Consider the following 72,089-nt stretch of genomic DNA (forward strand, 5'->3'; position numbering starts at 1 on the left):
TTGCCAAGTTAAATTGTTGAGATATGGCTGAGTATGCAAAAAGTTCGAAAACTCGTGTGAATGTGGACAGAGGAGCTTGCTGTGTGTGTGATTGAGGCCTTAAAGGAGGGGTAGATTGTTCAGAGGTGCAAATTTGATTAGGAGGTTTATAAATTAGTGTTGACACATTGTTGTAAGATCTTAGGCTGAATCTGAGTATGGTAAAGTGCCTAAAGGGGATATTGTTGTGTACGAAACGGTGCAGCTTTTGGCGAGGTTTCAGTGTGTCGAACGGGTGAAATTTCAGATTGTTGAAGATTTTTGAGGTTGTTGTTTTATTTTAATAGAGGGAGTTTTGATAAACATGGACATGTCTAAAAGGGCCATAGTTTCTATAACAGTGCACTTAGAAAAAACCTGTCAGGTGATTTTGTTTTGTGTTTTGATGAGCTAATAATCAGCTCTCTTTTTCTCATTTTTGTTCTAAGCAGGCCTGCAAAAGAGTGGATAACAGCGCTGAAAATTCTCGGTGACCTTCTCCAGATTACAATAGGCAGAGGAGAAGGCTAACTCTCTGTCTAAAAGGATTGCCGCGAGCCAATCCAGTCCAAAAGCAGAAAGAACTATTTTCTTAAAAACAAAGTAAAACAAATAAATGAGTTGATGTTGCTGAGAGTGAAGACTGAAAATTTGCGAGATAGTCTCCACTGTCAGCAAGACCTGATGTTAATGCATGTGAGTGAATGTGTGTAAATGGATGGTGACTGGACGGACGAGGCAGACCATAGGTTGGACCGACTGGACACTGACAAAAGACTGGACTAAGGTTAGACACATGACTGATAACTTTTCTGTTTTAAGTTTTCTTTTTTATAATACAGGTTGGATCATAAGTGAGGAAAAACTGAGTATGAAATGTGAAGTTCTGGTTAACACACAGGTTTTTGTTTCTAGGACGTTTCAAGGATGCAGGCTGTGGATGGAGCCAAGAAAGGATTTGACATGATGATTAATTTGATTTCATTCCTTAAATACAGGTTTGAAGGGCCGGAGCATGTATGCCTAATATGATAGGACTAACTTTTTTCTTTTAATTTCCTAAGCTCGAGTGAAGGATTTTGAGTTTGTAACACATGAGATGTGTCACAAAAAGGGGGTGTTAATATATGCGATTAGCTACATGAAAGGTGCTCTTTTAGGGTTACTAAGCAAATGTCTACGTGACCTTTCTGAGTTCTGAGAATAACTCTGTTAAGTTGACAGGAAACACGTCGAGACAGCAATATAGGGCAAATGTATTAGAGCTTGTAATTAAATGTGGGACTTGAAAAGAGGAAGCAAATTTGGTACAGGACGTACTTGAGATGATCAGACGAGAGAAGGAGAAGGTCAGGAATAGTTTAAACTAAGATTGAGAAAGTAAATGGGGTAAAAGGGGGTGTAGCTTCAGGGCAGTTCACAGCCTGGCGTAAACGCAAGGTGCTGTCACACAGCTTAAGTTATTTGGTTGATTTATTTTATGACAAAATAATAAGGAAATATTAAAAATATACAACACGTTGAGAAGATCTCTTTTGTTATATTTTAGTGTTTAACATGGAAGATGCCTCTCTGGAGCTTCTCTCCTGATGCTACTCCACCAAAAGAAGTTCATTTATAGAGACTATGTCAGCTCCCAAACAGACAACAACAAACCAAGACTAGCAAAAAACAATCTGAATATAAATAATAACAAATAAAGAACAATACAGAATCCAAATCTGAACCAAAGAACAAAATAGTGAAATGTGGATTATTGGGTTTTTCTCTGTATATATGAAGTATTTGTAATGTGTATCTGCTAATGAAGGCTTGTAGAGGCCAGTTTATACTCACAAACAAGTGCTCAGCCAGACTGAAAAACAGGAAGCTTTAGTGCACAAGGCATATTAATAAATATAGACACAAAAAGAGGAACTCCCCATATAAACAACGTTCAAAAATGTGTGAAGTATAAAGTACCGAAATAACACTATATAAGTCACAGCTGATGATTCTAATGTTAGAGAGCTCTTGCAACTGGCGTCTGAGCTGTGCAGAGGTCTCTCTTAAGACAGGTACTTATGTAGGTTAGCATGAGGTTGAGTTAATTTTATACACAATGCATAACTGTGCTTGTTTAGAGTTGATGTTCCGTCCAAACAGGTTTTAAGCTTCACTGGTGAGAGTGTCCAGGTGATACATGTTGAGGGAAGATGAGAACATAGCAGGTGAATTGCATGCACGCTTACAAACACACATGATTTAAATATAGGCCAGGCCAAAGGCCTGGACTTGATGCAGCTTTCAACTTTACAGCTCCTAACTTGCAGGAATGGCGGGGAGTGTAATGAATGAATGCAAAACATGCTTACAGACACAAACATGATATGAGTTTATTTTACAGGGTAAAGGTGGACCACAGGTTGCTTTGTTTCTGCTTAGCAACTACTGAGGTAAAAGGTGTTAAAGATAAATATGCAATAAGTAAACAGGAAATGTGTGAGGGTGAGCCGGGTGAAACAAAATGTTGTAGATAATGGAAACTTGTCTAACGGGCATTAACAGTAACCTTTGCATGTTATGTATATGCTTGAGGCCAAAAGAGGCGTAAATCCAGATAGAAAACTTTGAAGTGTGCTTTTTAGCGGAGAGTCAGGCTGACAGGGGGATGGTGTGTATTTTACTTGGGTTGTGTTTAATAAGACTAAAAGCGTTGCTCACACACATAAAGAGTATGGAGATTAAATAAAGTTAATATAATGGATAGAGCCCAGAACAGGATAATATATAAGTGAAATCAAATGCAATGTATGATTTCACTTTTATTGGGAAAATAATTAGCCAAGAAATGTGTATTGAATTCTCCACATACTTTGAAACTGCGCAACTCTGAGTGGGCAATGTAATGAAGCAACTGTTACATATTTGCATTAAACTAGCCAACATAGACTCACCACCACATGATGTTGCCCTGCAGCGGGGGCAGAAAATCATTTGCAAACCAGGGATCTTATGTTGATTATTATATTCTTACTTATGTACACACACACACACAGAAGGGAAAATTTCAAAACAAAACAAAAAACAACTTCGCTTAACCTGTTAAGCACAGGAGCAAAATAAAAATCTCTTTGGGCTCGGTTAAAATTTTTTTAGTAAAAGTGTAAAAGGCCAAACCTAGGAGGTTGGGCAACCCGGAAAGTCCCTCCAGTATCAGGAGTTAATAGTCAGGAAACATTCTTCACTTTAACGCTTTTTTTTTTTTCTGAAAAACCACTGACTCATAGATGCAGACAGACATACAAGTGCACATACATCCAGATGTGCATTTAGACATTAAAAGTGTAGAGGCATGTACACACAGATTGGCAAACCGGTACAGAGTCTAGCTGAAGAGCTTAACAAAGCAGACGTGGCAGTAGGGTTTATCATTTTGCCTGATATGATATTGGGAACCAACTTTGAATAATGACAGGAACCTGAGATGAACACAGTAAGTTAGTAAGGTGTAGCAGAGAAAGGTTGTTTGTTTTCTATCCCTTACAGGAGAAGATTTCCACTAGAGAAGGACCCAGAAAAGGAGCAGAGACCACTTAAGCATGAAGTGTTTTCAAGTGGGAGCTGGTGTTTTATTGCTGGACCACCTAGAGGACATGAGGTTGTTGTCGGATTTGCTGAGTCAGGGGGCGGCTAGAGAGGGTCAGAGCGAAGGTAGTGGACCTGGGAATAGTGTAGTGACGTCTTTGGAAGACGTCAAAAGGGGGAATTGTGGAATTACAGGGATTATTTTATATAACCATCATCTTTGTCATTGCATTAATTATCATTTCATCCAAGCATTTATTGAAGTTGCTGGCATTATGTTATAATTTATATTATAGGGGTTATCCTAATCAAATATTAACATGTTTATTACAGGTGCAGTTATAACTACTTTAAAATGATTGAGTTAAATATATATGTATCATAACTCATATGCTGAGTATATTGATACAGTAAAATAGTAGCTGAGCAAAGGCCTGAATGTATTCAGCTTCTTGTGGTATTTGAGTTTGCTTAGTTACAGGTGACGGAAGGATGTCCAGTCCAGGGTGACCTCAAAGGCCTTAGGTCATCACTATATTCGGAAGAGTATGCCACAAGGAGGAACCTCTATGTTGCAGTTAATTCTTAAAATACATGAATGTTCTGTACATGCAAATTATGTGCTTGTAGACGCAAGAAGGGGCGTTACAATACCCTGATGTTATAAAAGCAATCTAGAGTGTATTTTGGGTAGAGATGTACAACTGCTTTGCAGTTTGCACCTCTCCACGCTGCGTGCATTCATTAAAATCAATTGTTTGAACGGCCTTTTCTGGACTATCATTGTTTTACTCTCATCCTCAATTTCGAACCCGTAACAGCGGTCTGCAAGAAATACACAAGAAAACACACGGCCATAAGTAATACTATCTGATATAGCAAGCATGTGGTTGTGAGGAGCATTTTTACCAATTTCTTCTCTTCACGTGTCCCATGACGTGTATCTGATTCGTGTGAGTGCATTGTGTTGTGTGAGATTTATATTTTTAGCATAAACTTTTGCTCTTTTACATAAATTTTCTCCTTTCTTTTTCTCCTTAATTTGTTACCACTCCTTTGTGTTGACGTGGCGATCTCCTTCTTGGTTGTTCTTCTTTCTTCGGCCTTTCAGGTGGACTACTGATCGGCCCGTTGCACAGGTGAGAGGATTTATTATGCCTCTGATTCTCGTTACCACCTGTGTCTGGTGTAGCTGGGTTATCTTGCACCAAGCTATCGTCTGCTGCAGCACACTGCGTCCAGTGGAACCAGGTGTCACCTTTCCCTTTCAGTCGAACCGCTGTGGCCGTCCGAGCCGTCACCTCATACGGACCGGTCCAGCGGGGCTCTTTCCACTTCCGTTTAATGACTTTCAGCCACACCACCTTCGCGTCCGGCACCGCTCTGTCTGTAGGTTGGTCTGTAGATGTAACCTGTTTTGTGAAACTGGAGACAAGAGCTTTTAATTCATTCCAGTATTCTGCATGAGATCGATTGCTGCTGGTGGCTTGCTTCCCCGGGACCGCTGTCCAGGGCGCCGGAAACTGCCGTCCTGTCAGCAGCTCGTACGGCGTGTAACCTGTGGATTGGTTAACAGAGCATCTTATGGTCATTAAAGCAATGGGCAGGGCTGCCACCCAATTAAGCCCTGTCTGTGCACAGATCTTACCCAGTTTGTTTTTCAGATTTAGATTCATTCTCTCTACTTTTCCCTGAGACTGAGGGTGATACACTGTCCCATACTTATGTTGAACTCCTAACATCTTCTCGACCTCTGCTAAGTCCTGATTTTTGAAATGCGTCCCATTATCTGATCTAATGCGTTTTGGAAACCCATGCCTAGGGATATAATGGTTGATTAAGCACTTAATCACACTTTTAGCGTCTTCTTTTTTGACCGGCCACGCTTCAGGCCAGCCGGTCAAAGCATCTACACACACCAATAAGTACCTTACTCCCCCCGGGCCCATTTCAATCATGTCTGTAAAATCAATAACAATCTCTTCTCCCGGCCTCTCAGGCAGGAGAAACTTACCTGCTTCGGGTTTTACCCCGGGTTTGGGATTGTGTGCCCCACAGACAAGGCACGTTCTGGCTTTTTCCTTTATCATGTCCCTCAACTTCGGGTGCCACCAGTGACACAGGTTCCTTTCCATCTGTGCCACCCCGACATGACCAAGCCCATGAGCCTCTGTTATCTTCTGCTTCGCCATTCTGGCAGTTAGGACGGGACGCCCGTCTGGCCCCCGCCATAAATTTCCATCTTGCCAAGCTCCTCTGCTTTGCCACACCCCCTTTTCCTCTGGGGATGCCTCTTTCTGAGCCTCTCGGGCTTCTTCTAGTCCATTCGTGCTTGTTTCTTCTTCAGCAAGTACTTGCACCATTTGCTGTTTTCCTTTGTAGCCTGCTGCTTCCTTTGCTGCTTCATCTGCTTTTTGGTTTCCTCTTGACACCAATGTGTTTGCTTGTGAGTGTCCTTTGCATTTTATGATACTCACCTCCTCGGGGTCAGCCAGGGCCTTTTCCAGTTCTTCCATTTCTTTTTTGTGGCAGATGGGCGCGTTTCCTGCCGTTCTGAAACCCGCTCTCTTCCACTGAGCGAGCTCCAGGTGTGCTGCCCCGAATGCATAGGCTGAATCTGTGTAGATGTTCACTCTCTTGTCTTTAGCCAGTCTAAGGGCCCTGCTCAGTGCAATTACTTCTGTTCTCTGAGCTGATTGCTGCCCTTCAAGTCTCTTGGCTTCTTTCACCTCAAATTCGGTTCCTTGTCTGCAAACCACGGCGTACCCTGCTTTCAGTCCTTCTTCATCTCGGTGGCAGCAACCATCTGTGAACCAATCCTCGGCCCCAGGAATGGGCTCTGCTTTCAGGTCTTCTCTGACTTTCTCTTCAGCTTCAGCTTTCTTCACACAGTCATGTGGTTCTCCTGACCCCATTAAGTCTGCCATGTTGATTCCTTCATGTGTGAATGTCAGATTTGGTGCATCTAAAACTTTACTCAACCTCTGTTGTGTCAGTGGCGTCATGGTGAACGCTTGTGAGTTAACATAGGCCACTACACTATGTGTGGTCAGTACTTTTAGAGGATGGTCTCTTACTACATGTGCTGTTTTCTGAATGATTTTGGCGACCCCTGCTGCGTGTTGTGTGCAGGTTGGATGTCTCGCTTCTGTCATGTTCAGTCTTATACTGACGTACATGAGTACATCCCTTCCACCCCCTTTTTTCTGAAACAACACACCGTTTACGATTCCGTGTGTTTCAGAAACATCTAGGTAAAATGGCTCATCATAGTTCGGTGTGGCCAGGTCTGTGGCCCGTGACAGGTCTTGTTTCAATGCAATGAAAGCCGCCTCTGTCGCCGGCGTCCAAGGGAGCTCGCCCGTAAGGTTACGAACGCCCACCTTCTTTATGAGATCTCTCAAAGGGGCTGTTTTGCCAGCATAATTTGGGATGAACTGTCTGCTGTATCCTGTCAGGCCAAGAAAAGAAAGGAGTTCTTTCACAGTCCGTGGTTTCGGATGTGTCAGAATTTGGTCTCTGTGTGTGTTCATTAATCCCACCGATTTGTGTGCGATTACTCGGCCCAGAAAAGTTACTTCCGGCCGCACCAACTGAAGTTTTTCCTTGCTGACCTTAAAGCCACAGTCTGCCAATCTGTTCAACACTACCAGAGAGGCTGCTGTACAGGCCGCTGCTGACGGGGCTGCGATCAACAGGTCATCTACATACTGGATCAGTGTGCACCCTTCAGGTAACTGACATGGTGCCAGGGCCTCTTTGAGCACTTGATTAAAAATGCCTGGGGACAATGCAAAGCCTTGCGGCAGGCGTGTGTATCTGAATTTTCGGCCCTTGTATGTAAATGAAAAAATGTCCCTGAGTGACTCATGTAACGGGAGACAAAAGAATGCATTGGCCAAGTCAATGCATGTGAACCATTTCTGGTCCCATGTAATGGCAGTTAGAGCTGTGTAAGGGTTCGGGACAGGCACAGTGTCAGTACGCAAAATGGCGTTTATAGCTCTCAGATCATGTGCCATTCTGTACTTTCCTGACCCATGTTTTTCCACCGGCAAAATCGGTGTGTTCCAGTATGACTGTGATGGCTCTAGCACCCCTACTTTTAACAGTCCTTCAACGGTTTCTGCAATCCCTTCCTCTGCTTCCGGTTTGTGTCTGTACTGTGGTCTGTTAATTGGTGTGTCTGACTTGAGCTGGAACAGCACGGGCGAACATTTAGCCAGACCGACATCAGTCGGTCCTGTAGACCACAGAGTGTCAGGCAATTTTGACAGTTCAGCCACAGCGTCAGGATGATCAGTTCTTTCTCTGCCATGTGTTCTGGAAATTTCTTGATGTTCCAACACCACCGCGTCGTTAGACAGACAGGTGATACGGTATGTTTTGCTTTTTGGTGCGTACCAGACATTTGGGGTCTGTGTTGACTGCCACCAAGCGTCATCCAGCGCCCGCCTGACCATCGACCCCATTTCCTTAGCCTGATGACCTTCATGCACTGCCAACGTTATGTGTGGGGCCGAATCTGGTCCCATGTTGAACCAATGCAGCTGTTCGTCGGTGAATTTGACCGCCGCGGCCACCCCTTCTGGCCCAATGTAGATGTTATGCGAGCGCACATTCCAGGTCTGGCCCTCAAGGTCAGACTGGAATTGTTTCCGATATGTGTCATCATCTTCCCTATCATAAAAGAGAGTGACGTGGTAGGGATCGCGTGGTTGAGAGTACACCGCGAGACTCATTATCCAGGGTTTCCACCTTTGATATTGTCTCAGAATGCCTTCTTCCACCAGCCGTCCCCAGTAGATGTCGGCTGTGGATTGTTCAGAGTCTTTCACCAAGTATTGAGTCTTTGCAAGTGTTCCCAGGCACGGGAGTTGTGTTCCGCCTGGGAGAGTCACCGTCAGTCCATTAGCTGAGCACATTATAGTAGCTCCCAGTTTTATGAGCAGGTCCCTGCCCATCAGGTTTACAGGCACTTGTGGTGACACCACATAGCTGTGCTTCAAAGTCTGCTTACCCAGCTTGGTCAGAGCTGGATCTGTGAGCGGCAGAGTCATCGGAACCCCAGAGAATCCAACCACGCTTACAGTGTGGTCGGACAGCTTTGCACTGTTTGGTGTCGTCTTCAGTGTCGAGTAAGTCGCCCCAGTGTCCACTAGAAAGGTCAATTCTGCCCCTTCTACAGTCATCGACAGCATTGGGTCTGCCATTCCCCTGCTGTCGTTTCTCTGTGGGTTCCGTCAGTACTGCTCCTCGTCCCAGCCCCAGTCGGCCACTGGATACTGCGCGACTGGTGCTGCATCTGGGTTATGAGCTTGGTGTCCTCCCCTGTAGACACCTCTGCCCCTTGGAGCTCCACGTGCCTGAGATCTGTAGTCTCCTTGTCCAGAGCTTGGGAACACTTCACGGCAAGCTTTAGCCCAGTGCCCTTCTTTTCCACATCTGAAACAGATATTGCATTGGTTGTTCATGGAGTTCCCTGAACCTCGAGCTCTTGGCTCTCCTCTCCCCACGTATCCACCACGTCCTCTCTGCGAGCGGCCGGTTCCCCAATTTCCCGCGGGTCTTCTCTGCCTTTGGGTGTTGTCACGCCAACGGTCATCAGGGTACAGGTTTGGGTCGAGATCTGGCCAGTCAGGCACGGGATCAGGCTGGGGCCTTGCCACCATCATTGTTTTGTTTGAATCTTTGACCTCTCGTTTCTTTGAGTTATGTTTTTCTCGGGCTTCGTTCAGCTGTAATTTTAATAGTTGTGCCTGCGCCTCCTCCAGGTCTTTTTTATGTTTGTTCGTGGCGTCCTGTTCCAGCTGGAGTCTGTGGACCACATGCCGCTCCCACTGAGTCGAGTCGGCCACTGCAAAGTCTGGGTTCTTCTCTAGATCAGTTGTAACCGTCTCAGGCAACCCCTTGAGCAGCGCAGCGCGAAACCACGCCCTGTGTTCTCCTTCCTGACCTGGGTGTACGCCTGTCTGTGACATCCATTGTTCTTTGGCTCTCTCTAGGAATTCCATGGGTGTGTATTTTGGGTCCCAAATGATCTTTGGAATGGACCCTGAATGGGGTGTTATGTATTTTTCATGGACTGCATCGGCTAGTGCATTCTCAACTCTACTAAATGGCACATCATTTGGAAGTTCCGTGGTCCTGGCTATCTCCTCTACGTCTCCAAGCCCTCCGGCTAGCATACATCTTCCTCCGAGAGCGCGGAAGTCTCCCAGAGCAAGCTCCTCCCCTTCTGTTAACCTTCTCAACTTCCTCAACCAAACTGCCCCACCCTCTGTTATAGGTGGAAGCTGTTTAACCAATGCTTCCAAATCTCTGACTTTGTATGCTCGATAGACTGGTTCTTGCTTTGGACCCTGCATTAGCGGCATCTCAAATCTACGCAGATCATACTTTCCATCGTCCGTGAAAATCGACTTCCGGGTGGGTCTCTTGTCCTGCTTCATGGCTCTTCTGTTGGTCACCCTTGTTTTCTCTTGATTGCTGTGTGTTAAAATGGTTCCAGAACGTAAGTGTTTCCCCACCACTTCGGGACTGGGTGGTCCGACGATATCTTCAGTATCTTCAGCTTCCTCTTCTCCAGATAGCTCGTCCTCTTCCACTCTTTCCTTCTTGTTCTCCTTAAACACCTTCTGCTGTACTTCCTTAACAACTTTTAAGATTTCTGACAAAGCGGTTTTGTTTTCACACATCTTACCTCTTACTTGCCCCTGCCACAGGCCTTTTTCTGGGTCAGCGTCCTCGCCTGACTCCGGGTGGTCCCTTCTTCTTTCGTTAGGCAAAGGGGTGAACTGCACATTGTGCAGTTCCTCTCCTGGTGATGTCATACCGTCTGCTCCTGGTGTAGCACAGCTTCTGTTCTCAGCTGCCTCATTTCTAGGGGCTGAGTTCACACTTGAGTTATACTCACCTCCACCTGCTTCCAGTTGTGGGTCTAGCTCTATGAGGTCCACCGCGTTGGAAGGAGAGGTTGGGCCTGCCAGTCTGGCTGAAGCTCCCTGTGTCCCTTCGTTACACATTTTCTGTGCCATTGTTGGTTGCCCGCCACCTGGTTGGCCTTTAGGTGGGGCCTTTGACAAGTTCACATCCGCAAACCCACTCACCACCGTGCCCATTTGCCCGTCCGGACCTCGCACTTCGCCTCCCGAGAAAGACATCACAGGCATTACATAGGGTGGGGGAGGAGGGGCTGTCGGCACATTTGTGGCACAGTGATATATTTGTGGTAATGAGTACATCCTGGCTGTATCCCCCATCAGTTCGGGTGTGGCAAAGGCTGCTGGGTGGGGTCCTGGTAGCTGTGCACGTGTGCGCTCCAGTTCCTCCTTCTGTGAGGACAGCATCTGTATCTGTCCCTCTAGCTTCTTATTTTCCTGTTTCAGTTCGTTAAGAGACTTTAGGATGCTCTTAACTTCCTCGTTGTCTTCTTGTTGCTTCTCCGTTTGCTTGACTTCCTCTTTCATCCAACCAGATACTCCTTGGCAGATGATCATCCCTTTGCAGCACTTACCGTGATTCTCTTTCAATGTTTTCATCTCTGTTCTGGTTTTCCTGTTCACTGAACGGCCCACTGTTTCTTCATGCAGCTGCTTCAGTTTTCTTTCATAGTCCTCTCCTCCTGTTTTGAAGACCATGTACAAAGGTTCTCTGTCTTCCATACTTTTCTGCTGGGCTTCGCACAATTTCTCCACAAACTCTTTCGTCGTGCGAAACTCTTTTTCTGCTGCTTTCACTGTTCCTGAACAGGCCATGTATATGGCCTTCTTTAGCTCTTCCATTTGGTCTTTCAATGGCTTATATGCCTTCTGTCCACTTGGTGTCGCACTTGGGTTGTCCGCCATTTTAGTTTTCTGTGAAGCACACAAAATGGCCGCTATTTGACCCCGCCCGCCAAGTTCCTTACCGACACTCACCTTTTGGTTTCAGAAGCAGTGCAGCGGTTCCAAGAGTCACTTCCTCTTTTCCACCTGTGTAGTGAAACAGTATTATAATCAACTTCAGAAAGTGTAACGCTGCACTCCCTTGGGCATGCACAAAACCAGTCACAGTTATTACTCAGAACACTCACTGACCCTGAGTCTGACGCAATATGTTTATTTTCAAAGCTTAAGTCAGAAAACACCCTGTGCGTGAATGAGAAATCAAATGAGAAATCAAAACCAGCTCAGTCAACCCAAGAACCAGGCTCCTTGAAGCAGGGTTATCACATCAAGGCTATTTTGTAAAACACTACACCTCTTAATATACTTTCAGTTTCTCAGTCATTCTACGCATATGAGGGCGTCATGGCCAGGCACCTACGCACCAGATAATTGACGGCTCCACATGTCCTTCAGTTATGTCACAGACAAATAAAATGCCAAAGCAAAGATTAAGTATTTCACCATAAATGTATAATTCAAAATGACTCTCCTGGCCTTCTCGGGTTAACTCAGCGCTCCACGAGAAATAGTTTAACATGTCACCTCACTCCCCAAGGGGGAGCTGGACCGCACCCTGTTGTCTATGTGTAAAGTCTCAAGTTCTCAGTAACTCAACACTGAAATGGTTTAATGTTTTAATTCAACAAAAAATAACAAGGTGCACATGAATATTCACTATTTCAAACTCTATCTCAAAGTCAGGCACTTCAACAATCTGTGTTGTTGTAGAAATTAATAAAAAACAGTTCAACATACTGCCCACTGCAAAAGAGGAACTAGATCTCAAATTGTAAGTGCGTGTGAGGCCTTCAAGAAAGGCCCCGAGAAAAAAGGGAAGTGACCGCACCCACTAAGTCTCTTCTTCAGTTATTAGTAATATTTTCAAATTCTGCAAATGCATGCAATGACCACTTATTACCACACAAAAATCACTTTATCAAACCTCCTTTATTGAATTTAATCAACAAGTTGTTACTGTGATAGTAATGTTTAACGCTCATAAGAAGGCTCATAGGATCTATAAACCAGATGAATTAGACTTCGTGCAATATCCATGACATCAATCAAAAAATCAGCCAGCTGTTCTTCTGCTATTACCATAGTTGTGCGATATTCATAGGGAACATCCACTGTTTCACAGGAAATAAAAACCTCTATTGCAATACCTTCAGGTACTGGTCTTAAACTAACTGCCACAAATACTTCGGCTAAATTACCCTCCAATTCGGACCAAGGGATGTCAGGACCATCCATTGGTTATATATATTTAAAAGGGGACCCTGCTCAAATCTTCCTCTCTATTTTCTCAATATTTTAACTTAACATTACCTCCTATCTCATTCACTGATGGAGTTCTGGATCAGTGCACACGAGTGTCGCAGTTTAAATTTAAAAGAGGAAGTCACACTCAATACCACCCCATGAACAAATGTCTGTGTGTGTGTGTGTGTGTGTGTATTTGTGAATTTCAAACACAGCAAAATAAACATTATTGTCACAAAATATGCCAGCAAGATTGTTCTTTATGTTCTATTCTCAAGTTTCCTAGGTTTCACTGGGTTAGACAAACTTCAAGACCTGGGCCTCTGCCAGACACTGAGACATGCAATATTCAGTGTCAAATCAGTCAACCTTGACGCCTGCACTTACTCAGAACAGGCTGAAACATATTCACCCACACCCCTCGAAAGCAACAATCTGTCTTTCTAAGAATCACAACACATTAACTGTCCTTAATCAACATTAAATATGTACTTTCAATATTGATTGTTAACCAGAGTTACTTTGTCAAACAGTCCGTCTATTATCAAGAGCCTGACTTCCTGAAATTCTACTGTACGTCAGAAAACCTCGCCCAATCCAAGGTTTTCTTCGTCTATGAAACAATAACTTTATACCAACATGATCCTCTGATCATAACCAATTTAAATACCGCGGTCCCAAGTCATCGGCAGATGGTCAATCTGGAGTGACCGCAACCTTAGCGGGCTCTAAAGGACGTCTCCGATAGAGGGGGGGTCTCCACCCCTGAACTTTAAAGTTATTTCACCTTCAATATGTTAACTCGTTTCACCTTCAATATTCTAAAGACACCTTCTTGTCTTTCTCACTTTTATCAACAAACATCAAGCTTGACCTTTTCAACATCTTATGAAGCTTCAATTTATCAACAATTACTCAAACAGACATTGATCAGTAATTTAGCTGAGTAAATTTAGAATATACATTTCAATCAACACATTTTGATTTAACAGGCTGTGCCTACCTTTTTTTGTCAGGGCCCTGAACACTCAGCCGAACCACTGGGTCACGTCTGCCCGTCTGACCACCTCCGGCCTCGATTGCCCCCACCAGAACCACAGGACTGGGTCAATGGACTCAGATATCCGGGTCACGGCACCAAAACTGTTCCGATTCGAAATACTGAGATCCAAAACAAAATACCAAAGGCCCAGAAGGATGCAATCAAACGGAAGAGTTTATTGAATACACATGCGGGGAGGTACGAACTGCCAAACATCAGTTGTAGGACTCCACCCAAAAAGACACTTCAGATTGCTTTTGATTCATCAGGGTTGACGCCCCCTCATGCGTTTACAAAGATTGTGATATATCAGATACAGTAAATATTCATTTTCATAAGCTAAAATAGACATAGAGGTTCCTGTCTCTATCACATTTTCCATATAAGGCCACTCGCTGCATCCTCCAGATGGTCCTTGGGGATGGCAGTCATCTGGCCACCTCTTCTGTCACCTGTAACTGGGCAAACTCAAATACAACAAGAAGCTGAATACATTCAGGCCTTCACTCCAGCCTGTTTCTTGATTAAATGTATTATATGTGTTTTGTAAGCGTGCATGCATTGAACCTTCCATAGCTCCAAGCCACTTACTCCATGTTTCGCCGGGACATTCACACCCAACGGAGCTTTCAACCTTCTAATTAATTGACTGAGCCACAACTCTTTAATAAGCACCAAACTGCAATGTGTATATAAAATGATTACCTTTCCACCTGCAATAAAAGAGTATTATGTGATTATGATAACACCTGCAATATAGACTTTAATGTAATGTTGGCAGCTTCAATAACTGTTTTAATAAAATGATTATCATATGGTTTAATGCAATGATCATGACTTAATGCAAAGTTAATTAATGCAATGATAATAATAAGAAGCATAATTAGCAGTAAGATATTTCCCTTATTCCACACTCCTCATTAATCAGTAACTATGGATTGAAGTACTGTACTGTACTGTAATACTGAAAAAAATGTAAGAGAAGAGCTTCAGATCCTGGGTGTGTGAGGACAGAGAAGAATCAGCTTTATTTCAATTTTGAGGGATAAAATTTATATTTGGGTTTGATGGTTCTGTTCTCTTTGTGATTACAGGAGATTCAGAATACAAGATTCAGACCTCAGCACCACCCAGTGACAGCAGACAGATCATCCAACATGTTCACATGTTAACTACAAAATGAACTGATGAAAACAGTACAAAGGTTAAAGTACCACATGTGCTGTCAGTGAAAGCTGCAGCTGTTTTATTGATAAAGTTAAAGACAAAAAATCAAAAGGATTAATCACCCATGTAACTATGTTACTATATATCAGCATTAACAGGAACTCAGTTTGGTGTTTCACAAAGCTGCTGATCTCAGACCTGCACAGCTTCCGTTTTAAACACTTGATGTACTCAGCTGCATGAAGAGCATATGAGATTTTCTCTAACACAATTAAATAAAACCTGATGAAGGTCAAAGGTCTTCACTTGTATGTTGAACTACAAACTTGTGATCTGGAATTCTTTCACAGTTTTTTGCAGATAGTGTGTTATTTACCATAAAGTGATTCAGAGTTATTCATACCAGAGTAACCAGAGAGGATCATATATTTTTAAATATATAACTTTATACAGGACTGAATATAATATCTTTATGTAAAAGTCCGGAGCCTCTGGGGAGTATCCGATTATTTATAACATCACACAAAGCAAAGGTCTCCATCACAGTGTTCATGAAATGCTGGGTGTATCCATCTCCTGGGGCAGGCCTACAGAGGAATGCTCAAGATTTCCCTGTGAGGGAGCTGCTGGTGAAGATCATGAGTTCTGCTTGATCAATGCGATGAGCTTCAGTCTTCCTGGTGTTTCTTAAATGATGCCTCTTTCAGTGGGTCAACAGAACTTCTGGCACAGGACAGCTGTGATGAAAGAAAGGGAAGAAGTTTCTCCAAATCTCTGGACCCAGGAAACCCAGCTTGGTCCTGATGGTCTCCCTCACTAGTTTCTCTCCAGGGTGAATGTAGCTGTTGATATAATATGGACTCTATTATTAAATGAAAAGAACAAATTAGACTACACTACTGAAACGTTCTGCTGATGTTTTTAAAGTCTCCATGTTACCAGGCTGTAGACGGCTGTGAAGATTTAAACCGTTTTAGATCCATTACACTCATATTAAAATCTCAAAGGACAGCATTATATTTTCGATATTAACAGTAACTCTGGGCCTCTGTAGAGTGTGCAGATGATCTCATCGCTGTCTAAAAATGGATAAAAAAAAAACCTAAGTGCTGAATCCTTCAATAACACAGACTATTAGAGTAACAGGTGTGTAGCATCGCTAACTAGCTAGCAACAAGCCTCCAACACAGTGCGGATGCTAGCGGCTAATCTAGCAAACGAATTAACAACAGAGTGATTTTAGAACTATAAGATGATAAGCTGTGTTTCTCTTTTTTATAACAGTGACATGGTTGTATTTACCTTAATTAAACGAGTCATCAGTCGCGGTAAACCAGCAAAAAACTTGAGCCGCCGGGTTACGTAAAAAGTGTAGAGGGGCGTGTTTGTGGTCACGTCCAGCGGGTGTGTGGGCGGGAGCGTTACACAGTCGCTCCACCTCAAGTCACTACTGCGCAGACTCTAGCTGTGTCCCAAAACGTTGGCTGCATCCTTCGGAGGACCCGGCCTTCGCGGTCTACGTGGGCCGGGTCCTTCGAAGACCGAGAAGGCCGGAAGTGCGAGGCTGTGAAATGGGACGGTCTAGCCTTCAGATCTGCGTCACCGCTGTCTCGGTGGAGTTTAATAAACACGGCCGTCTGCTCCGTGCTATCTAAAATATAACAGGACACTGGCGTAAATTCTCGACCGTCTCACACTTCTGTTTAATCAGTTTTCTTTTTGACTTTAATTCAGCTGTGTGAAAATCCCGGAGGAACCCACCCGATGGATTAATAAAGTTTTATTTAATCTGATAATCTAATAACTTTGATCTCAGCCAACCCGATTTACTCACGAACAAATAAAACACCGAAATAAGGCAAACAATTACATTTTTAAGTTATCCGAGTGACTTATATATCATGTTTAACCTGAGTAGCGAAAGAGCGGGGGTCTGAAAACGATGAAGCCGGGAGTCCGCTGCTCTCGCCAGCTCGAGCGACCATTGAACCCCCCGGTTTGCTATCAAGCGGGTGGGTAACAGACGTCTCCGAAAACGTCGGCGCACTTTTGCAAATATGTGATGTCTTGATAAACCAAGCAGATATTTGAAATTTACACCGCCACTTTCTCGCCTGAAAATATGTTAAAAGTTTATTTTGTGACCCAGAAAGATTAATAAGACTAATTTTAAAACTTAGTAGCGGCCGCCATTGTTGGCAGCTGAAATTTGGCTGGACCGCGCTATGAATTCTGGGATATGGTGGGCCACGAAGGACACACCCAACCCATCCTTCAAATTCGGGGAAATGAAGGACGCATTTGTCGGCTGCATTTGAAGGAGTCGACGAATTGGGACAGCCTTCGTCGGAAGTGCGGAAGTGCGAGGCTTGTGAAATGGGACGGTCTAGCCTTCGTCGCGCTGTTCAGGTTGCCTAGCAACCATGATACTAAGCGCGAGAAATGTTTCATACAGCATTGTGTGACATAAATGAAGGAGAAAAAATGTTTTGTTGTTCATTCATTTTTGTCATGACATCACTTTGATTAGTTGAGACCACAGGACTGTAAAACATGATAGTTGGGCTTCATTTCTGTACTGAACAGTCATTTCAAGATTAGTTAGTAAATAATAATTAGCTAATGTTATTCATGAGACTAAAGTCATCTCACTGTGGTAATGTTAATATAATATGGACAATATTATATGTATTGTCAGATTATATATACATATATATATATATATATATATGTATGAGCTTGAACTCTGGGTCAAAGATGCAAGTAGCAGTTAATTATATTTCCTATCACCTTATATCTTCACTCAAAGACAAGCATCTCTGACAGTGTATATACAGATGTATTATATATAAGAGACAAACATTGTTCTTTCAATATTTTGGCATTACTAAATTTGACTCAATGCTTATATATATGTGTAAAAAGAAAATGTACGAGCTGTGATAACTGTTTCTGATAGAATGAAGAGTAGACTGATATATGAAATATTCCTTTATTGGGTGAGAAAATCAGACCATGTCATAACTGCTTTAAGTCATACAGAATAGATATCAGAGCCTTAAACAGGCTGACTTCTGCTAAATGGGTCAAACTGGGCAGAAACTATACAAACACATAACATCCTCATAGAATATGATGTAACACTATAGATCAACTTACCTCAGAATATATAAAGCATATAAACAATTACAGCAATATGATGCAACAAACACAGCAGTACTACTAATCCAAAATACTCAAAGCTTCATAGAACTGAAACAAACATTTATTTTTAGCTCCATTCTGCTGCTGATACATACTTTAGGTTTCTGGACATTAAACTTGTTGCTGCCTTTCATAGTGTGTAACTTGAAGGCCCTGAGTACTTTCTCCCACACTGAAAACACTGGAATGATAGCATTATTTGAACATTACCTAATAAGACTGATTCAGGACAGACAATTAGTTATGTTAAACTTTCCTAGCAGTCCTTCACAAACAGGGAACAGTCTGTCTATTCTCTCCATCTGTCAGCTGCTGCTGGCTCTTCCTCCTCCTCTTCCTCACACAGTGCTGAGTTTGTCCTGGTGGATCATCAGGGGTGCAAAGCCTCACAGATGATGTGCAGCAGTGGGTCCCTCAGTCTGTCCTCACTCTGGACACTTGCAGTTGTCACACATGGAAATCAAATGTGTGATAAGCTGCAGGATTCAAACACAAGTGTAACTTATAAATACATGTTCATACTTTTATTCCACAATCAGGGAGAAAGAAACAGAGAGAGAGTGCAGGACAGACAGACAGGTGACAGTCTCAGGTGTATACACTGCTACAAAACAGCACAAGAGAAGGAGGATTTAGTGATTGTGTTATTACAAGTGCTAAACAAGAAGAGTTCCCAGATGGTACAGTGGACACATGTGTGACTCCTGTGATTAAAGCATCTTTCTTTCAGCTTAACGAGTGAACCGTCAGCTCGTTCAAACACACGTTAAAGTCCGTTTGGCTCGACACCACCGAACAGAGGCAGCAATATAACATAGCTAACATTAACAGTGCAGTGAATCCTGCTTGTGCCGTGATATTCAGGACTGCAAACCGAGCAGTATCACTGACTTTCAGCTTGTTGTGTTTGTGGATATATGACTGACTTTAATTATCCATAAAATCATCACATTCTCTGTAAGATTAAGGTCAACTATATATATATTTAGAAGTAGAGGCTTTAAAACCAAGTTACCGCTGAAAGTACAAACATCACTAATGTCACATAACTTTGCCGACATGTGGCCAACAGTAATGTTTTAATGTTCTTAAACATTCGCACATAAATAAGTGACATAATATTCAGTACTTACTTTTGACAGTTCACTCTTCGGCCGCTCCCTTCTGCCGTATTTTGCGGCAAAATTATCCACACCTACCGCCGCACTATGGATTGTGGGATATATGGGACCACGAAGCGTGCACTGGACCACGCTTGATATTTGGGGAAATCGACGGCGCATTTGGAGTATGCATTTGAAGTACACTTTGAATTGGGACAGCCATCGTCGCGTGGCGGTGTCGTACTCGCACTTGAAATGCGTACTTCAAGCGTGCAGACCCTGAATTGGGACACAGCCTTTGGCTCCAAAAATGCAAGATGGCAGCCTCCACAAGCGGGGTATTTTGGCTTCATTTTTGCACAATGGGAGGAGGCACTGTCCATGTTTTCTACAGTCATTGGGAGGGACAGTAACTGTGTGTGTATATATGTAAGCATTTAAACACTGCAGAGAGTAAAATTAACTCTAATGGTATTTTGTGTAAGTCCGCCATTGTAGAAATTCCTTTCACCGAAACAATAACCTGGCGCACAGTGTGACGTCAAAAAATGCGCACACCTTTGACGCTGCATTTTCTCCGTTTTTCTCGTCCACAAGTAAACGCAAAAACGGAGTGGAGCGTTCACTGTCCTCCGCCCAGAAGATGGCCCTGCTGATGCATGAAAACTGTACAGGGGATTGTAAGCAGCCTCCCCAGCACCAAATGCATGTGTGACAGGTGAGTCCTGAGTCTGGGAACCGCCCCTGGTAGGCAGAGCTGGTTTTTGTCCCTTTCATAAGCTCAGGTGTGGGCAATTAGGTATTCTCTGGAGCACACCTGAAGCCAGTGGTGGTCCTAGCCTGTTTGGTGCCCTGGGCGAACACTCCCTCCCCCCCAGCAACTGTAATCCACATTATTTCCTTAGGGATTAATAAAGTATTCTGATTCTGATTGTTTCAGGATACATGACCTGCCATTATCCAATGACACATCTGCTTACCTGTATTTTTTGCTCGTTTCTCCTCCTCTTTTCTCTTTTTTCTAAACTGATGGCTTTGAACTTTTCTTGTCCATCTTGGTTTTAATTTTGCACTCCAGTATGAACACCCATCCCCCAACCCGAGAATCATAACCTAATAGACCTACACCTTATTTCACAGATTCGCTTTGTCTAGGGTTTATTTCTGGGATTTCGCACAACCCAGGGTTCAAATCATGAATACATAATGGGCTTGGATTTACAACATTATGAACGAAATGTGCTCTATTTGGAAGCAGCATGTCTCCCTCCCCTTTCGACGGGTTGTGTGTGAGACTTTAAATCATCAAACTGTAAATTATAAATTTTAAATTGTTATTGATCCCTTTACCCCTGGTCCTAAAGTGTATATTTATTTTCTTACTCTTCTTATATTTATTATTTGTTTACTTGCACTGTTGTAACTGGAGCCTCGTCGTCTCGTCTCTTTATATACTGGACTGTATATAGCGGAGATGACAATAAAGTTTACTTTGACTTCAGCGGCGAGCAGGCGCACCGAGGGCTCTCGCGCTCAGTTTTCGCGTATAGAATTTCAAAAAAACATCGGTGCAAATTATAAGTCTGTATCATAATGTCTGGTGTTTTCGTGTTTTGTTGGTTTGTTTTTATTTTGTTTTATTTTGCGAGTTGGTTGTTAGATGCTGCGCCAGCCAGAGAATCCCCCGCCGCCCCGCCCTCTCCTCCCTGTGCCGCGAGCAGCAGGCGCACCTCGCAAACGGAGGGCACCCTTACTCCCAGCAAATGGGCGATAGAAAACCGATCAGTGCCTACGACATTCCCAAAATGCGCATGATGTCAGGGCAGCATGAGTACGAGCAAATTTATTTATTTATTTATTTTTTTGCCGATGCCCGTGATGCCGCCTCCCACCACTATGCCGCCCCGGGCAACCGCCCGTGTCACCCGTATCAAAAACCGCTACTGCCTGAAGCTGCGAGTGCTTGGTCCAAGCCGGGCAAGTTGGCACTTTTAACTTCTTTTATGGACGCTTGATGCGGGCCCCCTAGTCTTCTGTTAGAACAGTAGGTCATAGCAAATGGACCACTTGAGTTCTGGCTCTTTGGCAGACATTTAAAGTTATTTGCAACCTTGTAGGTGGGAAACATTGCGCTACTCTGGCAGAGAGACGTGTAGTGGAGTCCACCGCCACTGACCAATATTTATTACGGTGTGACGCGAACTTGTGGACAGGTAATGAAAGCAGTACAATTGGAGGGATACTCCCCCTGCATTTTACTGTCCAGCGCAAGTCACCTCCTGCTTTTATTTACAGAGAACAGAGCTGCTGCTTTGCCGAGTGGATTTCTGGCTGCGGGCCGAGGACCCGATACAGCGGTATATTTGAATCTGTTTTAACCTGGTGTAATCCGACATATTGCGGCAGCTGCAGCTGTCGATTTTGTTTGGGTTATTTGTTTTATTTTTCTGTATCAGTAGGCACCGCCGATATTGTCTTTTAGTGTTTTACCCTTTTTTTCATATATATATTGTTGCAGACAGTGAAGACGCTGCATGGAAACCAATCCCTTTTTTTCCTTGCCGCTTTTTGCATGCGCCGCGGTGAGCCTGAGTGAAGACGGCACTGAAGATTTGTCTTATTATAGTGTTTTGCCCAGTTGGGATTCAGTGTGAGTTGCCGTCCCTTTTAACGTGTGTGATATGTTGATTTGTTTTTAACCGGTTCCCCGCAGCGCTTATCCTGTCTCACGGGCAATCAGACAATTTTATCGTTTTTATCGTACTTAATCAAGTAAAACTTTTAATTGTTTTTAGGTGCCGCTGTTACACCTTTACTTTTATTTTGTATTCAAATGAAACCCATTTTAACCGACTGGAAATGGCCTTGAAACACTTAATTGTATCTTGATCACAAGTAACATAGAGCAGATTAAGTAGAGAGAGAAATTTAGGAAATCAAAGGGAAACAAAGAAACAATAAATATAATTGTGCTTCTTTCTTTTATTTACTAAGCATGTTTTGCTATTATTACAAGGACTCCTTTGTATCACCCACTTGGTATAAACTAAAATCCAGGCATTTGCATACATGGAAAACAACATGCATATAACGCATATTTAAAATAAATATTATAAATAATATGAAGTATTGAACTGACACAATTGTCTATGCCAACAAAGAAAGAAGTCTTACATACTTATTCCAAGTCCGCTTCAACAATACTCTATCGCCTTTTTTCATGGACTTCAGTTTAACAGTGATTTGTAAACACAACTCAAATCTTGAAAAGGTTTGTGAGTCTTGCTATAGCATCATATGTTTTTTTGTTTGTTTTTGTGTTATTCGGGACTTTAATGAAAGGTAAAGAGAAGGAGTCCAAGCATCAGATGGATCATTCCCAGTCTGATGGAACAAGCATCACTTTTGGTTGTGGAGGCAGCAGTTGTAGTTGATCCTGCAGCTGTAGTTGAAGAAGTTGTAGTTGGGGTAGTGGTTGTAGTTGTAGTGGTTGTAGTTGGGGTAGTGGTTGTGGTAGTTGTAGTTGAGGCAGTGGATGTAGTTGGTGTAGTGGTTGTAGTTGTAGCCGTGGTTATAGTTGGTGTAGTGGTTGTAGTTGTAGCCGTGGTTATAGTTGGGGTGACAGTTGTAGTTGTGGTGGTGGTTGTTGAGGTGGTTGTTGTAGTTGGGGTACTGGAAGTAGCTGTAGTTGGGGCGGTGATTGTTGTTGAAGCGGTGGTTGTTTTTGGGGTGATGGTTGTCGTTTGAGTGGTGGTTGTTGAGGCGGTGGTTGTAGTTGGAGTAGTGGTTGTAGTTGGAGCCGTGGTTGTAGTTGGGGTGACAGTTGTAGTTGGGGTGGTGGTTGTTGTTGAAGCAGATGTTGTAGCTGGGGTGGTGGATGTAGCTGCAATTGGGGCATTGGTTATAGTTGAAGTGGTGGTTGTAGTTGGGGCGGTAGCTGTTGTTGAGGCGGAGGTTATAGTTGGGGTACTGGATGTAGCTGTAGTTGGGGTAGTGGTTGGAGTTGTAGTGGTTGTAGCCGGGGTGGTGGTTGTTGTTGAGGCAGTGGTTGGCGTTGTACTGGTTGTAGTTGGGACAGTGGTTGTTGGGGTGGTGGTTGGCGTTGTACTGGTTGTAGTTGGGACAGTGGTTGTTGGGGCGGTGGTTGGCGTTGTACTGGTTGTAGTTGTGACGGTGGTTGTTGTTGTTGGAGCAGTGGTTGTCGTTGGGGTGGTGGTTGCCGTTGTACTGGTTGTAGTCGGGGTGGTGGTTGTCGTTGGGGTGGTGGTTGCCGTTGTACTGGTTGTAGTTGGGACAGTGGTTGTTGGGTTGGTGGTTGGCGTTGTACTGGTTGTAGTTGGGACAGTGGTTGTTGGGGTGGTGGTTGTTGTTGGGGTGGTGGTTGCCGTTGTACTGGTTGTAGTTGGGGCGGTGGTTGGCGTTGGGGTGGTGGTTGGCGTTGTACTGGTTGTAGTTGGGACGGTGGTTGTTGGGGTGGTGGTTGGCGTTGTACTAGTTGGAGTTGGGACGGTGGTTGTTGGGGTGGTGGTTGTCGTAGTACTGGTTGTAGTTGGGACGGTGGTTGTTGGGGTGGTTGTTGTAGTCGGGGCGGTGGTTGTCGTTGGGGTGGTGGTTGCCGTTGTACTGGTAATAGTTGGGACAGTGGTTGTTGGGGCGGTGGTTGGTGTTGTACTGGTTGTAGTTGGGATGGTGGTTGTTGGGGTGGTGGTTGTTGTTGGGGTGGTGGTTGTTGTTTGGGTGGTGGTTGCCATTGTACTGGTTGTAGTTGGGGCGGTGGTTGTCGTTGGGGTGGTGGTTGTCGTAGTACTGGTTGTAGTTGGGACGGTGGTTGTTGGGGTGGTGGTTGGCGTTGTACTGGTTGCAGTTGGGACAGTGGTTGTTGGGGTGGTCGTTGTCGTAGTACTGGTTGTAGTTGGGATGGTGGTTGTTGGGGTGGTGGTTGTCGTAGTACTGGTTGTAGTTGGGACGGTGGTTGTCGTTGGGGTGGTGGTTGTCGTAGTACTGGTTGTAGTTGGGACGGTGGTTGTTGGGGTGGTGGTTGGCGTTGTACTGGTTGTAGTTGGGACAGTGGTTGTTGGGGTGGTCGTTGTCGTAGTACTGGTTGTAGTTGGGACGATGGTTGTTGGGGTGGTGGTTGTCGTAGTACTGGTTGTAGTTGGGACGGTGGTTGTCGTTGGGGTGGTGGTTGTCGTAGTACTGGTTGTAGTTTGGGCGGTGGTTGTCGTGGTGGTGGTTGTCGTTGTACTGGTTGTAGTTGGGGCGGTGGTTGTCGGGGTGGTGGTTGACGTTGTACTGGTTGTAGTTGGGACAGTGGTTGTTGGGGTGATGGTTGCCGTTGTACTGGTTGTAGTTGGGGCGGTGGTTGCCGTTGTACTGGTTGTAGTTGGGACAGTGGTTGTTGGGGTGGTGGTTGGCGTTGTACTGGTTGTAATTGGGGCGGTGGTTGGAGTTGGGGTGGTGGTTGGCGTTGTACTGGTTGTAGTTGGGGCGGTGGTTGTCGTTGGGGTGATGGTCGTCGTAGTACTGGTTGTAGTCGGGACGGTGGTTGTTACGGTGGTGGTTGTTGTTGGGGCGGTGGTTGTAGTTGTACTGGTGGTAGTTGGGTTAGTGGTTGTAGTTGGGATGGTAGTTGTTGTTGGGGTGGTGGTTGTAGTTGCGGCGGTGGTTGTTGTTGTAGTTGGGGCGGTGGTTGTAGTTGTTGTTGGGGTGGTGGTTGTAGTTGCGGTGGTGGTTGTAGTTGGGGCATTGGTTGTAGTTGTAGCTGGGATGGGGCTTGTGGTCGCAGCGGTGGTTGTTGTTGCGGCGGTGGTTGTAGTTGTTGTTGGAATGGTGGTTGTAGTTGGGGCGGTGGTTGTAGTTGTAGCTGGGGCGGTGGTTGTGGTCGCGGCGGTGGTTGTAGTTGTTGTTGGGGCGGTGGTTGTAGTTGGGGCGGTGGTTGTTGTTGCGGCAGTGGTTGTTGTTGCGGCGGTGGTTGTAGCTGGGACGGTGGTTGGGCTCACGGCGGTGGTTGTAGTTGTAGCTGTGATGGTGGTTGTGGTTGCGGTGGTGGTTGTAGTCGCAGCGGTGGTTGTAGTTGTAGCTGGGACAGTGGTTGTGGTCGCGGCGGTGGTTGTAGTCGTGGCGGTCGTTGTAGTCGCGGCGGTGGTTGTAGTTGGGACGGTAGTTGTGGTCGCGGCGGTGGTTGTAGTCGGGGCAGCAGTTGTAGTTGGTGCTGGAGAACAGGCAACACCTGATACGGTACCAACGCTCGGCATGAAAGGTAGAGATTCCAGGCTTGAAGCAGCTGCACACAGGTTTGCAGATGCGCAGCCGTAAGCTAGATACGTGCTGGTGCTGCTTTTGACTGCAGATCAAAAAGAAGAATTTCAGGATTTCTTTTAAATTGCCTAATTTCAGGGTAGCTTAATATATTTCACACAAAGAACAATTTTACAGCTTTTTAAAATGTTTATGTGTTTGTCTGACTTCCAGGCTTGAAATTTAAAATCTTATCACAGTAACTTTCACACCCAAGGATAACATTTAGTATAAATTAGGGTAAAAGTTTCCGCTCTTTTATATGTCAGATGTATCACAAAAGAATTTGAAATCATCTTTGATAGAAAACCGATGACACAACTGATACAACATAAAGACTCACTGGTTGATTGGAAGCATTGGTTCTCCACTCCCTGACACTGTAATGTGGAGGTGCACTGACCGGTGGAAGGATCACAAAAGTTGCATACTCCACCATTATTTGACTGAGAAGCAGGATCTAAAACAGAAAAGGAGGACATTTCATTTCAGAACAGAGACTCTTACAACATCAGATTATTGTCTTTATTTCTTTATATTATTCTTTTGTCTTCAATGAGCAACGTAGTATTTAACTTACCTGGCAGAGTTGCTGAGTTGCAGTTATCTGTGTCGCAGCATTGAGCAGAAGCCAGAGCACTTTGAAAACCCAGGTCGACTGAAAATGTCTGAGAGATTACGGCTGGACACAGGGAGGAAGATGCACATGCCTTGTAGATTTGTGTGACCGGAGTTCCAGATGAAGTAGCTACAAATTCAAAGTGTAGTTTGTTAATGTTGATGGAACACAAATAGCTTCACAGCAGTTGTAATTTAGTGAAAATATGAAATATGATATGAAGAAAACATTACCTAGAATCTTAGCTGTAATGCACATTGTTTCCGATGAACATGTATTTGCTGCTGTGCTTGAACACGTCGAATCTGTGCAGGTTTGACACTGAAGGGCTCCAGCTGCAACCAGGAGAAAAACACAGAAATAATGATCACAATTTAAATATATAGCAAATATGAGATGTTTTGAAAGTTCATATTGGGTTACAGAAGGTTACAGTTGAGTCAATACTACTCCACTAACTGTGGAAAAAGATTACGATGTTAGATAAAAAGATAAATGATTTAAAGCTTTAAATTAGACTCTCTTCTACCTGCAGGTGAAATGAGCGTCCTTACCTGTGGTGGAGAGTGCCCAGAGGAGAAACAGAGAAAACAGCAGCTTCATTGTGATGAACAGGTCAGTTCTGCAGATTAGTTTGCCTGGACCGTGATACTAAAGCTGAGGAGCACCACTGCACTTTATATACTGAACAGGTGACATCAGGTTTGGGTGTGTTTACATTTTTACAGCATGATCATTCATACTTTCAACTCTTCTTTCGGGAAATCATTATGTCAAAGCATCTTACCACACCTTTCTTCTTCAATTCAACAACAAGTATTCATGCATCAAAACAAGCTCAGAAATTTTTTTTGTGTTGTTAACTTTTCATTAAATGAGAATGACTTCATGTCCTGTTTCATTAGTCATAATTGACACAATTTAGAATTTTGGTAAATGCTAAATGGACTGATTCTTGTACAGTGGTCCCTCATTTATCGCAGGAGTCACGTTTTGAAAATAACCCGCGACAGATTAAATCCGCAAAGTAGCCAGCTTTATTTTTTAAAATTATTATAGATGTTTTAAGGCTGTAAAACCCCTCACTACACACTTTATACAATTTCCCCAGAGAGGCATGAGCATTTTCACACTTTTCTCTCTCTCAAAGTTTAAAAAAAAAAAAGAAAAGCATGCAAAATTGCACACAAAAAAATCAGCGAAACAGCGAGGGCGCGAAAGATGAACCGCATTTTAGCGAGGGACCACTGTATAGCGATTTTCTACTCTCCTGGAGGACTCAAATTGCTTTATACAACAACATTGTGGTAACCACAATTGATTTTCAATTCATGAAATTCAGTTCCTTCATCATACAATGAATCTAACTTTTTAAAGGTTAGCAGATCATGGAATCCCTACCTCGTCTTTTTCTTCGTTCTTCATTTACATTGCTTTATATAACTATACTTTCTCATATTTGGTAGTTTGTTTTTATTCACAAATTTAAACAAATAACAACTCATTGTAAAGAACTGAAAGAATCCCCCTCAAGCTGTAAATATAGTAAAATCTTAAGACAACAATGTCGTACTGCCATTATCCAGTGCAAAATCAAAGAACCATAAAATCAACTGGAATAACCACTTACACTGCCAAATAGAATCAGGATGAAACCTTATGAAACAGAATTGGAATGACGGTCAAGCCTAAATGCTTAACATTCAGAATTGTCCACTACATATTTAATTACTGTTAATGATAAATACTGCCTAGATAGTACATTCAGGAACCCTGAGAATCCTTATTATCTTAGTTAGATGACATCGGCAGCACGGTGGCACGGTGGTTAGCACTGTTGCCACACAGCAAGAAGGTTCTGAGTTCAATTCCACCATCAGGCCGGGGTCTTTCTGTGTGGAGTTTGCATGTTCTCCCCGTGTTTGCATGGGTTCCCTCTGGGTACTCCGGCTTCCTCCCACCGTCCAAAGACATGCAGTTTGAGGGGATAGGTTAATTGGATAATCCAAAATTGTCACTAGGAGTAAATGTGAGCGTGAATGGTTGTCTGTCCCTGTGTGTTGGCCCTGCGACAGACTGGCGACCTGTCCAGGGTGTACCCTGCCTCTCGCACTATGACAGCTGGGATAGGCTCCAGCGCCCCCCGCGACCCTGGAAAGGATAAGCGGAAGCGAATGGATGGATGGATAGATGACATAAGTTACAGATACTATTCATCTGCTCTAGATAGTATAGATAGTTTTTAGGCCAGTTATCTTTCTCATTTTTTATAGATGAAAAGAAATTAAAGAAAAATTATGTGTTTTAGAGACTGGCTGCTAGTGATGAACTCTCTATACAATTAATTAATTAATTCTTTCTTTGCTAAGTTATCTCATTCCTTGGCTTTTTATGCTTTTCCTGATTCATCTGTCAGTGTTAAGTGGATTAACAGACAAACATTCCTCTGATAATGGTTAGGTACAAGGGCTGGACTGAAAGTGGGGGGAAAGCAGCCGCAACTCTGAAAGACCTTCAGAAAGCCTGGAGAACTATTGCTCAGGACCCATTTAAAAATGACAAGAATGTCTGAAAATCTGTCTCCTTGGAAGCAATATAAGAAATGATGGGTGACTTAATACTTTTGCACAGTAGTGTAAGGCAAAGTAGTCAAAAAATAGCAAATAATGTACTTTATAAAGATAGCCAAATAAGTTCCTCTGAAGCCAGAGAAATTATCCAGTAAATTATCATAATCTAGTTTAGAGTTTGTTTGTCAAACAGAGGGACATTTTGTCTTAATATGATTGTTACATGCCTCAAACAGCCAAGAAATCATCTAAACCTCCTGATCTACCATTTCAAGTGTTTTCAAGAATGATCATCAAGCATAACTGACACTGAAAATCTGTCACACAGTGTTATGTCACTCTCTGAATTTGCCACACCTGCTGTCGTTAAACCTATGCCATTGCCACCCTCTCTTTGAAACGTAATAATAGCACTCTTCAAATTAAACATACAGCATGCTGTTTATCAAGTATAATCATGTGTCACACACACCTGACTTACGTAGGAGTTGTTTTTGTTCTATTATGGACTTTCTGTGAAGTGGAAATAACGCAGGTTGTTTCTGATGTACTTAGTTAATTAAGGCTTTGGGCATTACAGTAATTCTTCAGCTATTTTCCTGGTATGTAACCTACACCCCACGACCTAGTTATCTTCAAGATATATACTTCTTCTTTGCTTTTTCTTTACTGCTTTACTCTTTTCTGTTTCCATGTCTTAGATGAAACACCTGAACCACCGTCTGACAAATATGAACTATAAAAGGAAGCCTTTGGCTGCTGAGGATGAAACTGCAAGGGCAAACAACCTGAACTGTTATTATGTCCAATTGGAAATAGACACTTTCAAGGAATACCTTGATATCTCGGACAATGTAAAGTACAATAAAAATAACACGACAAATTTATGCACTGTTATATTTTTTTCTTTAACAACACAGTTAGGAACACATTCACAGCTAAGGGGTATAATACAGATATAAGAATAAGTGCACTGCATATAATGAGCTTAAAAAATCTTGTATTTTTAACTTTTATTTTTAACCTCCTTCCCTTAGTAATCAAATAAAGGGTCAGACAAAATAAATCCAATAGCAATATTACTAATAATAATCCTTTTCCTCCTAAATGCTGTGATTTAGTTATACACATATAGAACCATATACAACAGGTAACATGAGTATTAAATATGTTGCCAGTTTGCTAAATACATTTATTTATTTATTCATTTGTCTAAAGGTGTTATTGACAGGTAATACTGAAATTCTGATCAGATCTCAGTAACAACTCATCAAATCCACACATGCAGAGAGATCAAACCATAGATCTCCATAAATAAAGCTTTGCATATTAATGAGAAATGATCCAGGGAAAAAGTATTGAACCGCTTCTTGAAATTTATTAAATACATCATGCAAAAATTCTTTGTTGCTTTGTTACGACCCCTCTGCTAGGGGCCAGGGCGAGAGTAACATAAACGAGCCCTTACACAGGAATCTAACAGAAACAGGGATTTTATTACCAATTTTACAACAGAAAACTGTCAGGGCTGCACAAAGCAAGCCACTGGGCAATGTTACATACACACACAAAGGAAATAAGACACAGGGGCACTGTAGACAACTAAACAAGGCTTGAGGAAAGGAGGAAAAATAACTTAATACAATAAACCCTACTCAGCTAACCTCCCGAGAACAAACAAGTGGGACTGGACAGTGCTCGGCTTTACACACACAGTTTAACTAGCATTCACAAAGCGGGCTGAAGAGGCAGACTGCGCTCTCAGTCTAAGCAGCCGCGCCAAATGATAGATCATCAGTCTTTTATAGACACAGGTGAGCGGCTCAATCGGCCACTCGTTGCTTCCCGGTGTTCCACAGGGTTCTAGCTGGCCAATCACCTGCAAGGGCTGACACACTTGGATTTACCTGGAGGAAAACATGTTGTCTCATACATTCCAAAAGCCTAGGCCATAACAGCTTCCATCTGCTTTGCCTACCCCACCTACAGTCTACACTACTGGACTTGGGATGAAACCCTCGATGCACAGAGAGCATTTACATAGCTACTGCAGAACTCAGCTTCACATGTCACTGGAAGGAAGTAATTTTAATGTTTTATTCTGTGTGTTTTACTAGTTTATCTTCAGAGTTGCATGTTTTGATATGAAAAAAAAAACTACTAGAAAAAGAACAAAATATGTAGATTATAAGGAGCATTTGATCTGTCAGGCCAAGGTAAGAAACTCACAGAAAAAAATATAAGGATCCAGATTCTCCAGCATCAATGGGATAGTGCTCTGAGTGATGACATCCAGTGATAAGTCATGTTTAATGAAAGATAAAAAATATATATATTTTAGACAAGCTAAGTAATAATGGAATATGTTTTAATTAAAAGATTGATAATAAAAATATTTCTTTAAATACAATTTATTGGGGTTTGAAAAAAATATTTGTAGTAGCAGTAGCTCATTTAAAAAAATTTAATTTTCTCTAGTCATACAGAGAAAGCACATCAGCACACTCTACTTTCTCAGGAGGTGAAGGAACACTTGACTTGGGAGCTCAGGCCTGAAATTATTCTATAGATGTATGGTGGAGAGTTCCCTGTCCTTTTGCATCACTGTGTGGCATGGACCCTGCTCTGTGGCCAGTGTTGGGAAGGTTACTTTTAAAATGTATTCCACTACCGATTACAGAATACATGCCCCAAAATGTATTTTGTAACGTATTCCATTACGTTACTCAATGACAGTCGAGTCTTAATCAATGAGAGTAACGTACTCTGAATACTTTGGATTACTTAATATATTATCATGCTTTTTACAATGATATCAATGTACTATTGCTGTATGATTTATTACTATTACTGAAGGATACTCACCATACCAATACCAACTAGATTTTTAAATCTTAATATAAAATGAGAAACAGTAGGGTGGACATTAGGTAAGGCTGCACTTTCTTTGCAGCAATCTGATATAGAAAACTATTCCACCCGAATATAAAACAGGTCCGCGGCTCTGAACTGTAAAGGCGTAAAACCGTAAAGGAACTTCTGGCTAATACGTGGGGTTCTGTGTCGGGCCCAAAAACTAGCTTTACTGTCTGGGTCAACTTTGCTAGCGAGAGGCAGAGAGAGGCGTTGAAAGGGTGCTCCAACGGAACTTATTGTTTCGGAGGAAAACACGAACACAGTGTACAGTCAAGTCTTAATAGCTTACTTACAACTGGGCTCGTCAGGCACTCTTTTTCGCTGCAGTGGCTATTATTATAGTTACATGCTTCCATCTCATTTGCATACATGGAGAATTATATATGTATATAACATATATGTAAAATAAAAATAATAAATAATATTTATTACTATAATAAATATTTAGTACTGAACTGACATAACTGTCCATTATGTCAACAAAGTCTTACATACTTATTCCAAGTCAGCTTCAACAAGACTATTGTTTTTTTTTTTCATGGACTTCAGTTTAACGATTTGTAAACACAATGCAAATGTTTTTTTGTTTGTTTTTATTTTATTCAGGACTTTAATGAAAGGTAAAGACTGTGTTTAGTCTGTTCCTTCCCATTCCATGCAAGGCCACCTAGGTTGGCTGGAAGACTGTTTACTTAGCCTGGCAGGGCGAAGGACACTGTCTCAGCTGAACTCTGGACATACACACACACATACCTATACACTGATATGCACACACTCATCCCCCCTCCCTTTCCAAACGCCTTCGACACTTATTCCCTTCCGATGCTGACGGTGGATCATGGAGACCAGCGAATAGTCTGCAGGCCCGGATGTACTGTCTAAATCGGCTGTCTCTCACCCTTTACCCATCCCTGTTGCTTGTCATGTGTTTCTTTGGTGTATTAAGAGTTTTTTCATGTGCTATGTGCAGAGGTGTTTTTTTCTGTTCTCAAACTGATCTCCCTGTTGGAGCTCAGTCTGGGGGGAGTTATTTTTTTCTCCTTATCTTTCCTCGTGTGGTGCTTTTTCCATGTTATACCCCTCTGACCTGTCTTCCCCGTGTGATGTTTTGTGTAATGTATGTATGGTCGGAGGGTAAGATGGCACCGCCATTGCGTGCAATAGGTCGGCAGCCTTATGAAATTTCCCCCTTGTGGGACTAATAAAGGTATATCAATCAATCAGTCAATCAATCAATCAATAAAAGAGAAGGAGTCCAAGCAGGAGATGGATCAATTCTGATAGAACAAGCATCACTTGTGGTTGTACTGTAGAGGCAGTGGTTGTGGTTGCTGCAGCAGTTGTAGTTGTAGTGGTTATAGTTGGGGTAGTGGTTGTAGTTGTAGTGGTCATAGTTGGGGTAGTGGTTGTAGCTGTAATTGCACCAGTGGTTGTAGTTGGGGGGGGGGGGGGGGGGGTAGTTGTAGCTGTGATTGCGGTGGTGGTTGTTGTTGGGTGGTGGTTTTAGTTGGGGCAATAGTTGTGGTTGCAGCAGTGGTTGTAGTTGGGGCAGTGGTTGTAGTTGTAGTTGCCGCAGTGGTTGTAGTTGGGGTGGTGGTTGTAATTGGGGTTGTAGTGGGGGCAGTGGTTGTAGTTGTAGTTGGAGCAGTGATTGTAGTTGCAGCTGTGGTTATAGTTGCGGTAGTGATTGTAGTTGGCGCAGTGATTGTAGTTATAGTTGCGGTGATGGGTGTTGCTGCAGCTGTGGTTATAGTTGTGGCAGTGCTTGTAGTTGGAGCTGTGGTTGTAGTTGGGTTGGTGGTTGTAGTTGGGGCACTTAATTTTACCCGTCAGAGTATTTTTCTGGCTAATATTCACAAAGGCTGTACGGTTCGCCACTTAATTTCGTGTTGTGTGCATGCGCAGAAACAACGGGTAGGATGGCTTGTCAGGTAGGATGGATTCCCAGAACACCGGCTCTTTGAAGTGAACGACGATGGGAGCCATTTGTTTTTTTCTTTTGCTCACCCTCTCTCTCTCAGTTTTTTTCTTTTTTTTCTCTCTCTCTCAGTTTTTTCACATCACGCCACACGTTAGCCTTGTGTTTGCTGAGCAGAGGGGGGAGGGGCGGTAGTTACACTTGCAGCAACAGTAGCACACGAACAAAGCAGGAGGGAAAGAGAGAAAGAAAGCCAGGGGCAACAACAAGAGACCACACTGACACATCAGGAAGGTATAGTAAAGAAAATGAGTGACACCAAGAAAAGAAGCAAAACCTCACCTGAGAACTGTCCACCCATCAGTGCAATGGGAAGATAAAACACAGTCAGTTGAGTGTGATATTAATGAGGGTGACAGTGTGCGTACTGCAACTGTTGCTGCTGCTGCTGCACACACACACACACACACACACACATATATATATACCACAACCACCTAAACCAGGGGTCTGCAACCTTTTACACCCAAAGAGCCATTTGGACCCGGTTTCCACGCAAAAGAAAACACTGGGAGCCGCAAATACTTTTTGACATCTAAAATGAAGATAACACTGTATATATTGCTTTTTATCTTTATGCTTTGTATGAACAACTAAGGTGTGTTGCTTATGAAATCCATGAAGTGCTACAGAGAAAATTAAATTATATTTATGTAATCAACACATTTTGAACTCTTAAAGAAATATAACAAAAGGAAAGACACCCAGCTGAACTAAAATGATCCATGTAGCAAACAAAAACTGTTGTCAGCCGCCACCCTTATATCGCCTTTGGGCTGTTGGAGCCTTGACCTGACTCTTAAAAAATAATTTGAAAAAAGCACTATGCTGCTGAAAAATGAAAAATAGATATTTGCAAAATTCTGCCTAAATATGTATTTTACCTGGTTAATGCGTGCGGGGGAGGCAGACACACCTGAGCGACACCCGCAATTACGCCTCGCTGCCTTTACGTCTGCGCTATCTGTGCTGTTGTGTTGTTGGTGGTGTATGTCAGGCTGTGAGCTGAAAAGCAACAGCCGGCTGTATGCGTACAGCAACCGTGTGTGAAACGTGCTGAATAAAGAGATGCTCAAAAGCATGCTCATGGAAACATCGTCGGGTCTGCCGTGATTTGTTTACAATGGGACTTCTGCTCCTGAACCTCTGCGCACAGAGTCCGCAAATCGGGGCTATACGAAGTCAGTGGACTGTCATCTGTCAGGCGTGAATGGTGTTTGTCTTTAACATAGTTCACGGTGGAGAACAGCTGCTGACATAATGTGGATCCGAAGATCCATAATTGGCCTACCTGGGGTTGAAAGTCTCGATAAATGCACAGCGTTTCGGCGGGTATACCGGCTTCCGCGAGTGTGACTCTTATTTTGAGCGATGAAAAAATAATAGAATATAATTTTATTTTTATATTTCAATATCACAATAATCTTCCAATTTAGAACTACGAGTTAAAAAGAACTAACATAAATAAAATACACTTCAGCTAAATACTTCTAATTTATTTGCCCAAACCACGCGGAGCCGCAGTATAAGGACTAAAGAGCCACATGCGGCTCCGGAGCCGCAGGTTGCCGACCCCTGACCTAAACCAACCCAGAGCTCTATTAGACAGTTTTTTGCAGAAGTCTGTGACCCCAGCAAGGAAAACACTCTCCCAAAAATCATCCCAGGTCTATATGACAGAGAACGTGCATCTTCTTTTTGTTTTTCATATTTTACTCTATATTGTACTGTGCTGTGGTTTGCAGTGTTTTGTGCTGTTTCACTCTAAATTTATTTAAAAATTAAAAATAAAAGCATATTTATATAATAAACATATATAACTAAAAATCACAATTTTTTACATTAGTAACTCATTTTGTGCATAACTTTATATTGTTGTTGATAATAAATTAATTAAAGCAACAAAACAACCTGAAAAGCCAGTTCTCTAAAAAGAGCCAGAATTCCCATCACTATTTGAGAGATCTGGCTGTATTGATAAAAAGTCCATGCACACTAGTTCAAGAGGTCTGGGGGTCTTAATTTTTATTGATGGAGCAGCCTCCTCTGGAGCCAACAGATACATCACTCAAAGGCTTTAACTTATTTTATATGGTTATGTACATTTTCGCCCAATAAAATCTGGCCCTTGCCAAATCTACTGTTCGTTTGACTCCAAGGTGGCACGTATCATGATGAAGGCTTCTAAATGCAGTGGCTCTTAGCTCCTCAGGGAGCATAAGCTGATATGAGATGTTAAGACCATCTTTCCACTTACCGATTCAACTCTTTGAGTAACAAGGAGTGTGTGTGTACAGCAACTGGTAAAATAAAGGCGATACTCCATGTTTGCATTTGTCCTTGGTTTGTTGTTCCACTTCCTAATTCGTGGATAGCCAGAGGTTAGTCTGTTAAGTGGTCGGACAATGAACCTTCAGTAATTTCTAGGGAATCCTAAAAAGGACTGAAGCTCTTTAAGATTGGGGATCGGCCAGGTCTTTAGGGCCTCAACTTTGTCAGGGTCAGTCTCCACCCCTCTTGCAGAAACAATGTGACCAAGGTATTTTACCTATATTTGAAAGAATATGCACTTCTCTGGTGCCAGTTTCAAGCCATATGACATCAGTTATTGCAGGACACACTCCAAGCACGGTTCATGTTACTCCAGAGATGATGAGAAGACAATCAGGTCATCAGTGAACACCGAACCTCTTTTAGATTCATATCGCCCACACACTTCTCCATCATACTCTGGAAGGTCAAAGGTGCATTTGTAATCCCCTGGGGCATCCTGTTAAATTCCCAAAATCTGAGTGGGCAAACAAATGCTGTCTTACGCTTGTCTGCTTCTTCCATCTTGAGATGAAGACATTGGGGTGTATGGGACGCGCTCTCTGTTTAAAGGGCGTCTGATCAGTTTGATATGGTGTTTGACTTTGTCAGCATGCCCAAAATCCAGGCAATTCTGAGACCTTTGGCATGTCATTTAACATGTTTGTAATTCACTCCTTTCATTCAGTGGGTATCAGTAAATCTACAAAATCAAAGCTTAGTTCTGAGGAAGACTTAGCTTGAAATTTAGAGCAATCTGGTTCTCTGACAGTTTGCTTTTTGTGTAGCACTTGTACTATAGCATTAATGTCTGCCAATGTTTTGGGGGGTATGACAATGTCATGATTGGTTTCATTTCTTTCAACAACAGGGAGAAGACATGGGCATTTGTGTGGTAAAGTGACTGCAATTGCTGAAACCAGTAAGAGATTTGGTAGTGAAGAGCCCGATTGGATGTTCAAGGACAACATCTTTTTGTATGTTCACAGGATTTACATTGAGAGAGGCCTCCAGGACAACTGTCTGTCCTGCAGAAACAACTGTAGGCATCTTACCTACCAGTTTTACGCAACCAAGACTACTAGATTTAAAGTTTCTTTGTCATATCTTGAGTATTTTTGAGAACCACTTGGTACCAATTCAACAAAGGCTGAAATTTTGATCCTTCTACTTTAACATTTCTAATGACAGATTTCATGATTTTGGGACTGACATTGTGAGACTTCACTCCCATATGTCTCTTTATGGGAGTACACTTTAGTTCAAATGTGTCTCACTTTGAGAAGCATTAGAGGCTTCCCAAACACCCTGCTTTTCTTAGCTGCTACAAGGGAAGGATTTGGCGTTTATCACAAATTGAGACATGTCCATCCTCCCCACACTGGAAACAGTAACGTGGACACAGTCTGCTGTTGGCTTTAAATGTGGAAGGATGCTGACTGGGTACTTTTGGTTTCACACCATGGATTTCAGGTGTTGCACACGGCAGGACGGATCTCGCATTCTGCTGCTTAGGTTGTTTTGGTTTTTGACTCTCAGGAACAATACTGTTAAGCTGAACTGAGGTCCACAACTTCTTGCTTTGGTGTCTCAACATCAGTCTTGTTTATCAGATTATTGGGGTGTGAAAGAGTTGCACATGTAACATGGCACGCTGCTTGCTGGAGTTATGGGCAGACTTAGCATGGCTAAAATGCTGCGTCATGCGACTCAAATTTGTCTTCTTCTGTCTTAAGGAGCAGCAACTCTGCAAAGGAAGGTGGGTTTTCTTTTTTTGTTCTAGTTGAAGATCACTTTTCATTTATTTTATTTTTTTTGCCGGTCCTGATTGGTACTTTATCAATCAGAATTATTGTCTGAAGGCCAAGAAAGATGCCCAACAGATTTATTTTACCAAGTGGGTCATTATGGCTTTGCCGTATTGGTCCACTTGATTGACCTTTGTTATTATTTATTTATTTAATTTTTATTACAGACTAGACAGACATAACTGGGGGATAAGAAAGAAAGAAAGAAAGAAAGAAAAGAAAGAAAGAAAGAAAAAGAAAGATTTGATTTTTAACAACACATTTATTCCCAATAAATCAAGGTCAAGGTCAAGGTAACTTTATTTATACCCAAAGGCAAGGTAAATTTGCTTTACAGAAAAATGACAGCATTTGGCATCCCTTTAAAAACACACATACCTAGTAAATATATAAAGCTCACTGTGGCACATATATAGTAATTTTAATATTTCGAATCATTCGTTCTTATTTAATTCAGTGACAGCAACGGGGACAAAGCTATTTTTATAACGCTTTGTCCTGCATCTCGGAAATAGAAACCTCCATCCTGAGGGAAGAAGCTGAAATTCACCCCTTAGAGGATGGGAACCATTTTTAAGGATTGATAAAGCCATCCTCTGTACCTGCTTGGAGTACAGGGAGGCTAAACAAGACTGAGGCTCACCTATCAGATGACTATCAGATCTCACTATCTGATTTAGAGAGTTTTTCTCTGTGACAGAGGTCTGACCAAACCATGCCACCAAACAAAAGGATAAAACAGACTCAATAAAAGAATGATAAAACAAAGTTAAAATTTTTTGGTCAATGTGGAAATGAGCAAGTTTCCTAAGGCAATAAAGGTGCTGGTGACCCTTTTTACAAACTGATTTGCAATTTTGATCAAAGTTCAGTTTTTCATTGATTATGGTCCCAAGATATTTATATGATTGTACTTGCTCTATTTTTGACCTTTAATTAAAGTGACTCCGTGCCCATTTTGTTGTTTCCTAAAATCAACAACCATATCTTTTGTTTTAGATATGTTCAGCTGGAGATGAGACTCCTCACACCACTGAACAAAGTCATCAATGACTGGACCGTGGTTAGTTTCACCCTCTTTCAGTAAGCTGACAATAACAGAGTCATCTGCATATTTAATAATGACCCTGTTTTCATGTCTGCTCTGACACATATTTGTATAGAGAATGAATAATAAGGGCGATAAGACACACCCTTGAGGAGAACCTGTAGAGGAGAACACTGGGTCAGACAGAATCCCGTTTATTCTCACTCTTTGTGAGCTGTCAGTTAAAAAATCTAAAATCCAGCCCACCAGGTTTTTCCTGATTTCAAACTGTTCTAAAAGTCTTAATTAAAATATGGGGCTGTATTGTATTAAAAGCCGAAGAAAAATCAATGAAAAGAAGTCTTGCAAAAGTCCCTTTACTCTCTACATGTTTAAGAATCAGATTTAGTAAAGTCAAAAGTGCGTCCTCCACTCCTCTGTTGGGCCTATATGCAAACTGCATTGGATCCAGCTGGTGTTCAGTCTCTTTCATAATCACATTTCTGATGATTTTTTCAAAGACTTTCATTACAACTGAAGTGAGAGCAACAGGCCTGAAGTCGTTTAGAATTTTTGGACGACTAGATTTAGGGACAGGAACCACGACTGCTTCTTTCCAAAGAGAGGGCACATGTTGTGTTTGCAAGGATTTGTTAAAAATAACCTGAAATATAGGACTGAGTTCGTCAGCACAAGATTTAATTAGGCGGCCACTAATATTATCAGGACCCTGGCTCTTGTTCACATTAACTGTATGAATGGCCTTTTTGACATCGCTGAGTTCAATGATAAAGTGCTGAGTATCTCTCAGTTTCTGTTTCAGTTCCAAAATATCCTTGCTAAAATCAGAAGGACTAAAACGAGCATAAAACATGTTTAAAGCATTTGCAAAATCTCTGTCTGAATTAAAACCATCTAAAATGACCTGACTACTGCTCTGGGGATTTTGAAACCCTGCTATGGTTTTCATACAAGTCCAGGCAGACCCAAAATTTTTTGCAGCAAATTTGCTTTCAAGAAGGTTTTTGTAGCTCTGTTTTGCTTTCAAGATCTCGATTTTCAGTTCCTTGGTGGCTGTTTGAAAAACGGTAACAGCCCCCTCTTTAAAGGCCTGTCTCTTTTTCCTTAAACAGGATTTGACGCTTTTAGTGACCCATGGCTTATTGTTAGCGTAGACTTTAACGCGCTTATGGAGTATAATCATGTCTTTACAAAATACTGCATAAGAGCTAGTAACATCCACCAAAGCGTTGAGATCATCTCCACAAGACTGAATAAAAACTTCCCAATCTGTACACTTAAAACATTCCTGCAAGGTAAGCACAGATTCTTCTGACCATATGTCAACATCCTTAGTCTTTGTCTTCTCTCGTTTTAAGACAGTTTTATAGATGGGCAGAAGATGCACACAGTTATGGTCAGAAGATCCCAGAGGAGGAAACGGGAGGGATTTATAAGCATTCTTCACCGATCCGTAACAAAGGTCCAACATTTTATCCCGTCTGGTAGGACAGGATACATATTGATACAGATTGCCCAAAGTTGATTTAAGAGAGACATGGTTAAAGTCCCCCATTATAAAGTTTGGTGCGTCAGGAGCAGTGTTGGTCAAGTTACTTGAAAAAAGTAATCAGTTACTAATTACTGATTACTTCCCCCCAAAAGTAATCCTGTTACTTTACTGATTACTTATTTTCAAAAGTAATTAATTACTTAGTTACTTAGTACTTAGTTACTTTTTAAAAACACGATTTACAACCTGAATAGGTGATAAAGCGATAGATCTTTCAGCCCAATTCTACTTTTTCTGCATAATTCATCATACAAAATGTAATCAAATGGAAAAGTCTCTTTTTAAAACTTGTTTTATTGGTTTTAATCTTTTAACTTTATGCATCAAGCAAAAATTAAATTATATGCAACATTCTCTGACTGGAAGAAATTTGTTTAACATTTAAACCTTTTTTCTGCACATTCCAGCACATAAAATAAAATATTTTTTTGTGTTTACACTCACTCTTTCAAATAGATGCAAGTAAAACACAGCAGAAAATAAATAAAATCAAAGACTCAGCGGTCCTGTTGCTCTATTTTCACCTGTAAAGCAGGACTGGGGTAGGCGGAGGTTTACCCTGGTGCAGGTGTGCTGCAGCGGTCAGTGGAAGAATCCGCGAGTTTCTCTGTGAATTTCCCATTACGTCGTAGTACACTCGGTGCTTGCTTGGAAGTTTAGGGTTTTTTTCGCTGTAAAAAGAAGTTTTCTTCCCACGCACAGCGGACACTAATGTTTTTGTCACTTTTTATGGAATCAAACTCAAAATAAGGTCAGTACTTCCACGCTTTAAACGCTGCATGCTACACTCTGTCCCGCACTCGATATACTATGATCTGCACACAGCTGTTGTCACGAACGTCGCACTCGCTTACGTCACTGTCATGAGACGTTCTCGCAAAAAATCACGGTTTTAGTAACGCAGTAACGCAGCGTTCCTACGTGAAAGTAACGGTAATCTAATTACCATTTTTGCAATAGTAATCCCTTACATTACTTGTTACTTGAAAAAAGTAATCAGATTACAGTAACGCGTTAGAAGTAACGCGTTACTGCCCATCTCTGGTCAGGAGAGAGCGCCTGCAGCTTCTGCACTACGTCTGAAATGATGCTGCAAGTGGAGGCGGGGTGAGCCTTCGGGTGAATGTAAACTACGGTAATAAAAAGTTGTGGAAACTCACGAGGGAGATAAAAAGGGCGCAGTGACACGGATAAAAGTTCAACATCTGGTGTACACATACACTCTCTAACAGTCACAGCGCTACGGTAACGTTTGTTCACATACAAGCATACTCCCCCTCCTTGAGATTTCCCTGTTACCCGTGCATCCCGATCCCAGCGAAAGGGAGCTCCAAAACCGTCAAATGAAAAATCGGCGTCCTGATCCAGCTCCGTCAGCCATGTCTCGGAAAAAGCCATTCGTCATGTCGAATGACCAGCGGATAAACTCTCAGGTTGGTAATAAATCTATTACATGTATAAGAACAAGCGTCATGTTAACAATTGATAGCCGTACAGTAACTTTTATGCTTATTGTAGCTGTTAGCTAAAAACGCTAATTTAGCCTAGTTTGCCCTGGATTTAGCTTTGACAAACAAATATGATCGACTGTTTCTAGTAGAATTCCAAAGTTGTCATCTTGTACCCTGTCAGAGCCCTGTATGCTTGCAGAGACCCCTACAGTAGGGAAACATGCAAAACAGTGTCCAAACCTTTGTATTTTAGCTTTATTTATGTCTTACACAGCATCCCAACTCTTTAGCTAACTTAATAACTTTAGCTAAAGTGAATAGTTAGTCTAATTCATTAGTGCAGCATTACTGGATCACCTCCGTTTGAAGTGATATGATATGTGACTATCACTGTGTTTAACTATCATAATAATTCTTAGGGTACTTTATTCAAGTTACAATTCAGATTCAATCTCAGCAATTCAAATTCAAATTTAACTTATTCAAATTCAGTTTCTGATGGCACAGATTTCTGCCCATAATATGTTCAGCTCTCATGATTCAGTGAGGACATCTGGTTTCATCTTCATGTTTCCCTCTCACCACATATCCAAACCGATATCATGACCAGCAGCTTTTATAGCTGTGGCTCCGGCAAACATCAGCTGATACTAGAAATTAATATTAAATAAATTCTAACAACAGCTGATCAAACTTAAACGTGCTGCTGTTGTTTAGCGCAACATCCGCTGGGTTCCTCTTTCTGGTTCAAAGTGGGAGATAAACAAACAAACAAACTGACACTCGGACCAGCGGCTGCCTTGGGTCTCACCTCCTCCTGCCTCCCCTTTCCCTCATCCACCTGCTGGCCTCTGTGGAAGCTCCATTGCCACCACCAAACAACTGAGTTATTTTTACACATCTGCCACCATCTGGCCAATCCAATCCATCAAAAACAAGCACAAAGGGAAATAAATGAACATATAACTAAAAGAAATTGTGCTTCTTTATTTTATTTCCAAAGCATGCTTTGTTATTATTACAAGGATTCATTCTTATCACCCACTTAGTATTAAATAAATGCCATGCATTTGGATACATGTAAATGTATATATTATATCTGTAAAATAAATAATGTTCAATATTCTGGATAAAATTGACATAATTGTCCATCATGTCAACAAACAAAGAAGTCTTACATACTTGTTCCAAGTCAGATTCAACAAGACTCTATTGCCTTTTTTTATGGACTTCAGTTAAACAGTGATTTGTAAACACAAGGGAAATCTCCAAAAAGTTATTGAGTCTTGCTAAAGCATCATACGTTCTTTTGTTTATTTTTGATTTATTTGGAGCTTTAAGGAAAAATAAAGAGAAGGAGTCCAAGCAGCAGATGGATCATTCCCAGTCTGATAGAACAAGCGTCACTTTTGGTTGTAGAGGCAGTGGTTGTAGTTGATGTAGCAGTTATAGCTGTAATGGTGGCAGAGGTTGTAGTTGGGGTAGTGGTTGCAGTCGTAGTTGGGGTGGTGGCTGTAGTCGTAGTTGGGACGGTGGTTGTAGTTGTAGTGGGAGTTGTAGTTGCGGTGGTGGTTGTAGTTGCTGCGGTGGTTGTAGTTGGGGTGGTGGTTGTAGTTGGGACGGTGGTTGTAGTTGGGGCGGTGGTTGTAGTTGTTGTTGGGGTGGTGGTTGTAGTTGGGGAGGTGGTTGTGGTTGCAGTTGGGACTGTGGTTGTGGTTGCGGCGGTGGTTGTGGTTGTAGTTGGGACGGTTGTAGTTGCGGCAGTGGTTGTAGTTGTAGTTGGGACGGTGGTTGTAGTTGCGGCGATGGTTGTGGTTGGGATGGTGGTTGTAGTTGGGGCGGTGGTTGTAGTTGTGGTGGTGGTTGTAGTTGTTGTTGGGGTGGTGGTTGTAGTTGCGGGGGTGGTTGTGGTTGTAGTTGGGACAGTGGTTGTAGTTGCGGCGGTCGTTGTGGTTGTAGTTGGGACGGTGGTTGTAGTTGCTGCGGTGGTTGTAGTTGTAGTTGGGACAGTGGTTGTGGTTGCGGCGGTGGTTGTTGTTGCGGCTGTGGTTGTAGTTGTTGTTGGGGCGGTGGTTGTAGTTGTAGTTGGGGTGGTGGTTGTAGTTGGGGCGGTGGTTGTAGTTGTTGTTGGGGTGGTGGTTGTAGTTGGGGCGGTGGTTGTGGTTGCAGTTGGGACGGTGGTTGTAGGTGCGGCGGTGGTTGTGGTTGTAGTTGGGACAGTGGTTGTAGTTGGGGCGGTGGTTGTTGTTGGGGCGGTGGTTGTAGTTGTTGTTGGGGTGGTGGTTGTAGTTGGGGCGGTGGTTGTGGTTGCAGTTGGGACGGTGGTTGTAGTTGCGGCGGTGGTTGTGGTTGTAGTTGGGACAGTGGTTGTAGTTGATGTTGGGGCGGTGGTTGTAGATGCGGCAGTGGTTGTGGTTGTAGTTGGGACAGTGGTTGTAGTTGGGGCGGTGGTTGTTGTTGGGGCGGTGGTTGTAGTTGTTGTTGGGGTGGTGGTTGTAGTTGGGGAGGTGGTTGTGGTTGCAGTTGGGACGGTGGTTGTAGTTGCGGCGGTGGTTGTGGTTGTAGTTGGGACGGTTGTAGTTGCGGCAGTGGTTGTAGTTGTAGTTGGGACGGTGGTTGTAGTTGCGGCGATGGTTGTGGTTGGGATGGTGGTTGTAGTTGGGGCGGTGGTTGTAGTTGTGGTGGTGGTTGTAGTTGTTGTTGGGGTGGTGGTTGTAGTTGCGGGGGTGGTTGTGGTTGTAGTTGGGACAGTGGTTGTGGTTGCGGCGGTGGTTGTTGTTGCGGCTGTGGTTGTAGTTGTTGTTGGGGCGGTGGTTGTAGTTGTAGTTGGGGTGTTGGTTGTAGTTGGGGCGGTGGTTGTAGTTGTTGTTGGGGTGGTGGTTGTAGTTGGGGCGGTGGTTGTAGTTGCGGCGATGGTTGTGGTTGTAGTTGGGATGGTTGTACTTGTGGCGGTGGTTGTAGTTGTAGTTGGGACAGTGGTTGTAGTTGGGATGGTAGTTGTGGTTGTAGTTGCGGCGGTGGTTGTAGTTGCAGCAGTGGTTGTAGTTACGGCTGTGGTTGTAGTTGGGGCAGTGGTTGTAGTTGGGGCAGTGGTTGTAGTTGATGTTGGGGCGGTGGTTGTAGATGCGGCAGTGGTTGTGGTTGTAGTTGAGACAGTGGTTGTAGTTGGGGCGGTGGTTGTAGGTGGGGCGATGGTTGTTGTTGGGGCGGTGGTTGTAGTTGTGGCAGTGGTTGTAGTTGATGTTGGGGCGGTGGTTGTAGATGCGGCAGTGGTTGTGGTTGTAGTTGGGACAGTGGTTGCAGTTGTGGCGGTGGTTGTTGTTGGGGCGGTGGTTGTAGTTGTAGTTGGGATGGTGGTTGTAGTTGGGGCGGTGGTTGTGGTTGTAGTTGGGATGGTGGTTGTAGTTGGGGCCGTGGTTGTGGTTGTAGTTGGGATGGTGGTTGTAGTTGGGGCGGTGGTTGTAGTTGTGGCGGTGGTTGTAGTTGTTGGGGTGGTGGTTGTAGTTGCGGGGGTGGTTGTAGTTGCGGGGGTGGTTGTGGTTGTGGCGGTGGTTGTAGTTGTTGGGGTGGTGGTTGTAGTTGCGGGGGTGGTTGTAGTTGCGGGGGTGGTTGTGGTTGTCGTTGGGGCGGTGGTTGTAGTTGCAGCAGTGGTTGTAGTTGCGGCGGTGGTTGTGGTTGTAGTTGGGATGGTGGTTGTAGTTGGGGCAGTGGTTGTGGTTGTAGTTGGGATGGTGATTGTAGTTGGGGAGGTGGTTGTAGTTGTGGCGGTGGTTGTAGTTGTTGTTGGAGTGGTGGTTGTAGTTGCGGGGGTGGTTGTAGTCGCGGGGGTGGTTGTAGTTGCGAGGGTGGTTGTGGTTGTAGTTGGGACGGTTGTAGTTGCGGCGGTGGTTGTAGTTGTAGTCTGGACGGTGGTTGTAGTTGCGGCGGTGGTTGTAATTGTAGCTGGGACAGTGGTTGTGGTCGCGGCGGTGGTTGTTGTTGCGGCTGTGGTTGTAGTTGTTGTTGGGGCGGTGGTTGTAGTTGTAGTTGGGACGGTTGTAGTTGTGGCGGTGGTTGTAGTTGTAGTTGGGACGGTGGTTGTAGTTGGGACGGTAGTTGTGGTTGTAGTTGCGGCGGTGGTTGTAGTTGCAGCAGTGGTTGTAGTTGCAGCGGTGGTTGTGGTTGTAGTTGGGATGGTGGTTGTAGTTGGGGCGGTGGTTGTGGTTGTAGTTGGGATGGTGGTTGTGGTTGGGGTGGTGGTTGTAGTTGCGGGGGTGGTTGTAGTTGTAGTTGGGGCGGTGGTTGTAGTTGGGATGGTGGTTGTAGTTGCGGCGGTGGTTGTAGTTGTAGTTGGAACGGTGTTTGTAGTTGCGGCGGTGGTTGTAGTTGTAGCTGGGACAGTGGTTGTGGTCGCGGCGGTGGTTGTTGTTGCGGCTGTGGTTGTAGTTGTTGTTGGGGCGGTGGTTGTAGTTGTAGTTGGGGTGGTGGTTGTAGTCGGGGCAGCAGTCGTAGTTGGTGCTGGAGAACAGGCAACACCTGATACGGTACCAACGCTCTGCATGAAAGGTAGAGATCCCAGGCTTTGAGCAGCTGCACACAGGTTTGTAGATGCGCAGCCCTGAGCTGGATACGTGCTGGTGCCACTGTTGACTGCAGATCAAAAAGAAGAATTTCAGGATTTCTTTTAAATTGCCTAATTTCAGGGTAGCTTAATATATTTCACACAAAGAACAATTTAACAGCTTTTTAAAATGTTTATGTGTTTGTCTGACTTCCAGGCTTGAAATTTTAAATCTTATCACAGTAACTTTCACACCCAAGGATAACATTTAGTATAAATTAGGGTAAAAGTTTCCGCTCTTTTATATGTCAGATGTATCAGAAAAAATTTGAAATCATCTTTGATAGAAAACGATGACACAACTGATACAAAATAAAGACTCACTGGTTGATTGGAAGCATTGGTTCTCCACTCCCTGACACTGTAATGTGGAGGAGCACTGGCCAGTGGAAGGGTTACAAAAGTTGCATACTCCACCATTATTTGACTGAGAAGCAGGATCTAAAACAGAAAAGAACATCGTTTCATTTCAGAACAGAGACCCTTAGAACATCAGAATATTGTTTTTATTGCTTTATATTATTCTTTTGTCTTCAATGACCAACATAGTATTTAACTTACTTGGTAGAGTGTCTGAGTTGCAGTTATCTGTGTTGCAGCATTGAGCAGAAGCCAGAGCACTTTGAAAACCCAGGTTGACTGAAAATGTCTGAGAGGTTACGGCTGGACACAGGGAGGAAGATGCACATGCCTTGTAGATTTGTGTAACCGGAGTTCCAGATGAAGTAGCTACAAATTGAAAGTGCAGTTTGTTAATGTTGATGGAACACAAATAGCTTCATAGGGGATGTAATTTAGTGAAAATATTAAATATGATATGAAGAAAACATTACCTAGAATGGTAGCTGTAACGCACATTGGTTCCGATGAGGAGCATTGAAGTAGTGCTGTGCTTGAACACGTCGAATCTCTGCAGGTTTGACACTGAAGGGCTCCAGCTGCAATCAGGAGAGAAACACAGAAATGATGATCACAATTTAAATATATAGGAAATATGAGATGTTTTGAAAGTTCATATTGGGTTACAGAAGGTTACAGTCGAGTCAATACTACTCACTAAGTTTGGAAAAATAATTACAGTTGGAGATAAAAAGATAAATGATTTAAAGCTTTAAATTAGACTCTCTTTTACCTGCAGGTAAAATGAGTGTCCTTACCTGTGTTGGAGAGTGCCCAGAGGAGAAACAGAGAAAACGGCAGCTTCATTGTGATGAACAGATCAGTTCTGCAGATTAGTTTCCCTGGACTGCGATACTAAAGCTGAGGAGCGCCACTGCACTTTATATACCTAATATGTGACCTCAGGTTTGGGTGTGTTTACATTTTTACAGCATGATCATTCATACATTTGACTCCTCTTTCGTCAAATCACTATGTCAGAGCACCTTACCACACCTGTTTTCTTCAATTCAACAACACGTATTCAGGCATCAAAACAAAGTCTTTTTTTTAACCTTTTAATAAATGAGAATGACCTCGTGCCTAGTGTCATTAAACTGTCATCTTTCATTTTGATTTTGAAACCATGATTGAGTTTTTGTTGATACAATTCAATTTGTTTATAACAGCTGACACTTTCAAATAAAATCAGGATCAAATGCAGGGGCGATTCTAGGATCAGAGCTTTGGGGGTGCTGAGCACCCAGAGAGCTGCCCAGCCAAGCAAGATAAACTACTCGTCACGATTAGACTTCTTCCCTGTCACTGTCAGTCCCTGCATCCTTAAATGTCTCCAGTTGTCCCGAGTTCTCTCTGACTGTCCCCTTGGTGCATTTAAACCCCTGGTCCTCCCTGTCCTCGTCATCTGTTGTCTTAGTCTCCGTTATCAATTTTACCATCTCTGTCTGTTTTCTTAGCTGGTTCTTCCTGACCTTGTACTTTCTCCTCACGTTCCCCTCTTTCCTCTCTCCTTCTTTGGACTGACAATCATACACAAATAGATTGTATTCAATTAGATGAAAAAAAATTACAGTAATATGAAAAAAAATACTATTAAGATCACTAATAAAAAAGTCCTCTCTCAGTGTACTTTCAACCAAAAGGCAAATAACCAAACCACATGTACACCTAATAAAAGATATAAATATTGAAACACTTATCCAAAATTATTCTTGATTGATGAATCATTTGATCTTACACTTTACCATCTCTTTGCACACACACACACACACACACACACACACACACACACACACACACACACACACACGCACACACACAACAAGGGTTATAAGGTTAATGGGCATCCAGTCAATTAGTTAGTTAGTACCTTGGGTGTAATATCGGCACATGCACATATGACAAAATAAGCAGCTTCTCTCTTTCCATTTCAAACAGGACAGTGGTAACAACACTAGGCTACAATACTGTATTAAGTTTTAGATTTTAAATAGGTTATATGAATTTCAATGGGAGCAACAGGACGGTCAAATGTAGCTGATTTTACTACAGAGTAGAATGGATTGTAGGGTAGCAAACATCGTCGGAAAACACGTTTTCAACACTGCAGGTTACCTGGGTGTAATGTTTTTCAGCTAAAAAGAAACATGGTCTGACTCCTACCTAACTATATAAAGAGTAACTGAAAGTTAAATACAGCTAACATGTCCTGTTTTAAGCCAGACACTCACACCTCCACTCCGCTGCTTCTCAGCCACCATCGCTCTGGCAGAAAGGGCGCTAGAGCCAGAGCAGGGGAGAGGCGAGCTGGAACAAACCATTTGGGGGGGTTGGGGGATATCTATACTTTTGTTGTTAAAATATTACATCTCAACCAAGTACTGTATGCTTTTTATATTTGTAGTAGTGTGTCACACAAATAGCAAATATTGTCAAAAAAAAAGTAAGAAATCTCTGGGGGTGCTGATCAAATGTTTCGAAACAAATCTGGAATGACTTTTCTACAACTAATGAAAGTTGAACCTAAATGATTAACATTAAGTTGTCATGGAGAATTGAGTAAAAGGACTCAGGTGCGAGACTCCTTGCAGCATGGCAGTGAATTTTATTCACAGTGAAAAAATAAGGCAACAGTTCGAGTCTGTAATCCAAAAGGGCAGTGCAGTGATACGGTGACTTCTCCCCGTGGTGACAGTGCAGTGATAATCCAAAACAACTCCTTTTTGTGCCCGCTCCTCCTCCGATCCCTGGATCCTGGAGGCAGATGAGAAAAACACACACACGGTCACGAAAACGTTCTCTCTCCTTCACAAACTAGGTATGCTAATTGCGACTACGCCACCCGGTTTAGCTCAACGTTCCAGCGTTGGTTGTGACCCGACCGCACCATTAAATAGGTTTGCTTCGGATTAGTAGCAGCCGGCGAAATGATAAAGCACAGGTGCGGTGATTCCAGCTCAGGACTCTCCCCCCGGGTCAGCTGCCGTTCCGTGCCACGGCTTCTGGAAGTCCGTGTTCCAGCATACAAACACACAAGCACAGGATGGAGAGGAGAACACCACAAAGTACACACAAACACAACAAAAATTGGCAAGGTGACCGGTGAGGACCGTCTAGCCGTGACATAAGTATTGTCCACTACATATACTACTAATGAATAGATTTGGGGTATTCGACTGCATTTGTTCAAAGACCAGAATTTTATCTGGAGACACAGTGAGGGCCAGTTGCTCTCATAAAATAACAGACTAACATTACCTGTACTGCAGCAAGCCACCAGAGGCAATATTTTAGGCTTCATATTAATGAGGCTAATGATGCACACAGTGCTTTAGTTTGTGGAGTACTGGCAGCAGAACGACCCGCATATACACCATGAAAAACACCACTCTTGAAGAGCCTTAACCTGTCAATCCTCGGGTGCTTTCTGGGGTTCCTGCTAGAAAAAGACATACCCAAATGAACTGATTATTTCTCTACAATTACAAAGTTTGTGTAAAAGATCGTGTTATCAAAATAAATCTAAAACCTGTGAAACATAATGATAGGTATAAGCATCACAGCAGATTCCTATTGTGTCAAGGTAACTGAGGATGGAACACAGAAAAATATTTTCTTGTGTCTGTTCTAGCATAACACCCTTTTGAAAATATGATGCAGTGGACCATAAAATGAAGAAACCCGCAAATCACCATACGGACATCACCCTTGGAAAGTGTTAGTGTGGGAAAATTATTGATTGTTCATAAAATTATTAGATAAAGTTGTTTTATTATTTTAATATATACACAATGCAAATGTGCTCATAAATGAGTTGGCGCTCCGTGTTTTTAGGGTTAAGAGTTTAATTTAACGCTATTGTCTGGATTTGAAATATTGTTAGTGACGTAGAGTGCAGACGGTTTTGCAGCATGCTTACATACACATGAAAATGGATAGAAAAGTGTCCGGGTCAGGAAGTCCGAACATGATGTCCTGAACTGGGACAGCTGAAGGATAACATTAGATAATCAAGACCACGCAGCGTGTTTTTATATCTGTCTTTTTGATTCCAAGAATATGAGCACATAGGAGGGTGGAATGGACAAGGAAGATTCGAATGGAGCATCACATTGGGGTGCTGGGAGAAGAGAGCCATCATAATGTTCAGTTATTGTCACAGTATATAAGCCCATGTACAGCCAGCTTCAGGGTTATACTTGGTGTGAGGCAGGCTGTTGTATCACACTGGGGTCCGGCGCTGTAAACTTGTAATTTCAACTGCTAAAGTAAATTAAATCTTTTTAAGCTACAGAGATTTCTCCTGAATTCCTTCTGCTGTTTGCTGGTGTTTGGTATATTTTGGTTAGAGCCTGATGAAACTTGCAGTTTTGGAATCTGTGCTTTCAGAGTAATTGTTTGTCCATGAATGCTGTCAGGTGAACGGGGGAATCAGCAATTTGTATTTACATCCTTTCACGGAATCTGTTTACCGACTCCTGAATTATTTGCTGCGTTAGCTGTGACTCAGGCGTTTCTATGGAAATGTGCAAAAGTGTTAACAGCTTAAGCAGAAAGTTAATACAGAAACCCATAGCTTTAAAGAAGAATTGACTGATACGTATGTATTCATAGTGCAAACTTTTAGAAATGCTGTACCTGGGTGCCTCATTTGCAAATTTCACTGTTCCTATAGCATAATGTAGTTGATAAAGATAGGCTAACAGGTTCCTCTGAAGACACGGAAATCATCATAATGTAGCTTAGGGTTTGGTTACCAAAGAGAGAGAGACAAAAGATGCTACAGAGGTAAAACTAAAACAAAAGAGAGAAGTCCAAAACATAACCATTAAATTGCCATAAAAATGTGTATTTTTATTCTCAAAACAAATATAACGCTATGACAAAAAATGAGTGATCATTGTAAATTTTATTGCAAATTTAATTAACTTATACTATATGAAAGTTTTCTTTATGACATATGTTCAACATTTTCAAATAAAACCTTGATTTTACTCATTAACACAGGTGGTGTAGTATCTGTTTGATTTTATGTGTGTAATTAAACGTTAGATGTTCCTTGATGCAAGAACTTGCAGTCATGACTGGGAGGTAACTGTCTGAATAAAATATAAAACAATAATGTTAATCACTCTTTATTTTCTTGCCCCGAACCTCCTTCATTTTTTCCCATAGAACTGGTTTGTTGAGAAACTGGCAGCTTGTGATAAACGGTCTAAAACCTGCTGCAGGTGTGGCAGCTTGTGAGTCAGATCAATATTTGAACAGTGAAGTAACTGTACTTTTACTCAGCTACTTTACTGAAATGTCTTTTAGCTCAAACATTGATTTTCAGTTTTACGGTTCTATGCTTTGTACAGTTTGCTCTTATCATGATTGTTACACGCCGCAAACAGCCAACAAATCATCTAAACCTCATAAGTTACCATTTCAAGTGTTTTAACAATTATCATCAAGCACAACTGACGCTGAAATGCTGTCACACAATGTTGTGTTACTCTCTGAATTTACCACACCTGCTGTTGTTAAACCAATGCCATTGCCACCCTCTCTTTGTAATGTAATGATAGGACGTCACAAATTAAACATACAGAACACTGTTCATCAAGTATGATCATGTGTCACACACGCCTCACTTACGTACAAGAAGTTCTTTTTGTTCAATTACTATTTGTTCTTTCTGTGAAGTAGAAATAATGCAGGTTTGGCCATTACAGTAATTCTTCAGCTATTTCCCTGGTATGTCACCTGCACCCCACGGCCTAGTTATCTTTTAAATATATGCTTCTTTATTAATATTTCTTTACTCAAACTTCTCAAGGGTGGCCCGAGGGCCCAATGTCCTCTAGTGGGCCCTGTGCTCTGCACCATAGAGCCTTGTTGGCTAAAGCTGGGCATGCACTGTGCGATTTGTTTTTTAGTCGAATTATTCAACTCCTGCTCAAAGTGTACGACTGAATAGCAAGGGTTAGAAACTCTCACACTATACGGCCCAATGCTCTGATGCGACCTAAGTGCTCACACTGTGCGTCCATACACAACATGTGGTGTTCTTGTTAACAGATGTAGCAGAACAAGAATCCCGAAGTGGGGAGATAGTAATCTGAGAATTTGAAAATGCTCAAGAGAAACGCGCTGCCTTGGTAATGTGTGCCATTCTGTTCGCAGAAACGTCTAAAAGGAAAAGCGTGTATGGACAGGGAAATGGCTGGGCAGATGTGGGCAGTATGGTTTGTCAATACTTAAATGAGAACTGGAGGTAAGCAGCAACAGCTAAATTGCACTTATCTACACAGGTACGTTATCTGCACGTGAATTAACCGTGTTGATGTAGGCTTTATCTAATGATGGGTAAACTTTTAAAGACATCTGACGCATCTACTTTCATTAGGCAACATTTAATTGTAGCCTATTAGTGTTTTATGTAATTGGATTACTGACCATTAACTGTAGTATTTACTAGCCTAGTTACTTTTACCCTTTTAGTTGAGTAGCATTCTAGTGAGTGACTTGAATGTCTACCAAAGTGATTTTGGGGACATCTTTCTGCTTTATACAACGTTGGTTAAATATCAGTTAGACTCTTCAATTACCAATAACATCCAACATCTAATATGTTGCTGTATTATTGGTGTGTTCTGTGTAAATAGGTAGATGATATGAAGAGTTTTCGGGACCTTCTCCGAATGTCTGTGGAGGATTTTAACTTTCTCCTGGAGAGAGTAACTCCTGATATCATCAAGAGGGACACACACCTCAGAATGGCCATCAGCCCCAGGGACAGGCTTTCCGTTACCCTATGATTTTTGGCAACAGGCAAGTGTGTGGACATGACATTTCTGTAATCCTCCGTATTAAACTATACTGTATATAAGCCCTGTGTTTTCCTTGATCTGTGTTGTGATGTCCCTCATTCTACACTTTGTGTTTATCCTGTGTGCTTTGTGTTTTCAGTTTAGTTGTTTTGGTCTTCAGCAATAAAGCTGTTTTGAGTGCACTTTTTGCCTCCTGGAGTCTGCCCAATCCAATCCTGTCCACTTTTTATTTTCTCTGTCCTTAGCATTACTGCTATACTGTCGGCTGGTTACCAAATCCTGCAAGGTAGACTGTGCAGGGATGATGTTTGTGCTCAAACTCACAAAAGATTTGCTTACATCTACCAAGTCAGCATCAAAACACAAAAATATCTCATAACTTAAAAAATCCAACAACATAGTCGTGATGAACTGAGACTGTTTAACATTCATCGTGAGATTGAGCACATAAACAGTGCAGGACTTTCACTACTGTGACTTACTTTGTTTTTCATATGTTAATCTCACAAAAATTTTATATATATATTAAAGTATATATATATGTGTGTGTATGTATGTGTATATATATATATATATATATATATATATATGTATGTATGTGTGTATATATATATATATATATATATATATGTATATGTGTATATATATATATGTGTATATGTATGTATATATATATGTATATGTATGTCTATATATATATATTTATATATGTGTATATATTAAAAAAAAAAAACCACCCATCTTGCCCCTGCTGGCGGTTTATGGGAAATCCAAATTAATATATATATATATATATATATATATATATATATATATATATATGTATATATATATATATATATGTGTGTGTGTGTGTGTGTGTGTGTGTATGTGTGTGTGTGTATATATGTATATATATATTAATTTGGATTTCCTAAGCCGAATCAGGTCTTGAAAAAGGGGTTTTCTGAGCCTTTCTGATGCTTCACAAGGTGTATCAAGCCTTTTTATTTTCTTCTAATAGATAATATATATGAGTCCAGATAGAAGAGAGATGAATGTTGTAGTTGTTGGAGCAGTATTACACAAATTGTTATCACAACAGCTGACATTCCCAAGACTCAAGACAGGGGGACTTAAATGGCTGGACACTGCTGTACAGATGTTTTCAGACATGCAGCCCTTGACTGGAACTGAAGTGCTGATACCTGATGGCACTGTAGATACAAATCATCATTTCAGAATTTAATCTTTATAGAAATAATTTTTTTTCTCATTTTGCTCAAATCAGAAGAAAGTATCTAAAGGTGCTTTAAGCAGTGGGTGTGTAAAGTGTTTCATGACGTAGCAGCCTAGCTGAAATAGCTTCCTTATTTTGTCAAGAGCCTTTTCCCAGGCCAACCTGGTAAATACAAACACGTTCTTAATGGGTTGTATTGACTCAGCATACCATCTTGTGGTACAAATTGGTATTACATTAAACTAAAACCACTTGAACAGAACACAGATATTTTGGACATAAAATCACACATGTTGGTTTTACACATGCTGGTGAAAGCTTTAGTTAAATTTCCAAGGTTTTCAACAATTATAAAACATATATTTACAATAAGTACTTAAAAAAATCAGTTTCAAAATAGAAACTAAAGTATCTAAAAATAGACAAATACACTTCTTCATTCTAACAGCAGTCTCATTTTGTAAAAATTCTCAAGATGTCCAGATAATGTTTTTCCCTTGTGGCCACTATTCTAATCCATCTGTTCTATTTGTCATCTTCTTGGAACTTTTTTTTTTTTTTTTTTACTGATTTTAACAAGAATTTTGTGAGAAACTTTGATTGATTGACTGATTGATTGATTATACTTTATTCATCCCGAGGGAAATTGGGTTAAGGCTGCCAGCCGTGCCAGCGCCATCTTACCCATCCGGCCATACATACATTACACAAACATCACATGGGGAAGACAGGTCAGAGGGGTATAACATGGAAAAGCACAACATGAGGAAAGATAAGGAGAAAAAAATAACTCCCCCCAGACTGAGCTCCAACAGGGAGATCAGTTTGAGAACAGAAAAAAACACCTCTGCACATAGCACATGAAAAAAACTCTTAATACACCAAAGAAACACATGACAAGCAACAGGGGTGGGTAAAGGGTAAGAGACATCCAATGTAGACAGTACATCCGGGCCTGCAGCCTATGCGCTGGTCTCCATGATCCACCGTCAGCATCGGAAGGGAATAAGCGTCGAAGGCATTTGGAGGGGGAGGGGGGATGAGTGTACATCTGCATGTGTATATACGTCTGTGTGCGTGTGTGTGTGTGTATGTGTCCAGAGTTCAGCTGAGACAGTGTCCTTCGCCCTGCCAGGCTGAGTAAACAGTCTTCCAGCCAACCCAGGTGGCCTTGCATAGAAAGGGAAGAACAGTCTCAACACAGTCCGTAATCAGGGTGTTGTTGTACAGCTCCAGCCTTGAGACCGCAGCTGGCGCCGAAGGGGTCTCCGCATGAAATGATGATGGTTTTTACTTTAGTGCGAACAACTCATAAGAATTTCAAAGCTGTTCTAACAGTCCAACACTGGTCTCTCAATCTCCTGTTGGAGAGCCGTGAGCTTTCTATGATGTTATCCAAACTTACGCTCCGTGATGTTGTCATTCTTGTGGTTAAAGAGCCGATTCTGAGAACTCACGACCGCGGTGCGTTTCCCAAGATGTGATCAATTTGCGCCCAGAGGTGTTATTCCGAGCGAGCCCCTCCAGATGTAATCAATTCGTACTCAGAGGTCTTGTTCTGAGTATTCACGGCAGCCGTGCGGTTCTCCAAGATCTTATCCATGCTGCACTCAATGAGCCCATTTCGAGAAACTCACGCCTCGTCCCATCGTTTCAGTCCCAGCGGGCAGCCTTGTGGGGGTTTGAACAGCCGGTTCCGCTTCCTTAATTCTTCGATAAGCCAGGGTCAAGCCTGCTCCGATCAGCAAGAACACTGTTATCATGGTTCCGAATAGGTAGATATCTTCAGCACTCAGGCTCACCCGAGCCCAGACTTCTCGTTGAAGGGGTGTCAATCGCATTCAGAGACCAGTTGATCAAATCCATAATTCCTCTTTTAGGTTTTAGAGAACAGACTGTGAGAGAGTGTTCTAGGGAAAAGTAATACAAAAAACACGAGACTAGACAAGGACACAAGAGGCTAAGCAGGGAAGCTAAGGGAGAGGAAAGGAGGAGGGAAAAAAAGTGCGACCGCCTTCGCCAAGAGCAAGAGAATAATGAGCAAATGTTAGTGTGTAAAGCATTATTTTAGGTACACCAGTTGGATTTATCTCACTGAGGTAAGGCAATTCATCAATTCATGTCCAAGCCATTTGCTTTTACCTACTAAAAAGCTGTCAAACATAAAATGAGGATGTGAGCCCTGCAAGTCAAATATTGTAAAGTGACAGTAAAAACACACTTTAGCCCGTTTAATGACTGAGCAGAATGGAGTCTAACAGAAAGGGGGAAAAAAACAGTGCCAGAGAATTTCAAATATATTCATAATATTAAAAAAGAATACAGCTGGTTTCCTAGACATCCGTTAAGCCAAGTACTGAACTAGAAGAAAACTTCAGTCAAGCTCTCCACTGAAAAACATTTTAGTTTGAGACCGTATCCATCTCGGGAAAACTAAGCCTAAGACTGTGGATTCAAACTGTATCCAACATAAGCCATAGAGTATAAACTCAGTGTTGGTCTTGCACCTTGTACTGCCACACTTTCACTTCCCTATACTGCACTATACTGAGACATAACTTAATTTTTGAACATCTATGGTTTAAATCCTTTGCATGTCTGGGTTGGATTGGTTGTTACTTCATATCAATATCACCTTGAGCAAAAAAATCAAAAATCAAAAAATTAATTCCCCTCTCAGTTTTGTCAGAAGGCCAGTTGGCTTGTACGTGAAGTGGACCCACAAGTCTTTTTTTAACTCAATAATTCTACCCACAAGGGCTCAGCAGGGAGTGAGAGTCACAGGTGTGGAGCCTACTGCAACAGAAGGAGAGGCGGATCCTTGAAAGGCAGAGAATACCGGAAGCAAGATGAGTCTTTACTAGAAATCATCCTTACTTGGAAAGTGATGAGTAATGTGCTCCAAGGGGGATGCAACCAGGTGAGTATGGAGGTGAGAGGCGAAGTGAATGAGCCAAGATGTCCGACATTTTCTTCCTGTTGCAGTGATCTGGCTGAGCAGAAGGGCAGCCAGGTAAGATGTCTGAGCATTGTGTTCTTCCAGACCACTGAGGAAAAGCATCCTGCAGAGAAATTAAGGAGCTGAGTTTTGGATACTAATGCTGTGCCTTAGGACTGCCCTCCTTTGGAGGTCTCAGATGTTGTTCCTGGGACCTGTTAAAGCCACTTGCCCACTTTGAAGGTCCTCCAGTTACCTCAGAAACCAGTGTTGCCTTCAAACTCCACATCTTCTTGAGCTCCCCCCTCAGCCCTTGGTACTTCTGGAGCTTCTCACATTTCTTTTTCCTGATGCTGTTATCTGTTAATATAGCTACATCTGTTACTATGGCCAACTTCTTCTGCTTGTCCACCACTACTTTGTCTGGTTGCTTAGCCATCACCAGTTTGTCTGTCTTTATCTGAGTCTCACACAATCTTTGCTCAGTCATGCTCGATCACCCTAGAGGACATATCGCATTTTAAACCTGCAACTTCCAGGCCATAGTCGGCATAGATGTTACTGTATATTATGCAGGCCAGTTGGTTATAGTGCTCCATGTATGCACTGCCTGCTATGACCCTGCTGTTATGTGCTGGATTGTCTCAGGGCCATCTTTGCACAGCGTGCACCTTGGGACTTGCTTGGAGCGGTAGAACCAAGCCTATGCTTAGAGCTTGTTTCTGTACTACCATTTGTAGTGCCTCTGTGCTGTCTTTCAGTCCAGCTTTGTCCAGGCACTGGTAGGATTTTTCTGCCACTTCTTCTAACAGCCGGTGGTACATGCTATGCAGGGGTCTGTCCTTCCATGATAGTTCCTACCTCTTGTGCCTCTTCTTTCTCTGGTTTCTGGCATCTGAGATAATCACTAAGCAAAATATCAGTTGTGGTCACCTCCCTGATTTATTTATGGATTTCTTTGTTTCACTGTGGGTAATGGTTCTGACACTCACTCTTATCTGCTTAACCTACCCTACAGTCTCAGGATACTGAACTTGGGATGAATCCCTCCATGCATGGTGAGGAGGTTCCTTGTTAGTGGCTTCTATCTCCTCCTTTGGGCAGCTGATAATTCCAGCAAGGTATCTGATCACCAGCAGGGCGTAGGTATTGATTGCCCAATTGTTGTTCTTTCCATTCAGTTGACTGCTCAGGATTTGCCTTACTCTCTGCAGATATTTGGCTGTTGCAGCTTTCCTAGGGGCCTCCTGGGTTGGGTGCTAGGACCTGTGATGGCTGTAGCTTAAGAGGTAAAAAGTGACTCCCAAGCTAGGCGAGTGGCTCCAGCAGATCCCAGGAACAACATCTGAGATCACTGTCAGGACTCTCAAGCTCCCAGGCCTCTGGTAGAGGACCCGAGCTTGAAGGACAGACCGCCCGCAGGGGTTAGAGGGAAAAAAATTTTTTAGATCCTAATTTATTCCTCACCAGAAATTGCGTTCTTTTTAAATTACATTTCACATAAAGTTTTAAAAAGGCTTTTCTTGTTTTTTTAAACGTTTAATTATATTATTTGGATACCTCAGTATCATTAAAATTGATACTAAATATCCACATGTCCAAATATATTTTAAAATATACAAGCTTTCATAGTGTGTCCTAATTTTCTCACATGACTAGATAGATAGATAGGTAGGTACGTAGATAGATAGATAGATAGATAGATAGATAGATAGATAGATAGATAGATAGTGTGGGATGAAAGGAATTATTTTATATAACCATCATCTTTATCATTGCATTAAGTATCATTTCATCAAAGCATTTATTGAAGCTGCTGGCATTATGTTATAATTTGTATTACAGGGGTTATCATAATCACAATCACATATTAACATGTTTATTACAGGTGCAGGTATAACCACTTTAAATCGTTGAGTTAAATCTATAATCTCAAAAGCTTATATGCTGAGTGTATTCAGCAACATGTTGCACTAGAGTTCACTTGACAACAGGTGACAGAAGGAGGACAAGTCCATGGGGACCTCATCACCATATTTGGAAAAGGATGGTAAATGGTAAATGGCCTGTATTTGTATAGCGCTTTACTAGTCCCTAAGGACCCCAAAGCGCTTTACACGTCCAGTCATCCACCCATTCACGCACACATTCACACACTGGTGATGGCAAGCTACGTTGTATCCACAGCCACCCTGGGGCACACTGACAGAGGCGAGGCTGCCAGACACTGGCGCCACCGGGCCCTCTGACCACCACCAGTAGGCAACAGGTGAAGTGTTTTGCCCAAAGACACAACGACCGAGACTGTCCAAGCCGGGGCTCGAACCGGCAATCTTCCGATTACAAGGCGAGCTCCCAACTCTTGAGCCACGATCGCCCGATGCCAGAAAGGGGAACTTCTGTGTCTGCATTTATCTCTTAAGATTGATCATTGTCTGTAAAGAGGCAAATAATGTTCTTAAGATGCAAATTATGTGCTTGTAAACGCAAGAGGGGGCGTTATAATGCCCTGATGTATAAAAGCAGTCTGAAGTGTATTTTTGGGTGGAGATTTACAACTGATGTTCTGCAGTTTACATCTCCCCACGCTGCGTGTATTCATTAAAATCAATTGTTTGAACAAGCTCTTCTGGACCATTGTTGTTTTACTCTCGTCCTCAATTTTGGACCCTTAACATTTGGTGCATTGGCCGGTGGTTGAGGGGGGAGAGAGTTGGAGGTTGAGACCTAGAAGGTCCGAGGCGCTCGAACGGGCAGACACGAGTCAGTGGTCGAAGTGAGTGGACATAAGCCGGCTTATCTAAAGGTAAGGCACTACCTGTTGAATTATTTCCAAACTGTGCCAAATTGGACATTGAAAATTAAAGTTTACTCACTGAAATTACTGGTAAATGTCTGTTTTGATTTTGGTGAAAATCTCATGAGAATTGAAGTTGAAAATGATAATGAAACATTGAAAGTGACAGTAATGAGGATTTAAAGCAGTTGGACTGCTAACAGAATTTAAAACAGTTGGACTGTTAAGTGACTTAAGTATAATAGGTAATTGGTCATTTTTAATTGGTGAGACGGTTGAACCGGCTTCGGTCATATACTTCATGTAAAGTTGTGATGGTTGTTTTAAAATGAAGGCAAATTTTTGTAGAATGGCAGTTGGACTGCTTAGAAGCACATTTCTCGGAGGTGACGCTCCCTCCTGGCCAAGGACGCTTGGCCTTGACCTATCGGCGAATAGGGTTAGTACGGCTGGCGACCGGGGAGAACTTGGGAACCTTCAAAATAGCTAGTGGTTGGACCACTTTACCGTTTGGAACGGTATCTGCGCTTTTTTTGGCCAGCAAAGCTTGGAGCTTGGGCGTTGGACGCTTTTAAATTGAGTTAGGGACTTTAGAAATTAGACCAGAGACAGTTTGGAACTGATACTGGGTAATTGACAATAAAAAACTTGGAGTTTATCCCTTGGAGGGTTAACTTAAATTTGTCTAAATTGTGTAGGTTTCGAAATGTCAGGCCTGATAATCTCTGCAGTTGTAATTATAGGACGTCTTTGTAATATAAAGTAAGAGGTTTGGTGTGAAAGGAGTCTCTGACCCAGCACTGAGCTGAAGTGCTGATGCCATTTTTAGAAGGAGTGTGTATGAAAATGCAAATTAGGAAGCTGTGAACTGCTTAAACCACAGTTGGTTTCACAAGTACTGCTGCAAACATTGGTGAATGCGTGTGTTTAAGATGCCATTTATGTTTATTAGAGGGTTATAAATAAAGTTTTGAGTTGCTGTAGTGGATGTATAGTAATTGACTGAGTTTTGAGTTATATATATATATATATATGGAGTGCATTGTATATACTTAAGACTAACATATTACTTTCAGTAGTAACATTTCTTCAGCAATAAATGCAGGTGTTTATTTATTTATTTATTTTTTCCATTTTATGTGTGTGCTGTGAGAATGATTAGAGGTTTCAATTGTTTTTATTTCACTTGCTCTTTCTGAGTCTGAAAAGCATGCCTGATAAAATACTCTTAGGAAAGCGTATTTTGAGTGATTTTAAGTGTGTGAATGCGGTGAGTACTATATTTGAGTGATTGGGTGTGATTTGTACCAAATAATAAATAGGTAATAATAACACTATGAAGGGTGTTAGTAGAGTGAGTGAAAAGGTGGAAGTTTGAGAGAAAAGGCAGTGTGTGTGAGACGATTATGAAAGCATTGTGTGAATGACCAAAGAGCTTACAATATTTAAAAGTGTGCGTGAAACAAGGGTGGATTGTTTTTAGATCAAGATTTAGTAGAATTACTGATGGTTTGTAGGCTATAAAATACAAAGAAAGACAGAGTCTGCAGAAACAGACAAACAGACGAGTTAAAACTCTAGGCATATGAAGCAAATGGAGGCTTTAAGAAAAGAAAGGAAAAGGATATTAATTGTATGCTTTAGTGTGTTAATACAGGTGGACTTCTCTCAACCTGGAACTTTGAGTACAGCGGAAAAAGGGATAGATTGACACAATTGGGAAAATAAGCCAGTTTTTGGCTAAAATTTTATGGCTTGACCTGTCACTTTGTCCCGATCCTGAGAAGAAGCTCAAAAGGACAGTTAATGTTGTGACGAAGACCGACAGAACATCGTGGACTTGAAGAATGTACAGGAAGCAAAAGACAGTGCAAATGAAACACTGACGACGACTGACGACCCCAGCAGTAGCATGTAAGAAAGCACGTGATGCAACATGTACTGTGAATTACAGGCTGGGCAGTTGAACAGTGGGATAAAGAACTGTGGAAAAGCACTGGACACTGAGTTTCATATTTGCCATGCTTGAAGGAGAAGACTTAAAAGATCAACAGAGAAGAAGAAAGAGCTGTCTGTGTTTGGTGGAGATTCTAAGGCCACACAGGACACTGTGAGAGGAGACACGGACCAGTCAGAGGTCAAGCTCGGACGAGTTTGAGTGCGAGAATACAGGAGATAATTGGATTGAAATGGAAGGCTGAACTCATGATGGTTTAGGGATGTCCACCAGATCACAACAAAGAGGTAAACAAAAGAAAAGGTAAAAATAAAAAGAGAAAATAACTGACAATCATATTAATGAATAGAAAACACACATACACAAATTGTACATGTGAAATCATTTTGTTGTTACACGTGAAATTATTTTTGGAATAAATCAGAAGTGAGATAGTTTGAATCAAGAACTCAGAGAAAAGATGCATGAATTAAGCCTTATTGTGACGAACACTTGCAACGAAGAAAACAGCTTACACTCCATTAACATGACCACATGACGCAAGGAAGAACATGCTTACATACATGACATAAGTTGGTATTTTTGACCAGAGAGAGAAAATGGGTCATTTAACCACTGATGATAATAATGAAAATGTCTCAGTTTGTTATTTTTAGGCGCAAAGCAGACCTGGATCAATTCTCCAATGCAGCGGTCGGAAGAAATTTATAAATTAACATGACTGGACATGTTAAGGCAAGTTTCTGGTCAAATTGTTTATAGCCGTGTGTTCCTGAACGTCAAAAGCAAGCCATGACTCCTGGCTGAAGACAAGGAATGCTGTTATTTGAGGTGGGAAATCAAAATTTGGGTTAGCAAAAATGGGAAAGAGCAAACTGACTGTTTAAGTGGATAATTGTGAAGGAGTCTGAAAACTCAGAAAAAGAAACATTTACAAAACACACACACAAACAGAAAATGCATTAACTTTACACAGACAAGCTCATGAAGATTAATGCATAGACATTGATTAATTTTGGTTAAGAACACAAACATACGCAATGAAAATCAGCTTGCTAATTTTATGAGTGATAGAATGGTGTGAATGTTTAATAAAATAGACTTATAGCCTGAAGTTGAGATATGACTCAGTATGCAAATTAGCTCGAGTGAGTGATGACAGAGGAGCTTCCTGTGTGTGTGTGTGATTGAGGCCTTAAGGAAAGGAAGCAAAGTAGACTGTTCAGAGGTGCAGATTTGGACAAGAAATTTATAATTCAGTGTTGACACATTGTTATAACGTGTTTATATCTTAGGCTGAATCTAAGTAAGGTAAAGTGCTTAAAGGGGGATATTGTTGTGTGCAAAACGGTGCAGCTTTTGACGAGGTTTTCGGTGTGTTGAACGGGTGACATTTAAGATTGTTTAAGATTTTTGAGGTTGTTGTTTTTTATTTTAATAGAGGGAGTTTTAATAAACATGGACATGTCTAAGGGGGCCCATTAGTTTTCAATTCAATTCAATTCAATTTTATTTGTATAGTGCCAAATCACAACAAAAGTCGCCTCAAGGCGCTTTATATTGTACAGTAGATAGCACAATAATAAATACAGAGAAAAACCCAACAATCATATGACCCCCTATGAGCAAGCACTTTGGCGACAGTGGGAAGGAAAAACTCCCTTTTAACAGGAAGAACCCTCCGGCAGAACCAGGCTCAGGGAGGGGCGGCCATCTGCTGCGACCGGTTGGGGTGAGAGAAGGAAAACAGGATGAAAGACATGCTGTGGAAGAGAGACAGAGATTAATAACAGATATGATTCGATGCAGAGAGGTCTATTAGCACATAGTGAGTGAGAAAGGTGACTGGAAGGGAAAAACTCAATGCATCATGGGAATCCCCGGCAGCCTATGTCTATTGCAGCATAACTAAGGGAGGATTCAGGGTCACCTGGTCCAGCCCTAACTATATGCTTTAGCAAAAAGGAACGTTTTAAGCCTAATCTTGAAAGTAGAGATAGTGTCTGTCTCCCGAATCCAAACTGGAAGTTGGTTCCACAGAAGAGGGGCCTGAAAACTGAAGGCTCTGCCTCCCGTTCTACTTTTAAATACTCTAGGAACAACAAGTAGGCCTGCAGAGCGAGAGCGAAGTGCTCTAATAGGGTGATATGGTACTACAAGGTCATTAAGATAAGATGGGGCCTGATTATTTAAGACCTTGTATGTGAGGAGCAGGATTTTGAATTCAATTCTGGATTTAACAGGAAGCCAATGAAGGGAAGCCAAAACAGGAGAAATATGCTCTCTCTTTCTAGTCCCTGTCAGTACCCTTGCTGCAGCATTTTGGATTAGCTGAAGGCTTTTCAGCGAGTTTTTAGGACATCCTGATAATAAAGAATTACAGTAGTCCAGCCTGGAAGTAATAAATGCATGAACTAGTTTTTCAGCATCACTCTGAGACAGGATATTTCTAATTTTAGAGATGTTGCGCAAATGGAAGAAAGCAGTCTTACATATTTGTTTAATATGTGCGTTGAAGGACATGTCCTGGTCAAAAATGACTCCAAGGTTTCTCACAGTGTTACTGGAGGCCAAGGTAATGCCATCCAGAGTAAGAATCTGCTTAGATACCATATTTCTAAGATTTTCAGGGCCGAGTACAATAACCTCAGTTTTATCTGAATTAAGAAGCAGAAAGTTAGTGGCCATCCAGGTCTTTATGTCTTTAAGACATTCCTGCAGTTTAACTAATTGGTCTGTGATACCTGGCTTCATGGATAGATAGAGCTGCGTGTCATCTGCATAGCAGTGAAAATTTATGCTATGTCTTCTAATGATGCTGCCTAAGGGAAGCATGTATAATGTAAATAGAATTGGTCCTAGCACTGAACCCTGTGGAACACCATAATTGACCTTAGTGTCTGAAGAGGACTCTCCATTTACATGTACAAATTGGAGTCTATTAGATAGATATGATACAAACCACTGCAGTGCAGTACCTGTAATACCTACAGCATGTTCTAATCGCTCTAATAGGATATTATGGTCAACAGTATCGAATGCAGCACTGAGGTCTAGCAGGACAAGCACAGAGATGAGTCCACTGTCAGAGGCCATAAGAAGATCATTTGTAACCTTCACTAAAGCTGTTTCTGTGCTGTGCTGAGCTCTGAAACCTGACTGAAACGCTTCAAATAAGCCATTCCTCTGCAGATGATCTGTTAGCTGTTTGACAACTACTCTTTCAAGGATTTTTGATATGAAAGGAAGGTTGGAGATTGGCCTATAATTAGCTAAGACAGCTGGGTCTAGAGATGGCTTTTTAAGTAAAGGTTTAACTACAGCCACCTTGAAGGCCTGTGGTACATAGCCGATTATTAGAGATAGGTTGATCATATTTAAGATTGAAGCATTAATTAATGGCAGGACTTCTTTGAGCAGTTTTGTAGGAATGGGGTCTAAAAGACACGTTGATGGTTTGGAGGAATTAATTATTGAAGTTAACTCAGAAAGATCAATTGGAGAAAAAGAGTCTAACTTAACATTGATGGTACTAAAAGTAGCTGTAGATAATGTTACATCTGTGGGATGATTATTGGTAATTTTTTCTCTAATGATAAAAACTTTATTTGTGAAGAAGTTCATGAAGTCATTACTAGTTAACGTTAAAGGGATTGTTGGCTCAGTAGAGCTCTGACTTTTTGTCAGCCTGGCTACAGTGCTGAAGAGAAACCTAGGGTTGTTCTTATTTTCTTCAATCAGTGACGAATAGTAAGATGTTCTGGCTTTGCGGAGGGCTTTCTTATAAAGCAGCAAACTATTTCTCCAGGCTAAATGATGATCCTCTAAATTTGTGACACGCCATTTCCTCTCCAGCTTACGAGTTATCTGCTTTAGGCTACGTGTTTGAGAATTATACCACGGAGTCAGGGACTTTGGATTTGAGGCCTTAGTTTTCACAGGAGCTACAGTATCCAGAGTCGTACGTAGTGAGGAGGTAAAATTATTAACAAGATAATCGACCTCTGTTGGAGTAGCGTTCAGATAGCTGCTCTGCTCTATGTTGGTACAGGGCATTGAAGATGATAACAGTGGGTGGATTATATTCTTAAACTTAGTTACAGCACTTTCAGAAAGACATCTACTTTGATAAAGTCTACTCTCCACTGCTGTGTAATCAATTATTGTAAATGTAAATGTTATCAGGAAATGATCAGACAGCAGAGGGTTTTCAGGAAACACTGTTAAATGTTCAGTTTCTATGCCATACGTTAAAACAAGATCTAGAGTGTGATTAAAGGGGTGGGTGGGTTCTTTTACATTTTGAGAGAAGCCAATTGAGTCTAATAACAGATTAAATGCGATGTTGAGACTGTCATTTTTAGCATCTACATGGATGTTAAAATCACCCACAATAATTATTTTATCTGAGCTGAGCACTAAATCAGATAAAAAGTCTGAGAAATCAGAGAGAAACTCTGTGTAAGGCCCAGGTGGACGATAGATGATAACAAGTAAGACTGGTTTCTGAGTTTTACAGCTGGGGTGGACGAGGCTAAGCATCAGGCTTTCAAATGAATTAAAAGTCTGTCTTGGTCTTTCGTTAATTAATAGGCTGGTGTGAAAAATTGCTGCCACACCGCCCCCTCGGCCTGTGCTTCGGGATTTCTGGTAGTTAGAATGACTCGGGGGTGTTGATTCATTTAAACTAACATACTCATCCTGCTGCAACCAGGTTTCTGTAAGGCAGAGTAAATCGATTTGTTGATCAATTATTAAGTCATGTACTAACAGAGACTTGGAGGAGAGAGACCTAATATTTAATAATCCACATTTCACTGTTTTACTCTTTGGTTCAGATGTGGATACTGTATTGTTCTTTCTTTGTGATTTTTTATGTTTAAGTTGTTTATTGCTGGTTTTTGGTTTGTTTTTTGTCTTTTTGGGAGCTGACACAGTCTCAATGGAGATGGGTTTTTGGGGGGGTAGCAGGAGGAGAGAAGCTGCAGAGAGGCGTGTAAGACTGCAACTCTGCTTCCTGGTCCCAACTCTGGATAGTCATATTTTGGGGGGTTTAATAAATTGGTCCATATTTCTAGAAATGAGAGCTGCTCCATCCAAAGTGGGATGGATGCCGTCTCTCCTAACAAGACCAGGTTTCCTCCAGAAGGTTTGCCAATTATCTATGAAGCCCACATCGTTTCTGGGACACCACTCAGACAGCCAGCAATTTAAGGAGAACATGCGGCTAAACATGTCACTCCTGGTCTGATTGGGGAGGGGACCAGAGAAAACTACAGAGTCCCACATTGTTTTGGCAAAGTTACACACCGATTCAATATTGATTTTAGTGACCTCCGATTGGCGTAACCGGGTGTCATTACTGCCGACGTGAATTATGATCTTACCATATTTACGTTTACCCTTAGCCAGCAGTTTTAAATTTCCTTCAATGTCGCCTGCTCTGGCCCCTGGAAGACAATTGACTATGGTTGCCGGTGTCTCTAGCTTCACATGTCTGAGAACAGAATCACCAATTACCAGAGTTTGACCCCCGGCGGGTGTATCGCCGAGTGGGGAAAAACGGTTAGACACATGAACAGGTTGGTGGTGTACCTGGGGCTTCAGTTTAAGACTATGCTTCCTCCTCACCGTCACCCAGCCGCCCTCTTTCCCCAGCTGCTTGGGGTCTGCCGGGGAACAGCTAGCGGGGCCTACGCTATCTTCGGCTGCACCAGCTACAGGGGCCTGGCTAGCTACGGGTGAATGAAGGGTGCGAAGCCGAGTCTCCAATTCAGTAATCCTGGCCTCCAGAGCTGCAAATATACTACATTTGTTACAGGTATCATTACTGCTAAAGGAGGCCGAGGAGTAGCTAAACATCTGACACAATGAGCAGGAAAGTGCAGGAGGGACAGGTGAAGTAGCCATGGTGCTAACGAGTCGGCTACGAGCTAAGCTAAGCTAGCGAAACAGTAAAGAGACAGTGAGTGAATACTTTGGCTATAAATTAGGTAGTGAGTACACAGAAAGGGTGATTCAGATGAAGCACATTAAGATTATACTATGAAAAAGGGATGTATCAAAAGATTTAAATTAAATTGCTAAGCAGAAAAGCTACTCAGAAACACCACTGTGTTTGAGCAGGAACAGGAAGTGATACTCTACCACAAAGCGAGCGAACACCAAGTGACAGCACCAGTGCACTTAGAAAAACCTGTCAGGTGATTTTGTTTTGTGTTTTGATGAGCTAATAATCAGCTCTCTTTTTCTCATTTTTGTTCTGAAGCAGGCCTGGAAGAGAGTGAACTAACAGCGCTGACAAATTCTCGGGAGAACAATCATAAGGTGGGCTTTCCAGATTATAATTGGCTGAGGAGGAGTCTACCAGTGGGGACCTGATCAGATTGTGAGAGTCTGTCTAAAAGGATTGCGGCGAGCCAATCCAGTCAAAAGCATAAAGAACTATTTTCTAAAAAACAAAATAAAACAAATGAATGAGCTCATTTTGCTGAGAGGGGAGTATCTGATTTTGCGCGGGAGCCTATACCATGAGTAAAAATATCAGGTGTGAATGTAGGTGAGTGAATGTGTGTGACTGGACCAAGGTGGGGATGACTAGATGTGGACAAACAATTTACTATGCCAGCAAGAGAAAGGGGATGCTTTGTTTTGCTTTTGTCATAAGCAGGACGAGTGGAAGACTTAATTCTGGGGATGCTGATTTTTGAGTTGCTGTGAGAAAATTTCAGTTTTATTGACTGGGTTAGATTATGTTATTACATTATATTGTTGGGTGTAGGCCAAATGCTAAAAGGGAAACACTTTTTGACATAACTTATGTTACCATTAACTGAAGAAACACATGATTGATAACTGTTCTAACTTTTCTTTGTTATAACACAGATTGGCTCATAAGGGGGGAGAGTTGAGTATGTAATGTAAAGTACAGGTTTTGTTTCCAGGAAGTTCCAAGGATCCAGATTTTGAATGGAGCAAGGAGTTCGAGGAGATGTGACATGATGATTAAATTGATTTCATTCCTTAAACACAGGTTTACAGGGCTGGAGCAGATCCACCGGAGAGGAGGATTGCTGAGCTGTTTTGAGAAATGATATGACTAACCTTTTTCTTTTGGGTTTTTAAGCTTGGGTGAAGCATTTTGAATTTTTTGACACATGAGATGGGTCAAAAAAGAGAGGGATTTAAGGGTTAATTTGAAATGAGTTTTAGGATCATTTTATGACTTTTGGAGTTTTTGATAATTTAGATATGGTAAAACTGGGGCAGAAATTGTTATGTTTAAGTTAAAGGATTAAAATGAACTGAATCCTGTTTAGAAGATAAAATGCCGGTGTTCATGAGAAGTTGTACACCAAATTTAAAGGGAAATTGTGGGACATTTTTGAATAAAAGATATGCTTTGGGGAAAACAAGCGAAGATTTTAGGAGTAGAAAAGGTTTTATTTCTTTTTGATTTCTAGGATAAGTGGTTATAATGCAGGCTTACACATACAGATATTACATAGATTTATTTCTGGGGTAGAGGAGAGAGCTTCTTAAGAGAGTGTTAAAAGTGTCGCTGACTCAAATGAATGATATTGGAGATTATATATGTAGAAATGATTATTTCTTACACATTGCGATCGTGCTCATTAACAGAGTTGATGTTCGGTCCATTTAAGATCATAAGCTTCGACGAGCGCAATCTCTCAGTCGATATATTGCGGGGGACTTGGAGCAATAGAAGGATAAACAGCATTCACGCTTACAAACACACATGATTTAAACATAGGCGAGGTCAAAGGCCTGGACTTGATGTAGCTTTTAACTATATAGCTCCTAACTTGCAGGGATGGCGTGGAGTGTAATGAATGAATGCACAACATGCTCACAGACACAAACATGACATAGATTTATTTTATAGGGTAAAGGTGGAACACATGTTGCTTTGTTTCTGCTTAGCAACTACTGAGGCAGAAGGTGTTAAAGATAAGTATGCAATAAGTGAACAGGAAACGTGTGGGGGTGAGACGGGTGAAACAAAATGTTGTAGATAATGGAAACTTGTCTAACTGGCATTAACAGTAACTTTTGCATGTTATGTATATGCTTGAAGCAAAAAGGCATAAATCCTGATAGAAAATTTTGAAGTGTGCTTTCTAGCGGAGATTTAGGCTGACAGGGGGATGGTGTATATTTTACCCTGGGTGTGTTTAATAGAACTAAAAGCGTTGCTCACACACATAAAGAGCATTGAGATTAAGTAAAGTTAATATAAAGGATAGAGCCCAGAACATGATATTGTGAACCAACTTTGAATAATTAAAGGAACATTAGATGAACACAGTAGATTAGTGAGGTGTAGCAGAGAGAGGCTGTTTGTTTTCTATCCCTTACAGGAGAAGATTTCCACTAGAGAGGGACCCAGGAAAGGAGCAGAGACCACTTAAGCATGAAGTGTTTTCAAGTGGGAGCTGGTGTTTTATTACTGGACCACCTAGATGACATGAGGTTATTGTCTGATTTGCTGAGTCAGAGGACGGCTAGAGAGGGTCAGAGCGAAGGCAGTGGACCTGGGAATGGTGGTTTCGGTGCCCATGATGCCATTAATGGATCTAGAGGTGACAGAGTGGGTCGAAGAGTGACACAAGAAAACGGTGTGGTGACGTCTCTGAAAGAGACGTCAAGAGAGGGAATTGTGGGATGAAAGGAATTATTTTATATAACCATCATCTTTATCATTGCATTAAGTATCATTTCATCAAAGCATTTATTGAAGCTGCTGGCATTATGTTATAATTTGTATTACAGGGGTTATCATAATCACAATCACATATTAACATGTTTATTACAGGTGCAGGTATAACCACTTTAAATCGTTGAGTTAAATCTATAATCTCAAAAGCTTATATGCTGAGTGTATTCAGCAACATGTTGCACTAGAGTTCACTTGACAACAGGTGACAGAAGGAGGACAAGTCCATGGGGACCTCATCACCATATTTGGAAAAGGATGCCAGAAAGGGGAACTTCTGTGTCTGCATTCATCTCTTAAGATTGATCATTGTCTGTAAAGAGGAAAATAATGTTCTTAAGATGCAAATTATGTGCTTGTAAACGCAAGAGGGGGCGTTATAATACCCTGATGTATAAAAGCAGTCTGAAGTGTATTTTTGGGTGGAGATTTACAACTGATGTTCTGCAGTTTACATCTCCCCACGCTGCGTGTATTCATTAAAATCAATTGTTTGAACAAGCTCTTCTGGACCATTGTTGTTTTACTCTCGTCCTCAATTTCGGACCCTTAACAATAGATAGATAGATAGATACTAACCCCAAGTTGTTCTCAAATGCATCCATTGAATTTGTGCGAATGTTAGATAGAAAGCATTTATGTAGAAAAAAAGGTGCTTGTGTAAATGGGTGAATGAGGAGAGTTGTGTAAAGGACTTTGAGTGCTCAGTTAGAGTAGATATGTGCTAAATAAGAACCAGTCCATTTATCATTGTTCCCATTTGCTACCCGGAATCCTTTATTTCTG

At 42.0% G+C, this 72,089-nt stretch overlaps 1 protein-coding gene across 1 annotated transcript; it reads right to left on the minus strand.

Annotated features, from left to right (window-relative positions):
- Positions 1 to 33,197: 33,197 nt before the first annotated feature.
- Positions 33,198 to 47,910, minus strand: LOC109195018 (mucin-5AC-like). The gene is made up of 7 exons (XM_025899854.1): positions 47,599 to 47,910; positions 47,275 to 47,379; positions 47,003 to 47,170; positions 46,766 to 46,882; positions 45,350 to 46,470; positions 44,564 to 44,783; positions 33,198 to 33,556 (listed from the first exon to the last, which is right to left on the minus strand). Exons 1-7 carry the CDS (start codon positions 47,645 to 47,647, stop codon positions 33,198 to 33,200), a joined length of 2,139 nt encoding a protein of 712 aa, XP_025755639.1. The 5' UTR covers positions 47,648 to 47,910.
- Positions 47,911 to 72,089: the final 24,179 nt, after the last annotated feature.

Source organism: Oreochromis niloticus, linkage group LG17 (genome assembly GCF_001858045.2).
Source record: "Oreochromis niloticus isolate F11D_XX linkage group LG17, O_niloticus_UMD_NMBU, whole genome shotgun sequence".
NCBI classification, from domain to species: domain Eukaryota; kingdom Metazoa; phylum Chordata; class Actinopteri; order Cichliformes; family Cichlidae; genus Oreochromis; species Oreochromis niloticus.

Excerpts from the sequence above, each read along its gene's own strand:
- LOC109195018 (XM_025899854.1), bottom strand. The coding sequence starts at position 47,647 with ATGAAGCTGCCGTTTTCTCTGTTTCTCCTCTGGGCACTCTCCAACACA. Across the intron at positions 46,883-47,002 it reads CAACTCAGACACTCTACCAA|ATCCTGCTTCTCAGTCAAAT; the intron begins GTAAGTTAAATA and ends TTTCTGTTTTAG. Across the intron at positions 33,557-44,563 it reads CTACAACCACAACCACCCCC|CCTTTGTGAATATTAGCCAG; the intron begins GCAACTACAACC and ends CGAACCGTACAG.